The sequence below is a fragment of the Schistocerca piceifrons genome, chromosome 3 (genome assembly GCF_021461385.2).
Source record: "Schistocerca piceifrons isolate TAMUIC-IGC-003096 chromosome 3, iqSchPice1.1, whole genome shotgun sequence".
NCBI classification, from domain to species: Eukaryota; Metazoa; Arthropoda; class Insecta; order Orthoptera; family Acrididae; genus Schistocerca; species Schistocerca piceifrons.
The window spans coordinates 737882623-737943570 of NC_060140.1; the positions used below are offsets into that span (position 1 = coordinate 737882623).

The 60948-nt window shown below is 39.6% G+C and overlaps 1 protein-coding gene across 1 annotated transcript; it reads left to right on the top strand.

The window, feature by feature from the left end:
- Window positions 1-45736: 45736 nt before the first annotated feature.
- On the top strand, window positions 45737-47149 carry LOC124787766 (exosome complex component RRP42). The gene has a single exon (XM_047254651.1). The coding sequence runs from the start codon at window positions 45916-45918 to the stop codon at window positions 46798-46800; it is 885 nt and encodes a 294-aa protein (XP_047110607.1). The 5' UTR covers window positions 45737-45915; the 3' UTR covers window positions 46801-47149.
- Window positions 47150-60948: the final 13799 nt, after the last annotated feature.

Here is a 60948-nt window from a genome sequence, read left to right on the forward strand (position 1 = left end):
TTAAAAGTTTTTATTGGTTCCTTTCACTTTTTTACACCACTAAAGGCCTGTTGACTGAACCCCTCCTGATCATTCAATTTCTATATATAAAAAAAGGGCAGTACGTGCATCAATAGTTGTGACCATGCATTGCTCGCTGCATGGATCACAGTATTTCTTTTGAATTATTTTAGCATGTTGCTGGATCCAGAATACTGATGCACTTGCAGCAGGACGACAAGGTAAGTTGTCTGTTGCATGTAGGAGCATTACAGTATTAATTGTTAGGAGATGTTAGAGAATATTTTAAAAATTACAGTCAGGTACAAGAGAACTGATTTTTCATGATTTGTAGGAAGAGTAATTAATTCCTGTTTTTTGTTCTGATTCAGAATATTGGCATATTGGAATAAGGGTTTTCATAATGGCAATGTATCAGATTTCATTATAACAATAATGGAGTTTCACTAGATAGCCTAGCAGTTTTTAGAGACAAAGGACAGACAACAATAATATTGTCAGAGATAGAGCTCCACACATTTTCTGTGTGTCTGTTGCCATAATAACAATTTTTGTCATAAAACTTTCACCAGGCTAATAATAAAAATAATACTTGATAATAAAACTTACACCTGAATTGTTGCAAAATTTGTGGAGGTCTTTTAGCACTATGATCGGCCTTGCCATTTGCACAAAACAAGGGTATAAATACAAAACTGTTGAAGTAAGCTAATTTTGCCAATCAGCAGTTTCAAGTTTGTGCTTTTGAACTACAGCTAGATAATGTACTGTTGACATTATCAACAGTATATGGATCCCCATTAATAGATTGGAGCTATTCATAAAAAAGCTTTGACTCCCTATTATGCTGTCTGTCAGACAAAAAGAAGATGTTATTAACCTATGGTGATTTCAATGTAAACTTTCTAAGCAATTCTGGTAGGAAACGTGAACTAGAAGTGTTATTAATGACACATAATTTAGAATTAGTGATCAACTTCCCTACACATATAGCTCAAGTAGCTCAGTAACACTCTAATAGATAATGTACTTGTACAACAACAGACTGTAAAACTAACACATGCTTTCCATGTGATAAATGGATTATCAGACCATGATGCACAATTGATTAACTTACAAAACCCAGAAGAAATCATTAAGTAAAAGCATAAGGCTGGTCAAACTGGTATATAGAGTGCACTCCAGAGAAAGTTTAAGAAACGTTAATTGGGAAGATGTATATAATAAGCCAAATTCTAATGATAAATCCAAAATATTTCTTGATAAATTACTGTCTCTTTTTGAACATTGTTGCCCCAAAAAAATTACCACTTATTACACCAAACAGTTTATAAAGAAACCTTGGATTACTGCAGGTATTAAAGTGTCTTCAGAAAGAAAAAGAAAATTATTGGAGACAGCAAGAATTAGTAAAGACCCAAAGTAATTTGACACTATAAAAATTATTGTAACATACTGAGAAAATTTGTCAGAATATCAAAAAATATGTATATTACAGATGAAATCACTATGGAATGTTGTTAGAAAAGAGACAGGAAACTCAAACACTGTGGTAGGTAGTATTACTATTAAAAAGAATGGGACCATCCTAACCATTAGTACACAAGTAGCTAATGTATTCGAGAACTATCTCTCAAGTGTAGGTGAAAGAATTGGTGAGAATAGTTCAAAAGGAAAGGCCAAGCATAGAAAAATCAGTTTTGAATAATCCTTGTCTGATTAATTTTCAATTAACAACCCCTTGTGAAATAAGAAAAATAATTAAATCTTTGAAAAATAAATGTTCTGTTCGATTAGACGACATTTCTAAAAAAATATTAAATCAATGTGGAGCTGCTGTAGGCGATGTTCTGAGTCACATCTGTAATGCATCACTAACTCAAGGTATTTTCCCAGACAGGTTAAAATATGGCATTGTCAAGCATCAAAACAAAAAAGGGGACAACACAGATGTCAATTATTACCAGCCAATATCCTTTCTTAGAGCGTTTTCAAAAATCGTTGAGAAAGTAATGTACTCAAGAGAGGTTAGCCATCTCAACAGTAATGGGATACTTAGTAAATCACAGTTTGGATTTCAGAAATGCTGTTCTACTGAAACTGCAATATACAGTTTCACTGCCAATGTAATATAGTCTTTATATAGTAAAATGTCACCAATAGGATCCATGACATTGTTGTTGTTGTTGTTGTGGTCTTCAGTCCTGAGACTGGTTTGATGCAGCTCTCCATGCTACTCTATCCTGTGCAAGCTTTTTCATCTCCCAGTACCTACTGCAACCTACATCCTTCTGAATCTGCTTAGTGTATTCATCTCTTGGTCTCCCCCTACGATTTTTACCCTCCACGCTGCCCTCCAATACTAAATTGGTGATCCCTTGATGCCTCAGAACATGTCCTACCAACCAATCCCTTCTTCTGGTCAAGTTGTGCCACAAATTTCTCTTCTCCCCAATCCTATTCAATACTTCCTCATTAGTTATGTGATCTACCCATCTAATCTTCAGCATTCTTCTGTAGCACCACATTTCGAAAGCTTCTATTCTCTTCTTGTCCAAACTATTTATCGTCCATGTTTCACTTCCATACATGGCTACACTCCATACGAATACTTTCAGAAATGACTTCCTGACACTTAAATCTATACTCGATGTTAACAAATTTCTCTTCTTCAGAAACGCTTTCCTTGCCATTTTATATCCTCTCTACTTCGACCATCATCAGTTATTTTGCTCCCCAAATAGCAAAACTCCTTTACTACTTTAAGTGCCTCATTTCCTAATCTAATTCCCTCAGCATCACCCGACTTAATTAGACTACATTCCATTATCCTTGTTTTGCTTTTGTTGATGTTCATCTTATATCCTCCTTTCAAGACACTGTCCATTCCATTCAACTGCTCTTCCAAGTCCTTTGCTGTCTCTGACAGAATTACAATGTCATCGGCGAACCTCAAAGTTTTTATTTCTTCTCCATGAATTTTAATACCTACTCCGAATTTTTCTTTTGTTTCCTTTACTGCTTGCTCAATATACAGATTGAACAACATCGGGGAGAGGCTACAACCCTGTCTTACTCCCTTCCCAACCACTGCTTCCCTTTCATGTCCCTCGACTCTTATAACTGCCATCTGGTTTCTGTACAAATTGTAAATAGCCTTTCGCTCCCTGTATTTTACCCCTGCCACCTTTAGAATTTGAAAGAGAGTATTCCAGTCAACATTGTCAAAAGCTTTCTCTAAGTCTACAAATGCTAGAAACGTAGGTTTGCCTTTCCTTAATCTTTCTTCTAAGATAAATCGTAAGGTCAGTATTGCCTCACGTGTTCCAGTGTTTCTACGGAATCCAAACTGATCTTCCCCAAGGTTGGCTTCTACTAGTTTTTCCATTCGTCTGTAAAGAATTCGTGTTAGTATTTTGCAGCTGTGACTTATTAAGCTGATAGTTCGGTAATTTTCACATCTGTCAACACCTGCTTTTTTTGGGATTGGAATTATTATATTCTTCTTGAAGTCTGAGGGTATTTCGCCTGTTTCATGCATCTTGCTCACCAGATGGTAGAGTTTTGTCAGGACTGGCTCTCCCACGGCCGTCAGTAGTTCCAATGGAATATTGTCTACTCCGGGGGCCTTGTTTCGACTCAGGTCTTTCAGTGCTCTGTCATACTCTTCCGCAGTATCGTATCTCCCATTTCACCTTCATCTACATCCTCTTCCATTTCCATAATATTGTCCTCAAGTACATCGCCCTTGTATAGACCCTCTATATACTCCTTCCACCTTTCTGCTTTCCCTTCTTTGCTTAGAACTGGGTTTCCATCTGAGCTCTTGATATTCATAGAAGTCGTTCTCTTATCTCCAAAGGTCTCTTTAATTTTCCTGTAGGCGGTATCTATCTTACCCCTAGTGAGATAGGCCTCTACATCCTTACATTTGTCCTCTAGCCATCCCTGCTTAGCCATTTTGCACTTCCTGTCGATCTCATTTTTGAGACGTTTGTATTCCTTTTTGCCTGTTTCTCTTACTGCATTTTTATATTTCCTCCTTTCATCAATTAAATTCAATATTTCTTCTCTTCTGTTACCCAAGGATTTCTACTAGCCCTCGTCTTTTTACCTACTTGATCCTCTGCTGCCTTCACTACTTCATCCCTCAAAGCTACCCATTCTTCTTCTACTGTATTTATTTCCCCCATTCCTGTCAATTGCTCCCTTATGCTCTCCCTGAATCTCTGTACAACCTCTGGTTCTTTTAGTTTATCCAGGTCCCATCTCCTTAAATTCCCACCTTTTTGCAGTTTCTTCAGTTTTAATCTACAGGTCATAACCAATAGATTGTGGTCAGAGTCCACATCTGCCCCTGGAAATGTCTTACAATTTAAAACCTGGTTCCTAAATCTCTGTCTTACCATTATATAATCTATCTGATACCTTTTAGTATCTCCAGGGTTCTTCCATGTATACAACCTTCTTTCATGATTCTTAAACCAAGTGTTAGTTATGATTATGTTGTGCTCTGTGCAAAATTCTACCAGGCGGCTTCCTCCTTCATTTCTGTCCCCCAATCCATATTCACCTACTATGTTTCCTTCTCTCCCTTTTCCTACACTTGAATTCCAGTCACCCATGACTATTAAATTTTCGTCTCCCTTCACAATCTGAATAATTTCTTTTATTTCATCATACATTTCTTCAATTTCTTCGTCATCTGCAGAGCTAGTTGGCATATAAACTTGTACTACTGTAGTAGGTGTGGGCTTCGTATCTATCTTGGCCACAATAATGCGTTCACTATGCTGTTTGTAGTAGCTTACCCTCATTCCTATTTTCCTATTCATTATTAAACCTACTCCTGCATTACCCCTGTTTGATTTTGTGTTTATAACCCTGTAGTCACCTGACCAGAAGTCTTGTTCCTCCTGCCACCGAACTTCACTAATTCCCACTATATCTAACTTCAACCTATCCATTTCCCTTTTTAAATTTTCTAACCTACCTACCCGATTAAGGGATCTGACATTCCACGCTCCGATCCGTAGAACGCCAGTTTTCTTTCTCCTGATAACGACATCCTCTTGAGTAGTCCCCGCCCGGAGATCCGAATGGTGGACTATTTTACCTCCGGAATATTTTACCCAAGAGGACGCCATCATCATGTAATCATACAGTAAAGCTGCATGCCCTCGGGAAAAATTACGGCTGTAGTTTCCCCTTGCTTTCAGCCGTTCGCAGTACCACCACAGCAAGGCCGTTTTGGTTATTGTTACAAGGCCAGATCAGTCAATCATCCAGACTGTTGCCCTTGCAACTACTGAAAAGGCTGCTGCCCCTCTTCAGGAACCACACGTTTGTCTGGCCTCTCAACAGATACCCCTCCGTTGTGGTTGCACCTACGGTACGGCTATCTGTATCGCTGAGGCACGCAAGCCTCCCCACCAACGGCAAGGTCCATGGTTCATGGGGGGGTCCATGACATTACATTACAGAAACTACAATTCTACAGTATAAATGGAACAGCATATGATTGGTTTAAGTCATATCTACAGAACAGGAAGCAAAAAGTTTCTTTATACGGATTAAGTGGCATGGGGAAGTTTCCAACTTCATCTAACTGGGATGAAATTACATTAGGTGTTCCACAGGGTTCAATCATGGGTCCCCTTCTGTTCTTGATATATGTGAATGACTGCCCCTCTTATCTGAAACAAGAAGCTGAACTGAAATTGTTTGCTGATGATACAGGCATCATTATTAATTCAGTAAAAGAAACTCCGTTAGAAAATGATACAAATAATGGAAAAGTTATCGATTGGTTTTCTGTGAATGGGCTTTCTCTGAACTTGGAAAAAACCTAGTACATCCAATTTTCTACTGCAAGGAGTACAGTTCCCTCAATAAATATAACACATCAACAGAAGTTAGTAACCAGGGTAGAGTATACTAAGTTTCTGGATGTACATGTAGATGAGGATCTTAATTGGAAAATTCATATTTTGGATCTCCTAAAGCACCTAGGCTCAGGAACTTTTGCAATCAGAATAATCGTTAATTTTGAGTATATAGAAATTAGCAAGCTAACATACTTTGAATACTTTCACTCTCTGATGTCATACAGAATAATATTTTGGGGTAACTCAACATTGAGGCAAAAAGTATTCACTGCTCAAAAGAAAGTGGTTAGAATAATGTATGGGGCTCATAGTTGCACATCTAGTAGGCATCTGTTTAAAAGGTAAGGAATTATTACAACAGTCTTACAGTACATTTACTCAGTAATAAAATTTGTTCTCAGCAACATGGACCAGCTTAAAAACAACAGTGACAATCCTGGTTATAACACCAGAAGAAGGAAAGACTTACACTATCCTCTACTAAACACATTTTTGGCACAGAGAGAGAGACAAAATATGCTGCTGTAAGACTTTTTGATAAATTACCTGATGAAATAAAATGTCTGACAGACAGCAATAATATTTCAAAAGTAAACTGAAATCATATATCTTTGACATCTCCTTCTATACCATAGATGAATCCTTGAATAGGAATAAATAAATCTGTATGTATAATATATGCATTTTGTTCCATTTAAGGGAATGAGATAGGTAATAAAAAATTTAAGCTTTTAAAAAATAATTTTGATTCATGTGTGCATTTCTTATACACTTGACACATTCCACATCATAACATTTTTCGTGAGATTGATCAGTGGAACATGTAACTAACTAACTAACTTACATAAATCTGTCAACAGCACAATCTCTCTGTAGCGATCGTTGTTGCACAGCAGATATCATATAATTTCACAACACTCGAATATTTTAAGTATATATTTGGACCCCACAAAATTTATTCTAACACGGCCCCACGGTATATATACACTATGATGTATTTACAGTCTAGCATTTGAATATCAATCAGTGTGTGAGAAGGAAAACGTTCGTCTGTATCTATATTCTTTACATAGCCCATCATACTGCTCATATATTCCCAGCATATTTTATACCATGAGTATTGAACATTAGAATCAAAGCATTGCACGTTTTCAACTTCAATACCCACAGAAGACTTAGTTTCCAGATACAGACCCACATTTACTTATCTAGATCCACACACATTAAAGTTATAAGTGATTGCAAACAGTAGTACTCTTCATGTGGGACTTGCCTGCGCTTCTGTGAACTGTGGCAGCTCCAATGGTGGTGATGGCTGCTGTTGTTGCAGCCACAGTGATACAGTATAACTAAACAATGGGAGCTGCTGTGTGGTGGTAAAATACTGTTGAATGACACCAGGTCCTATAAATCACCATCCCATCTGTAGGCTGCTGCTGCGATAGTGTGGCCAGCAGAGTGTGGTGTCCTCATCCAACAGTTTTGCTACCATCAGTTCAGGAGCTTGTTTCACTGCTGGCACAATATCTAACCATGAATATAGTATAATCGAATATATATTTGTTAATAACAGTAGCAATAAGTATATTATCATTATTAGATATTTCCTTCCAAGTCTAACAGCCTTGTTCCTCTTGAGCCTAGGGGCACTGGCTGGTCCCTGCTGCTGGCACTTAACCAATACTCAGTATCAAGTTCAGGCCTTCAATGAGGGGGCCTCAGGCTACTGGATTCATAATATAATAAAGGAGGTGAGGGTGCAACAAAGCAGATGGTTGCTTTCCACCTGTTATGTTTTTCTTCCCCCCAAATTGTGAACAACAATAGCTAACACTAGTTTCAGTTATTGTAAACTTATAAAAAAGAGGCTTCTGGAAGGCATTTTAGTCAGCCTGGGGAAGGTTAAGAAACGAGTAAAATCTGTGTCCAAAAATGTACCACATGTGAGTTAGCATGAGTTACAAGTTGGAAAAAAGTATTGTGATTTATCTAAATTTCGTGTCTGGATGTTGGCTCCAGGATTCAGTGACTGTTTTCAATGATCGACTGTGAACTCATAATTAATTTCATGAATTGTATTAATCTCCAGTGATGTTTACACTGTGACAGTAGGATCAGATGTAAGCTGTGTTGTTTCCAAATTATACTTACTGCACATGTAGTTTTCATGTTACTTGATTATTAGACTTCAGAGACAGTGATTTAAGAACTATAATCGGTGACTATGTTAAGCATATGTTTGGGACACATAAACTTTTGTGTCGCTTCAGTGTTAGGTTACTGCTCTCAAACACTCAGGTATAGGACATCAGCTGAGTGTAGTATGGTATGTGGCTAACCATCTATCTGTGCATAAATTATGATGGATGAGACACAATACAGGTATAAACCATAGGTTATTCAACATCAAAGTGCAATTAAAATATTTGAACTGCAAACCTGGTGCAGACAACATCATTTGAAAAAGCCTAGTTTCGATAGTTACTTTTCAGCCAGATTCGATCGATGGAGGTGCACCAACTGGTGCAAGTGTATTTCAACAGACAAATACAGTCCTACTACAAGTGGAGATCTTGATTCCTGGTGTCTGTTGTGTTTTGCACAATTTTATTGCGCTCCCATTGGCTGATAGGGGGTTACTGCAGTTTTTATGTCACTTGATGAATATAGTCACTGTGGAACAAGGTGTCACTGATCAATTTCGAAATTCAAATGGCCTTATTTTCTACAATACAAATCTACCAAGAACAAAGAAAATGAGAATATTGGTTTTTGCTATACCATCAATACAATGAATTTTATTTGTTTAATGACTGATATATAGAAGAAAAATATAAATTCGAGTGAGTAATGTTAAACCGTAAGTGGCGTTACTTTGACACTCGCTAATTTCTTCACTGAAATCGAAAGTAACCACTTTAAGCAACACTTTTTCTAAAGAATGAAAAAATCAATCAAGTGCAAAGAAGTTAGTACATATTTAAGAGTTTTGGGGTGAAAATGATCAAGGCAATAAAAATTACGGTTTGAAAAAACTAACTTTATTATTTATTACTCTGTCTTACAAACTATTAAAAATTCTAGAAAGATTAAACAAAAATCAAACCATCAATCACAGTTTCTTTGATATCTGAGTTATTGTGATTCTTGAGTTTCTCCCAGCGTATTTGATAATCAAAATATCCAAGGGTGTGCTGCCGGTCTATAGTGTCCAACGGGCACAATATTTCGGCGATCATACATGTCGCCATCATCAGATGAACTGACGGACTGAGCTCCTGTGAACGTGCCGGCACGGAGATCCGTACGCTATGGCTGCTCAGAGGGAACTGGGTTCAGTCGCGGTGGCGGCCGATTTAAAAGTCCCACATGGACTCTTGAGCAGGATCTTTGCTAGGTGTTCTCTAGGCGAAAACTGAATATGGCTCCTATTAGTTACTACCATTGGTAGACATTATCTCGCCCCTCCACCACAACCAACATCCAACAGCACAACAATGCAAATCTTCTATTATACTTAAAATCATTAAACTAAAATGACCTTATGTCTTCATTTTCTGGGGACAATCTTCAGTTTTCATACTTTGCCCTCAACTCCTTTAAAACTGACCAAGGAAAACAACAACTTCTTGTACTTAAGTTTTGAAATATCCAAAAATGTTCAAAATAGGAAGAATGTACTGAACATTTTAAACTAGAGCTCAACTGTATATACCAGTGCAACCAAATTTGGTATCAATTACTTATTTAATTACAAGAAAATTGACTACTGAAGGTGTGGAACTATTTTCTGGTACAAATAAATTTTTTTCATGAATTTAAAAATTATGCTGTACTAATGAGAGACACACCAAAGCGTCAAACTAGGTCATCTGTACGATCATGATCTCATTTCTTGTCTGTTTTAATTGAAATATTTTTAGAATGAGGAATAAATCTAATCTTTTTTAGCAACCCCTTTTTGTCAAAGTAAGTGAAGACTTACTAAGTAACTGTTCTGTGTGCTTGTGAAAACAATTTGCTGTTAATGTTTCTTCTTTTTCATTTTTTCTTCTCATTTGGCCAATTTTTTGGCTATTTAATTTGAAATTAATTTTTCTCGCCATTTGCCGCCCCTAAAGTTTTGACGCCCTAGAAGGTCGCCTAGTCTTGCCTAATGGTAGGAATGGCGCTGCTCTTGAGGTTACATAAGTTCACAACAGTTCATGCACTTCTCTACTTGTCTCTAACCTTCCTTCGGTGTCCAGATGACCACAAAACTCTCTCTTCACTAAAGGGTCCTGAAGCTTCGCTGCCACAGACGAAACTATATATTATATCACTATAACTCCTTCCACAAGCAAAGGGCAACTACAAAATCAAGCACAATTCAAATACTTGTCTCCATACTGAATTTCATAAAATCAGAACATTCCCAATTACTCTAATAACTCGACTGAGGATCACCTCTTACCATATCATTACTTCTTTCATACTAACACTCATACATGAGTCTTCATCTTTCTTGTGAGATCCCTCATATTATTCACCTGATCATCGCACATCTGCCACAACAACTTCTTTCACAAACTATACAACTCTCGCTACTGCTCCTATTTATCTTGATTATCTTCACACACTTATCTATGGAGTACACATTACCAGATATCACACTGTAACTTATGTAACCTGAAACAACTAATTACTTGCACGAGAAAGCTTCCCGGTTCTTTGTTCAAAATTTGTCATTACACAACATATCAGTTCTGCCTCTTTGACTCTAATACAACATAGGAAGCTACAGATTCAAATAACAGTTGACAGTCTTAAACAATATTTCTCTAAGCAAACACGAAATATCGAAAAACAAATTCACCACATTTTAGACTCACACTATATCTATGTTGTGCCACCGACTCTACACTCGTTCTGTTCTGCTTCATTTATTATGATGTACCGTTTCTAGCATTTCCATTGCTTCTTGAACTGGGAGGTCGAATTATAACAATTTCGGCCTTCGGCCTATTCCTCTCTGGTTCATCCTAGTTCTGCCTGAATCAATTTCTGTTGTCGTTTTTATAATGGCTCCAGCCTCCTCAACTTGACATATATGGTCGAAATTGTCCTACTCCTTGGGGTCTTAATCTGTTATTCCTTTATTCATTAAAGTGATATTGCAGCCCAACAAACTGATTGTCCTGTTCACTTCTTCTTTTACGCATGTTGTTTTCTCCTAAAGCAAACTCTAATTTCTGTAACAGACATATAAATGCTTCAGTGTTATCACAGAAACATTCCACAAGTAATTGCTGGTGTAATGTGGTAGTTTCATAGCACCCAATACTGGGGTGTCAAAAGATGGGCCTTTTCTTGAAGGACTTTGGAATCTGCATGTTTCTAAATTTCTACTCGCTATGATCTCCTGTTTAATTCATTCTTGCATTGCCTCTGACCAATAACTAGTTAGTAATGCTTGTTTAAGCTCATGGTATGAAGTTCTTTTCGACACTATGGGCCACATTCTCCTCACAGTTTCATTGTTCAAATAACCACATATGTATACTTATGTTTCAATGGCCACCAAACCAGAAAAGACTGATCACATTGCCTAATACAAACCTTCAGGTATAAAGTGTTACTCTTATTTCTGCATGTTTGGAATTTTTGGATAGGGAAAATATGTTTGTAATCAAATACTTCTCCATCGCACATTCTCATTATGTCTTCTGCTGGTGTGTTTCTTCTTTCTTCTGTGCTTCATAAATTTTGAGAAAACTGTCGTTTATATTTACCTCATTGATTTCCACACTTTCTAAAGCCTATTCATCATTGAAAATTTGTGCATTCTGTAGCCCGTATTCCATTGAGCCAACAATTTTGGTGTCTGAATCCTTGCATTCGCCAATTTATTGCCATCTGTTGCTTCCCCATGCTGTAAAACATTTTCAAAAAATATGTACGAGCACTTCAGTTACCATGCTTGCTTGGTTTCTAAACTTCTCCCTCTGATGATCGTGATCTGCTAAGTCAATAACATACTTTAATTCTCTTACATTACGCCACTTAATTATGTAACTAACACGTTCATGATACAAGTGACAAAGTATCAACAAGACATAACCTCCTTTCAATAAATCAAGATACTTGTTTAGAAGTCCGAAGTAAATTTAGTAGGAACACAATGTGACATGACTTCCAATGTCCTGCACACCTATAGTGGGCTTCACCATTCTGTGCTTGTTTATCACTCTCAAAACAGATTTAAATATCTGTGAAACATTTGCGTCAATCAAAAATTTTCCAACAAATTTAACACACCTACATGTCACTGATTTACCCATGTGTCCATCTCCTTTCTCCTCTGCATTGCCAGCCATGCACGTTTTCTGTGGCAGGCAGTAAGATACCTATATTTCTTATACATGAAACAGACTGGCTGCAAAAAGCACAGTGTCTCATCACATTAAATTGTGACCCTGAATCTCATACAAGACTCCATCTATCTCTCCAGTATTCCTCCTCAATTCCTGAATTACTTTCAGTTTGCAAATATATTCTCATCTCTGTGCACTATTATTCCTACTAATACATTCTAACGACACAATTCTAAAAAGATATCACACATTTAAATAATCCTTCAAAATTTTCGACGCTGGTCTCAACACTGGTAGCGCAACCCCATGAATAGTAGAATCCACAATGCCTTCATGAAAGCTGGAAGAGTAAAAACACGTATGAAATATTTGCATGAGCAATCTAACTTAAAGTACTGACTCCGTTTAATCTTTTATGTTAAATTTCGATTTAAAAAAAGCAATCAAAATCTAAATGAAAGACAAAAGTTTATCGGCAGTATCAAAGAAAATCCTATTAATAAATTCAATGTTGTCAGAATAAACACCAATTTAAGTGAAATACCAGTGTGAGCCCTCTATTTCATCTGCATCAGTCAGTATGCTAATGGGCACATCACTCCCTGAAACTCAAATGCTTAATAAAAATTACATAATGGATCTAACTTATGCAATTAATGAAAATGGTGGCCCTAGAATTGAATTCCAGATATTACTAGTCCCATGTTGTGCTGTTAACTAACTTCATGAAAGGTATTTACTAATCACAAATCAAAATTGTGATCCTAGTAAATCTAAACACTTACTACAATTTATTAGTGTACACAAAGTGATAAAGGACCTTACAAGATTTCTAAAGAAGCACATAACAAAAACATCAGAGTGAGACATGGAACTAAGTTATAACTGGCAATGGTATGGTTGGCAAACGTAATTTCTTACTTTTCAATTTACTTCAGAAAGTTGGTTGTACACTGTCTACAACTACATCTGCCTGAGGCTCTTCAGTTTCTAATTGAAGCAACAGCACAAACATATGTTTCATATTCACCACAAAGCTGTCAGATGAAGTCCTAAGCAGGTGTGTTCTGTTATCTCTTGCCACTTTTCTCCTCCCTTTGCCCTTCTCCCTCCTTAACCTGTGCATATTTTTCCTAGCCTTGTCTAATTCAGTCTGAAGGGCAGTAATTTTTCTTTCCTGTTTCGCTATCTTCATATCTCCACTACAAATCCTACAACGCCACTGAAGAGACTAATTTATCTCCCAAATTCCCATGCCACTACATCACTACAATGGAAAAAAACTACAACACATAGATCCCAGAACTAACAATTCTATGACAATTCAGGCACTTTTCGTGCATGCTAAAAATAATACTTTAGCAATAATAAGTCAATTTAATTACTAGTAAGAAAAGAAGTTTTTAAAAATTAGGTCTACACAAAACTTATGTAAACAAATTACTAGAGCAAAATTTCTGGATAAGAGAACTTCAAATGTACTCTACCTTCCAGAACTATGAACTAAATAACGAAGGGTATGCTCTGCATAAATTTCTCCAAAGGAAAAATAACAATTTAACGAGGAACTCTAAGTCAGTTCCCACCAAAAAAGTGAGCCATATTCAAGATGACGAAGTTTCTGCCTGTGATTGTGAATTTACAAATAGTCTGCAATATGAATTATTTTGTAGTTAATCATAAAGCAGATGCAGGAAATAGGGTTTGACTTTCAAAACTTGTTTTTTTCTGGACACCATAAGTTGCTATGTATTATATGTTACAGCAGATATTCATACTGGTATTAACTTTTTTTTTGTACATCTGTTAAACGATACCTAATTTCAGCTTTGTTCTCAGTAAATTTTAAATACTGCATTGATAACTATTGTTTGGAAAGAATAAAGAATTTACTTTCCACTGGAGAAAATGTCACGTCAATAACCTCGCTGTTAAGCGCCTGTACACCCCCCCCCCCCCCCCAAAGAAAAACTGTGGCAGCAAATAAAGCAAATTTTTGTATTTAGCCATTGCCTACAACTAAAGCCACGTTCCCACAGGCAACGAAAACTTGTGCATCTGTCCTGCTACTAACACCTTGAAAAGCCAGAAGGGGTTTCCATGTCTACAACAGAATATCTGCTGGTACAGTTTTCAAGTTGCATCAAACAAAATAAATTGTGTGAGCATAAATCCATTTGTGCAGATTTCAGCTCAAGAGCTTACAGAAACATTGACGAAAATAAACAGTCCCACAAATAATGTGCGCAAAAATGAATTTTTCGAAGAAACCATTTAGAAGTGTCAAATCAATAATAAAAATGTTGTTGATAGAGGACGAAGTGCTGAATTAGTGGAAGCATAATGAGAGCAGATCAACCATAGATCAATTGCTGAAGCATTTGAACGAATGTGGAAGAAAGTGTATGAGGCCAGTAAGTCAATACGTTTTCTGACTGTTATGACAGTGATTCAGTAGAGTGTTTGGTCAGCAGTTGTGGTTACGAGGTGAGGAGGTGCATGTGCTAGCATTCATTGCCTATGTAAACATTGCTTAATGCTTCATATCTGACTATATGTTAAATGAAATTAAGAATTTCTCTTCTAATCTGCATAGACTTATTCTATAGTGTTTTTTGTAACAGAAGGAATAAATAGTCATCTGCAATTGCTGATTCTAGTGTTACGTAAGCACCGCCACTGGGAAAATTTTTGTATTGTGAGTAAGATTTCTATACTATTTTGTATATTTTTCCTGCTTTTTTTCCTTATTAAGATGTCTGTACACAATAGTGGATAACATTCGTCTTAAGGTATTTGCATTGCCTATTTACGAGGGTCATTCAATGATTAAAGAGACAAATTAGTCTGGAGAAAAAAGCGTTTATTTTTACAAAGCAATACTTTTTCTACTTTTCAACATAATCCCCTTGAACATTGATGTACTTGTTCCAATGGCCTGCAAGCTTTTTTATTCCGGCTGCAAAGATCTCTTTATCTTGATGTTTGAACCAATTTCCCACAAACTTTTCACTTCCTCATTGTCATGGAACCTCTTCCCATGTAAAGCCTCCTTTAGTGCACCAAACAAATGGAAATCACTAGGTGCTAAATCAGGACTGCAAAGCGGATGTGGCAGTACTTCCCAGCCCATTTTGTCGATGGTTTCACGGGTTACTTGAGCAATATGAGGATGAGGATGTGCATTGTCTTGCTGGTGAATCACACCTCTCCTCTGAGATCCATGACATGTCTCTCTCATGGCTGGTTTCACCTTGTTTAAAAGCAAATCTGAGTAGTATCAGCAGTTCATTGTATACTCCTCTTCGAGATAATCACAAAAATCTGGACCTTTAGCATCCCAAAACACTGTCAACATCACTTTTCCTACTGATGCTTGGGTTTTGAATTTTACCTTCCACTCCATGCTTTGTCTTTTCGATTCTGGCGCGTAATAGTGAATTCAAGTTTTATCACAAGTTCAGCTTGTAACATCATATAGTGTCATGAACTGCACCATTAATAACTTGAAACTTATCAACTATCATTTACACAGTCACACTGTGGTCGGTACGAATAACATCCTCAATTCGACTTTCAAGTGAGGGACTTGAAACTGCAACTGGCGGCCAGAACGGTGTTCGTCAGTCACTGAGTCGCGACTATTTTTGAACTGCTCTACCCACTTGTAAAAATTCGCACGTTTCATACAACCTTCACCATACTCTTTAGACGTTCTACTGTATATATTCACTGGTTTCTCGCCTTCAGCAAGTAAAAAACGAATAACAGAGCGTTGTTCCAACTAATGTGGACGTTTCAAGTGGACTCGCCATCTTGAAATATATTTCGAGGTTATAAACAAAACAATGTTGATACATCAGCTGATCAAGGCTCATCCCAGTGATGCTAACTTAAAGCCATAAAAGTACCAAACTTGCCCAACTAATAGTTTTTTCCCAAACCAATTTGTCCCTTTAATTGAATGACCCTCGTACATTAAGCCTTGTATCGAGGACGATTTGCTGATGTGTGGCACTGCACTATTGATACTCAAACTTTTAAGCAGATGAGGAGAAAGGCACCATCGCATTTCATGGACGAAAACATACTACAGAAGAAGTGGCAGCAACAATATGCCACACAACTGAATATAGAAGGAAGCACTGAGTTCCATAACTTCACTAGAATATCCTCCAATTTTGTAATTCTGGTAAATATAGTAGTACTATCCGTTAAAACAAAAGAACAAACGTCTGGAAAGGAATTCAAGTCACCCAAAGATTTGCTGTTACTCTTCATTTTTGGCAGTGAGAGATTCGTTTCAGAGCTTCTCATCTTAATTACAAATTTTCACAAATATATGCCGACAACATCACATCTTGAAATGTAAGTTTAAGATATATGGTAGATGGCAAGGAACATTGCTTCCTTTGATAAGTACCAACTCTGCCATGGAAAGCTGTTCCTGACTCAAAACATTTTGCCAACAGCAGCCACACAGCAGTAACCAAAAACGTTGTTTCAAATGTTGTTGGTAACATGTTGCAAAACTCAATGCGAACGCAGCTTTAAGCGTTCGCTGTAATAAGCCTAGGGAAAACTGACATATCTGCCCTGGGCAGCAATTTCAGGGGCGCCAAATTCACGTTCTTGAAGAAAAGAACCTTGTTTCACAAAGCGCCAAGCATCCAGCACACGTTGGCCTATCGATTGTTCATTTGATTTTGAAAAGTATCCCTGTTGGTTTATGAACATTTTTGAACACATTCTAAGTTGATATCTGAACGAATCATAAATCTTTTTTGAATGTGTGCATAGTGTACATGATGTCTCTGCCTGGGGAATCCTCGTCGTATCTAGAAATAAACTTTCCCCCAGACAAAAGGGGATGGGGCTACACAAGCTAAGCTGAATAAACCCGAACAGGTGAATGTCAATCGCTGTTTGTTTATGTAGTTGACTGGGTGTGCGAATGATAAGCACTGTTATAATTATTAGCGAGATCTATAGATTCAGACAGCCAGAGTGGAAATAAACGACTAACAAGAATAACCAGTAGGAAAGAGTACATATTATCTTCTGGGTGTATCCTAGAAAATGAAATTTTGACAAAATTTTTGCCAGATCTCTACAGTACTAAGGGTCTGTTGTACAGTCCCCAGTTAGCAGCCACTTAATTCTATTCTCAGAATAGCGCGGAAAACGAGTTGTATGAACACGTAATAACACCTAACCAGAGAATAACTGTGGGATAAGTAAACACGTGATTCTGGCAAGGTTAGTCAAGTTAACTGGACGATAAGTTTTGACAGTGGCAGGAATAGCTACAGAATTAGTGATGATAAGATTGTTTGAGGGAGGAGAAGAAACAGCAACATCACACAAATTATGGAAGAATATGACGATTCCTAATTTATATACAAGTTTCGACCTACTACTACTTTTCAATCTCATGCTTGATAAACTGGAACATATGAATGAAATGTGAAACTATTTCCTAATATAAACATTTTTGCTTGTAGTAGGCCTAATGGGCATTTGCAGTGGTACTTTGTGTATTCTATTGTGTCATATAATTTATGTAAATGAGGTAGATAAAAATGAACATTTGTGCCAAAAGAGTCTCGCTTATTTGGCGTGTGCTACAATTTCTGCAATAATAGAAAGGCCTATTTCGTTTTATTTAGCAGACAGTGACAAAACAGACATAATCAAATCGAGAAACCACACCAGTCTTAGGTACTATTCGTATTAACAGCTTTTTCAGTATTAGAAAACGACATTTTGATTTTTCATATAGCAAAACGTTTGATGAATTCTGATGAGGCAATAGATTCTTTCACAGAAATCATGCCATTTAAAGCTGTAGCAAGACTACAATTGAATAAATGTGCACTGCCTTGCTTGTCTCTGGTGCTTTTATATTTAAAGTTATTAGGTGATAGGCAATAAAGAGTGCAGAATTTTTTAACAGTTCTTATGCTCTCACTCACAAATAATCCCACCCAGTATTAATTGTGAGTTTTTTTAAAGGGGGCGGTAGGTCATCAAACCAGTCGATTGGGAGCAGGAGAGGTACCACTGGACATTTTAATTTCCACTGTCCTGAATATAGGATTGATGGCTGCCATTACAAAATATAATAAGTTTGGACTCCACAGAGCAAAATAGAGCGAGGTGCAATGGAAGAATGCTGCGTGAATAAGTGCGGTACTCAATTTTGTAACCAAATTTCGTATTACTGTGCAGAATAGTCATTACTCAACGATAGTGCCAATACGAACACTGTTATATTTATGTATAATTTTAATGAGGGTCAAGAGTAGTTTTCAATATTTAAAGCAATAAACAAATTTCCATTCCACCGTAATTTTAACATACAATAACTAAAGCAAAAAATTGTCATCATTATACTGAAATAAAAAATACGTTTGCAGTACCGACTGTTCTGCAGTAATATGAAACTCCGCAAGTCCACACTCTTGGTTACAATACTTTTTAATCCATTTCGTAGCTTCAAACAATGTTATGTTACTGTATTGCAAATAAGTGATTATGAAGAGTTGCTAGAATAACGTTGCCACCACACCGTTTAAGAACATTTTGCCAATTTAGAAACTATTTATATAGTTAATTGGAGACTACGCACGTTATTCTCACATGACGCAAATTTTTTATGTACCTAAATAAACAGATTATTCTAGACCTATGCTGCCAAACGAACCATAGCAGAATGAGAGCAGATCCACCTGTCAGCAGTCGCTGAAGCTCGTAGATGATGGTGGAGGAAGCGACATCGTGCAAGAAAGTTGAGTGCCTTTTAATATTCATTACTTATGCTTATGTTGGCATGACAGTGTGCAAGTGGAATGTTCCCACACGTAAGTTAACTTTCGCGAGTGTGGTGGGGCAAAGCAAGTGTAAGTAATTCATGGCTTTGGAAACCTGGCTTCAAACTGGAAAGAGCAGACAAAAACAGAAAACTGCTTTTCGTAAAATCGACTTAAATGGTCTTCAGGAATATATGAGGCTTGTTTTTTAAGTAAGTACTGTTTTGAAATATTTTTACATGATAGCCTGTACTTTATTCTATCTTTTTACATAATTCCTACTAATATTTGGCGTATTTATGTGTGTTTGTGAATATTTGAAATCCTCCTCTGATTGAGAATCCCACCGACTGTGAAATACGCGCTGTGATTCGCTTTCTTAGAGCTAAAGGCGTTAAAGCGGCTGGAAGTCTTCGTCACATCAGTGAAATGCATGAAGAAAATATTTTGAACGATGAGATGGCATAGAAATGGTTCAGAGCTCTTAAAGATGACCGTATAAATGCGCATGATGAGGAACGAAGTTGGCGACCTTCAGCATTACTGATAATTTCCTACAAAAAGTTGATTAAAAGTGAGTGAGGGCAAACGCTTTAAGATTTCAATGTTATGTGGTGAGTTTCCTCAAATGTCAAGAGGAGTGCTTTATGCAATTGTTGCCTGATCAGGCAGAAATTTTTTACGAGGATGGTATTCACAAGCTGGTTGTACGATACGATAAGTGCCTTAACATTGGTGGTAATTATGTAGAAAAGTAGATTATAGTACAGGCTTACATGTAAAAATAAAATTGGTAAGAAAAGTCTACTTGTTTTATTTTTATATAAAAACTGTTTGTACTTAAAAAACACACCTCATTTATATTTCAAGATAAAGTAATGTTAAAAAGGAAATGACGTACCAGTCATAATGAAGATATTGTGTCAACATGTACAGGAAGGTTAAGCTGTCCGTTGACGGTCCAAGATGTTGACAAAATTTCCCAGATGCTCATTAATATTGACCATCTAGGAGTGAGATTGAGAGGTTATGCAGTAATGTTGAGAACATCAGAAACTTTGGAAATATACTGCACTGCCAGAAAATATTGTGCCATCTGTGGACAGTTTAGGCAGTGCCCTTGACAGCCCCTCAAATGCTACACAGACTGAGGAGACTGGGTTTATTGTTGTTGTGTGGAAATGAGTTCAAAACAAGACAAAAGAGCATCATTATTAGTAGAGTGCATCGAAATGTACAAATCATTGCTGGTATTGTGGGACTTTAGGGGAGATGAGCGCAAACACGGAAGTGTTAAGAACTTTAGATCCTATGATTTTTTGTTGTTAAAACAAAGAGAATGGCCGTGAAGGAAGATGTTTTCAGAAAAATTCATTAATGCAAATTTATGAATAAAAGTATATCTCTGGGTATACGTTGTCTAACGGAATACAGTTCTTTAGTGCACATATTATTGCATGAAATGTTTCCATAACAACATCTCAGATGCTCTAAGGTTTAGCGGCGCTTGTAAATTTCGAATCTTCGAAAGAATTGCCAGGAGCAATTTGTCGTAGTGTAGAAGATAAGTGCTGATTTGGTGGAACTGAGTCTCTCATCGTATTACCAGTATTTTGCTTTTTGATGATGGGGGTATGGGCCTCCACAGAAATTTATCCATAGGGAAGGGGAAGGGGGTGGTGGGTAAGTGACCATGTATGGGAATGTCAGTGTATAGGGAGAACCATTTCCAATAACCCATCAAACATTCGACCATTAACAAACAAAAAATTATGTAATCTCTTCTTCGTTCGCCTTCAGTTCACTCAACAAGCTTTTGTGAGTGATCTTTGACACTCCTTGGACGAATTTGTGATCCACCTTTTTTTCTGCCTTCTACAGAGTAGACCAGTTATGACAACAGCAGCTTTTTCATCGTCCAACAATTAGAACCACAGTATTACTGCACAATATTATTGACAGTATTATTGAGCAGTTTAGCGAGAACGTGCAGTACCAGTGAGCATCTAGGGGCCGCTTGAAGGCTAGTTCAACTGTCTCTCGTGGCACTGTCATATTACTGCACCATCACATCAAGATGTATTCACAATGCTCGCCACATCATGTCAATTCAAGTCACTTTATCTCAACTCCCATTGCTGTCCTCAACCGTTCTTTTCGCAGGAATTGCGATCTTCGCAAGATAGTTTACAACTGTTTTTATGTGGGCATACACGATGTGGTAGCTTACACACGCGTGTTTGGAGTTCGCATTTGTACGAAAATGACGTTTATTCGACTCAAATGATTTGCTGTTTGGTTGGCTGATTCGGGAGATGGCACCAAACGGCGAGGTCATCGGTCCCATAGGATTATGGAAGGATGGGGAAGGCAGGCGACCGTGTCTTTTCAAAGGAACCATTCCAGCATTTGCCTGAAGCGATTTAGGGAAATCACGGAAAACTTAAATGAGGATGGCTGGATGCGGGTTTGAACCATCGTCCTCCCGAATGTGAGTCCAGTGTGCTAACCACTGCGCCACATTGCTCGGTGTTTGCAGCTTGTAGGAATGGCTTGTGTATCAGAGAAGGAAGATGGAAATGCGAAACAACACCAAAAAAGTGTTTATCTCCGAAAAATTTCATTATGTAGTACAGAATTGGAATTTCACCAACGTTACAAAGAGCCCATAGAAGAGGAATCTGCATTTTAGATTTTAGAAAGTCAAAGCATCAATTTTTTCATCTGTTATGCCAAACTGCAACCAGAATTACTACAAGAAATGCAGCGTTACGAGCTGCCATCACATCCTGAGAAAAATTGGTCTGCTTAAGATTAAGTTTAGTTGCTAGTCCAGAGCAATACCTCTCTCTTCAAGATATATAGGTTTTCTTTACATGTTATATTTGGCTTTTAATAGTTAAAGTGCCTTGTTTTACCATAGCCGAGTGAAACCACATAAATATTAACTACTGAAGTTTGCAAATCTGTTTCATACACAATCCAGAGAGCTACTTATCAATAAATAAGCCTGCCACCAATACATACATAGCAAACAATGTGTAGTTTGAGAGGTTTCAGTTCATTTCTTTATGAAACACTACAAGTGCATGACCAAATACAAATAAATTCCATCTACTAGTCAAACTGATTCTACCCACAGTACTTTTTTTCACTTCAAGTGGCAGCCATATGTCAATTCATTTCATTATAAAATATTAATACAGTACCATTATCTATAAAAAAAAGCACTTTATAAATGTAGAAAGAGGGCATGTGCTTTGAAAGGAGTCCACTGGGGCACCGGAATATAATACGAATATTAATGTAAACTAAATGGAAACTATGATATTACAAACGTTGTATGTCTCTGATAGGCTTTGTAATGCGGATCGCTGACTGTTTACGACCGCAGGGTCAAAGATACCGCTTCTGGTCTGAGATTGTAATGTTGGAGTAAGAGAGCACTGGACACACGGTTGTGGGTAGCTGTCTGTGAGTGAAAGAAGGTGGAGTAGGCAGTTTCTGTTGTGTGCTCTGTGAAGCCACCAAGTGTTAGATTAATGTAGGTATGTCAGTATTGTTGAACATGGAAGCAGAAGTCTTCATGCAAACAATGTAAAGATGTTACATTATTATGATTTTTGTTTTGCCAGCACGTTAGTACAGATGAGTTGGCTGATAATTTGTAATTCTTGAGTAACCCCAGAATATACATAAACTGATTTGATATGAAGGATATTTAGATATTCCACTTTTGTAATGCTTCTAAAATTTGTTAACAGAGCTTTATGTAATTTGATGATTTGAATTTATGTTGGCTTAGTGAGGGTAGACAATACTTGCTCTTTAAAACTTATTGTTTGTGAATCAATTGGAAATAATGTAACTTCAACTGTCAGATGTTTTTAGGAGACAAACTTAACTTGCAATACAATTTTTGGCTAAAAAAAACTCAGTGATAGCAATTCAACACAATCAGTACTGCCTCCCTGTCCAGGTCACTTGTTTCTCTAAGAAGTTGGATTTTTCTCAAATGTTTTCATTTTTCAGCCAAAAGAATTTCATGTACATTTCAAAGTATTATGGTCCACACTGCAGGAACTGTACCTAGCATATTTTTTCATGAGAGACCAGAATATATCGTGTTCCACTGTTGCTGCTTTAGAGGTAAGACAATTTCATTTATTTGGTATGTGCACAGGAACCAAAGTTATCATTTTTGAACAGGGCCAGAAGATTCAGTGCTTAAGGGGCTGAATTGTGTTTTGCAGTGACTGTATTTCTTTATTGGTATTTGGAGTAACATTGTATAATCAGTTCGCATAAAGTTTTGCTAACAATGACATAGAGTAATCACACCACTTGCACTTACAATAAGCTACACAATAATTCGTGTTCAGTACGCTTTCCACTCATTCAACGTAATCTAAAGAAATACTTTTTTAAAGAACGTTAAACCTTCATTCAAAATAATATTATAGCTTAATTTTTTTAAAAAAAGAACGATACGTCTTTAGTTCACTCAATTCATACAATTCAGACCGCATAATCACTGCTTCAATTAATCTTTCATGATTAATTATAAATTTTAACAAAAGAAATAACGAAATGAAACAATTCACAGCAGATAACACACAGCACAAAACTGATATCAACCACGAAAACCACGACAAAAAGAAATATGAAGATCTGTGCATGGCACTGTATTGGGAGGAAATGAGCTTGTGGGTCACGTGATCAACAACAAAGAGATGACGTATACATCTACAACTATATCTACATAGATATTCCACCAGCCGCCCTGTACCACCACTGATCACTGCTTTTCCTGTTCCACTCACGAATAGAGCGAGGGAAATACGACGATCTATATGCCTCCAAAAGAGCCCTAATTTCTCGTATCTTCTCAGTAGAATCATTCAGCAGTCAGATTCAAATGGCAGTCCTCTAAATTTTCTGAGCAGTGTTCCTCAAAAAGAACACCGTTTTACCTCCAGGGATTCGCATTTGAGTTCCTGAAGCACCACTGTAACACATGTTGCCGAAATTTATTGGTAACAAATCTAGCAGCCCACCTCTATACTCCTTCATAGTAGTCTTCAATCTGACCTGGTACAGATCCAAAACGCTCTAACAGTATACAAGAATAGGTCGCACTAGCGTCCTCTATATGGTCTCCTTTACAGATGAACCGCACTTTCACAACATTCTCCCAATAAACTGAAGTTGACCATTTGCCTTCCCTACCACAGTCCTCACACGCTCATTCCATTTCATTTCGCTTTCCAACGTTACTCCCAGACGTTTAAAAAACATGACTGTATTAAGCAGCCCACTATTAACGCTGTTTCTGAACATTACAGGTTTGGTTTTCCTACACATCCACATTAACTTACATTTTTATACATTTAGAATTAGCTGCCATTTATCACAACAACAAGAAATTTTGCCTGAGTCGTCTTGTATCTTTCTACATCCACTCAACTTCAGCACATTAATGTACACCATAGTAACATCAGCAAAAAACTGCAAATTGTTGCCCACCCGATTCAGCCCATCATTTATTTGTATAGAGAACAACAGCCGTCCTACCACATTTCCCTGGGGCAGTCTTGACGATACCCTTGTCTCTGATGAATACTCGCTGTCGAGGACAGCACACTGAGTTCTATTACTTAAGAAGTTTTTGAGCCACTCACATATCTGTGAACTTATTCCATATGCTCATACCTTCATTAACAGCCTGTAGTGGGGCACCATGTCAAATACTTTCTGTACATATAGAAACATGGAATCTGCCTGTTGCCCTTCATCCATAGTTCACAGCATATCACGTGAGAAAAGGGTAAGCTTAGTTTCGCATGAGCGATGATTTCTAAAACCATACTGATTCATGGATATAAGCTTCTCAGTCTCAAGAAAATTTTCTATATTCGAACTAAGAATGTGTTCAAGGATCCTGCAGAAAGCCGATGTCAGGGATATTGGTCCATAGTTTTGCAGGTCCAGCCTCTTATCCTTTTTATACACAGGAGTCACCTCCGCTTATTTTCAGTTGCCTGAGACTTTTTGCTGGGCGACAGATTCACAATAAATTCAAGCTAGTGAAGGAATGAATGCCATAGAATAATCTTTGTAAAACTGAATTGGGATCCCATTAGGACCTGGTGACTTACTTGCTTTCAAATCTTTCAGCTGTTTCTCTGCGCCAGGGATGCTTATTACTGTCATCCACATGGGAGTCTATCCAATGGTCAAACAACAGTATGTTTGTACAATTCTCATGCGTGAATGATTTTGTGAACGCGAAATTTAAAACTTCAGCTTTCGTTTTGCTATCTTCAACTGCTACGCCAGACTGGTCAACAAGGGACTGAATGGGAGCCTTAGACCTGCTTAGCGATTTTACGTAAGACCAGAACTTTCTTGGGCCTCTGCCAGATCTTTTGCTAAGGTATGATGATGTTAGTTGTTGTACGCTTCACACATAGATCGTTTCACAGATGCACGAATCTCTGCTAGGCTTTGCTTGTAGTCATTTGTGAGGTCCCTTTTGAATCGAGAGAACAACAACCTCTGCTTCCTCAGCATTTCATTATAAAACCATGGTGGATTTTCCCCCTTTATCTACTTACTAGACACATAACTCTTCAGACCACAGTTTACAATCTGCTTGAACTTTACTCGTAATCGCTCTACGTCCATCTCACTGGAACTAAGTGACATCATTTCCTCTATAAGTGAGATGCTAACATCTGCTTATCTGCTCTATGTAGCAGAAACACTCTCCAAGCCTTCTTGACTGATTTATCAACTTTCTTAACCATAGTTGCTATAATGACATCACGATCGCTATTCCTCGTTCCTATACTGTCATTGTCGATAAGGTCTGGCCTATTTGTAGCTACAAAGATTAAGATATTTCCATTGTATGGGAGCTGCAGAGTTAGCTGCTCAAGACAGTTTTCGGAAAATGTGTTCAAAAGTATTTTGGATGACTGTCTCTCTGTACGCCACACAATGAATCCATAGACATCCCAGTCTGTATTTGATAGGTTAAAGTCGCCTCCAACTAGCATTATTCATGATATGGGTACTTACACACTACTGGCCATAGGCTTTCTTTGAATGGCTCAAGAACTGCCTCAGCTGAATCGGGTTACCAGCAAAAACATCCAACAATTAACTTCGTTGCACCTACAACTCTTATTTATGTGAGCAGATAAATTCGCTGTTGCTGTCCACTATGACTTCAATAGAGACAATATTTTTGCCAACTGAAATGTATACTCCCTCTCCTACGGCCTTTAATCCGTCTTTTCGATATATGTTCTACATCTCGCTAAATATATCAGAGATTTCCACTTCGGGTTTCAACCAGCTCTCGGTCCCAAGAATAATTTGAACGTGAGAGCTTTCCTGGATGGCAATAATTTCGGGACCTTCATTATAAACACTTCGACAGTTTCCTGACAAAATTTTGAGAGTCGAAATGTCTTTACTCTGACCCACAGTCTGACTTCCTTTGCTGCGTATCGACTGGCGAGTACCTCAAACTCATGTCTGGTCTAAAAGACCCTCGTGTGCACTCTACAAGTATCCTGCTACCCGAGTAGCGGCGGCCGTCAAAACTTTCCTCCAGAGAAACTTCGACAGAGCCACGACGTGATGTGATGTGATGTGACGGGACAGCCAGTGTGGATGTCGCCGTTTGAAATGCAGTGAGAGTGTTTTGATAAAGACAAAACGTGATGTGTTACGATGATCAGTGTGAAATGGCCTTTAGACTGCGCAGTCTGCATGTCTTGATTCGACTTAAGAAAGGAAAACCAGCTATTAGTTTTTACAGCATTACAAAAATAAGGAAGCAATAAACATGAAAGACAGACATGTGGTAATGTTCTGGCATAGCTACAAGTGTCAGAACGAATGTGAAGTACGGAATACCAGAGAAGGCGGTGAGGAATAACTCGCTGCCAAGGACCGAGCCGCGCCAGGAGCGCCCCCCGCAAAAAGTTAATATAAGCGCCGCTCCTGCCAGCCTTGGCCGCTCAGATCGGCTGTATACAGACATTAGTGGAACGTATTTTCGGAGTGTGCTACAAGAACCACTAGTTGTGATCCTTGTCAGTTACTTGTCTGGACCTTGTCTACAGCAGCAAATGTTACAGCCTGCATGTCACTTGCGACACCAATGTAACTCCAAAGTTAAGTGTTGTCAATTGTTTTATAGAAATACAACTACTAATGTTATTTACTTGTATTGTTGTATACCATTCCGAGAACGCTGTATCCTTAAGGCAACCTATAAGCGACGAGTGGGCAAGATCCAACAACTGGCGTTGAGGTGTTACAAACAATCCCCATGCCTGACCGCCACAGGCATTTCATGTATAGTGTGCTGTCGCCTTAATTCTCTCTTGTCTTTACTTTACAGGGGTGCATATTGCTCTGTTTCTTGTCGTTGTTGCTAATCAGTGTTTCCAGGTGGGCATTGTAGATCATTTCTTTGCTTTTGTCAAAACTTTTGTATATTTTTTTGCATTTGTGTCTTCCAACATGCCCACCAATCCAATCCCATCCCCTGTTCAGGGGCCGCAGTCGCAAGCATTAGATGCCACACAGCTAATGCAGATATTTCAGTTCCAGATTCGACAAATATCCACACTGCTCAACACAGTGCAGCAGCTACTGGCCAACGCTGCGCGCCCTATGGAACAAGCACCGCCTACTACAGTTGCTATACCATCTTTTCGAAAGTTTAGTGAACAAGAAGAAGAATGGCTCGAGTGGTTGTCCCAGTTCGAATCACATCTCATCGCCCACAAAGTCCCAGCTACTGTGAAACTTCCATATCTATTATCCACGGTCGGAGTGCAGTGTTCAGATTAATTCAAAAACTCTTTCCTAATGCCACTTCGAGTGAACTTTGTTATGAACAGGTGGTACAGGCCCTAACAAACGATTATGAATGTGGTAGCAGCTGGGTATCAATTCTTTAACTGCAAAAAACGGTCAGAACGACCTTATCGCGAGTGGGTAACAGATTTGCAAGGCATGACAAGGAAATACAAATTCAAATGTCCTTCCGGTGCTTTATATTCAGATATTATGTTGCGTGATGCGATCGTGTACAATGTGCCTGATGTCAAAATCAGAGAACAAATTTTGAAACAGTCTGATCCATCACTTCAGAATGTAGTGCAAATACTAGATCAGTATGATTCCGGTGCCTTGGCCGGCCGGGGTGACCGAGCGGTTCTAGGTGCTTCAGTCTGGAACCGCGCGACCGCTACTGTCGCAGGTTCGAAACCTGCCTCGGGCACAGATGTGTGTGATGTCCTTAGGTTAGTTAGGTTTAAGTAGTTCTAAGTTCTAGGGGACTGATGAGCTCAGATGTTAAGTCCCATAGTGCTCAGAGCCATTTGAACCGGTGCCTTGTCAGATCATACATTTGAACAGCCAGCTATTTGTCAGGTTGAGTCCCTTGCTGGCGATAGCCCCATTCTGCATAGGCGGCATGTGCTAGTCACGCCGAGTAAACACCACCTCTCCACGTCGCTTCAGCAGTTCACCAAACGGGCGGCTACACAGGCTAACAGGACTAGTCTTGCCCACAGTGTTATTCACGGCACAAACGCCCCTTCCAACAAGCTCAGTGTTAAGCTTGAGGTAGGAAAAGACATGTGCAATCCGCATATTTGAACGGAACAAACATAAGAATTCGGCCCACTCACAAAAAATCTAGTTACAAGGCCCATGCCATTAATGCAGTACATTCTCAGTCTGCAATGGGCATTAGCAAAACAAGAAAGCGTGCAGTTTCTACAGTGATATCTCAGTCAAACAAACTTTTCGTTCATTTACTTATTTGCAGGAAACGTGTGAAATTTCAGTTGGACACGGGTGCCTCTGTCACATTGCTAAATCGTCACACACATGAACTGAAAACTAGCACGCAACTGATGGCTTATAATGGACAAGACATTCCCGTTTGCAGAAAATGTACTTTGCCTGCCTTGTATTGCTCGCATACACAAACAGTGACTTTTACAGTCCTACAGTCATGCGAGTGTGAGAACATATTTGGTCTTGATTCTTTTGATTTGTTCGGCTTTAACATTCAGGACAATGTGTTGTTAGTGTCCTCATTTAATGCAAAAGACAGTGTAGGTAGTTTACTAAAACAATTCCCAGAACTCTTTTCTGTAGGTTTAGGCAAAGCTAGCAATTTTGTTAGGCATACTACTCTGAAAGACAATACTCGGCCGAAATTTTGCCAGGCCACAACTGTTCCCATTGCAGTATGGGACAAAGTCGCTGCTGAACTTAAAGGATTGCAAGATAATGGAATTATTGCGCCCATATCAGCTAACCAGTGGACAAGTCCACTAGTTTTCTTCCCAAACCTTTAGCTCGCATTCGCCTCTGTGTTGACTTTAAATCTACAATCAACAGACAAACTGTGATTGATACTTATCCACTGCCACGCCCAGAGGATATTATTGACGAATTAGGTGCTGGATGCTACTTTACAAAAATTGATTTACGTGACACGTATCTTCAGATACCACTTGATGAAGAATCTCAAAAAGAGTGTTTAGTGAATATTAACTTGGGCTTGTTTAAATATTTGCGTTTGACTTTTGGCAGTGCTTCCGCACCCGCTATTTTTGCAGCAGTATTTGGGACAGCTGACTGCCCAAGTGCCAAGCAGCTCAAACCATTTGGACGACACTGTCGTAGCAGGCCGTACACCTGAAGAATATATTGCAAATTTATGTGCTTTGTTTCATGTGTTGTCTGATGCAGGACTGAGGTGTAGACTGGACAAATGTGATTTTTTAAAACCAGAGTTGCTATATCTTTGTCATGTCATAAACAGTCAAGGTGTACATCCTCTGCAGTCGCATTTGTTAGCCATACGAGATTTGCTAGTTCCTCGCAGTAGCACAGAATTGTAGTCAGTTTTAGGTCAAATGAACTATTACATTCGGTTCATGCCGAATACTGCCCAAATTGCATCTCCATTGCATCGCTTGCGTTGCAAGACTGTCCCCTTTGTTTGGACAGATGAGTGCCAAGTAGCTTTTCAAAAGCTTAAAGATGCATTGCTCAGTGATCACTGCTTAGTTCACTTTGATCCTGACAAACCAGTTGTGCTGCAAGTTGACGCTTCCTCTTACGGAATGGGTGCAGTGCTTTCGCACAGATTTGGTGATAACGACAGGCCTATTGCTTTCGCATCAAAATTGTTGTCCAAAGCGCAGTGTAACTGTTCACAAATTGAAAAAGAGGCTTTAGGTATTGTGTGTGGTGCCACCAAATTTCACCACTATTTGTATGGTAGAAAAGTCTACTTAGTAACGGATCATAAGCCTTTGCAGTCCTGGTTTCATCCGACGAAACCGATTCCTGTACGTATTGCCCGAAAATTTCAAGGATGGGCTTTGTTGTTGTCTCAATACCGGTACAAGATTGTGTATCGCCTGACATCTCAACATAGTAATGCGGACGCGCTTTCACATCATCCGATTGGCCTTGATACAGACTTTGACGCTCCTGCTGCATCTTGTTGTCACATCGATGCTCAGGATTCTGAATTGCTTCAGTCTTTTCCGCTGAACAATGTGACAATTGCACAGGCCATGGAAACTGATTCAGATCTGAACATTTTGCTCAACTACACTCCTGGAAATTGAAATAAGAACACCGTGAATTCATTGTCCCAGGAAGGGGAAACTTTATTGACACATTCCTGGGGTCAGATACATCACATGATCACACTGACAGAACCACAGGCACATAGACACAGGCAACAGAGCATGCACAATGTCGGCACTAGTACAGTGTATATCCACCTTTCGCAGCAATGCAGGCTCTATTCTCCCATGGAGACGATCGTAGAGATGCTGGATGTAGTCCTGTGGAACGGCTTGCCATGCCATTTCCACCTGGCGCCTCAGTTGGACCAGCGTTCGTGCTGGACGTGCAGACCACGTGAGACGACGCTTCATCCAGTCCCAAACATGCTCAATGGGGGACAGATCCGGAGATCTTGCTGGCCAGGGTAGTTGACTTACACCTTCTAGAGCACGTTGGGTGGCACGGGATACATGCGGACGTGCATTGTCCTGTTGGAACAGCAAGTTCCCTTGCCGGTCTAGGAATGGTAGAACGATGGGTTCGATGACGGTTTGGATGTACCGTGCCCTATTCAGTGTCCCCTCGACGATCACCAGTGGTGTACGGCCAGTGTAGGAGATCGCTCCCCACCCCATGATGCCGGGTGTTGGCCCTGTGTGCCTCGGTCGTATGCAGTCCTGATTGTGGCGCTCACCTGCACGGCGCCAAACACGCATACGACCATCATTGGCACCTAGGCAGAAGCGACTCTCATCGCTGAAGACGACACGTCTCCATTCGTCCCTCCATTCACGCCTGTCGCGACACCACTGGAGGCGGGCTGCACGATGTTGGGGCGTGAGCGGAAGACGGTCTAACGGTGTGCGGGACCGTAGCCCAGCTTCATGGAGACGGTTGCGAATGGTCCTCGCCGATACCCCAGGAGCAACAGTGTCCCCAATTTGCTGGGAAGTGGCGCTGCGGTCCCCTACGGCACTGCGTAGGATCCTACGGTCTTGGCGTGCATCCGTGCGTCGCTGCGGTCCGGTCCCAGGTCGACGGGCACGTGCACCTTCCGCCGACCACTGGCGACAACATCGATGTACTGTGGAGACCTCACGCCCCACGTGTTGAGCAATTCGGCGGTACGTCCACCCGGCCTCCCGCATGCCCACTATACGCCCTCGCTCAAAGTCCGTCAACTGCACATACGGTTCACGTCCACGCTGTCGCGGCATGCTACCAGTGTTAAAGACTTCGATGGAGCTCCGTATGCCACGGCAAACTGGCTGACACTGACGGCGGCGGTGCACAAATGCTGCGCAGCTAGCGCCATTCGACGGCCAACACCGCGGTTCCTGGTGTGTCCGCTGTGCCGTGCGTGTGATCATTGCTTGTACAGCCCTCTCGCAGTGTCCGGAGCAAGTATGGTGGGTCTGACACACCGGTGTCAATGTGTTCTTTTTTCCATTTCCAGGAGTGTACATTCGTACATCTTAGCCTCGTTCCTTGCATAGCATACAGAACTCTGTAGTGCGCCAATACTTTGCAGGTCAGCATAGCCTCGGTGTATAGAAAGGTGTGATTCTTGTTCAGAATGACAGTGGACAGTCACGTGTGTTGATTCCTAAAGTTTTGCAGAAAGAAGTGTTGCAGTTACTTCACCAAGGACACTGGGGGATTGTTCGTATAAAACAGTTGGCGTGTCGACACTGTACTTGGCAGCGCATGGATGGCCAGATAGAACAGATGACGTCACAGTGTCATGCATGAGCGGAAAGTCAGTCCGCTCCACCACAAAAATTCTCTGCTTGACCTGAGTCACAATCGCCATGGAAACATGTGCACATAGACTTTGCGGGACCTTTTTGGAACACCTGTGCTAATGAACTCGACAACGTCCCGTAGCACAATTCAGGTGTTCTCATTGATTATTTACCTAGAAGAGTTACCTGAAGTAATAGTGTCAGACAACAGATCTCAGTTAATATTTATTTGAAATATCCTGTGAACGCAATGGCATACAGCATCTAACTAGTGCAGCATTCCATTCGCTGTCAAACAGCGAAGCGGAACGTTTTGTAAGAACATTGAAGCAGCAGATGGTCAAACTTCGCTCCACACACACCAGAGATCAAGCACTGCAACTGTTTCTTGCCTCGTACCGTTCGTACCCACGAGATGGACCATCGCTGGCGGAACTGCTTTACGGCCGCCGCCATCGCACACTGCTCCACCTGCTCCACCCTCCTTAGCATCCAGCACCGCAAGAAGGCTGTAAGTATCGTTTCACCCCAGATCACGTAAGAAACAGATTGCCCCATCGCTTGGTCTAGGAGGCAACCCTTTTCAGGGAACAGCCACCAGGCGGCAACAGCGTCACACCCATACTTGTGGAATCAACCACTAGATGGCACTCCGTTCTGTGAAAAATATGGCAACATCGGCCGAACGCGTGCAGCTTTCCACTATTTGGCGTCTGTGAAGTACAGCTGTTTCTGACATACCAGTGGCAGTGGATCGAGTCGTCATGCCGAGGGCCTGCGATTATATCAACTGTGGAAGGAGTAGACGAAACGAAAGGTTACGCGAGTGGATTTTAAATTCAGGTAAATCAATAAATTAGTTACCAGTAAGAACTAATAAAGAGCCCTAAGCATTCGATCCTATCTAAATTTTGTCGATCTTATATTCTGATATAACGTGGCAGCCCTTCCTGTACAAGAATCATATCATATAATTTTTAAATGAAATCTTTGCTGCGATTTGGACTTTTTTAAACTGTTTATTCACTTCACTATCGTAATTTTGGGTGTAGAGGCATTTTTGTGTGCAATATGAAAACTGAAACCAATATAAGATATGGATAACAAAATGCAAAGCATTGTGTGGTAACATTTGGTAAACAATTTAAGAAGCATTACCTTACAAGACCTTTCCCTTGGTACTTGAAAATGGCTCTAGAGCTGAAATCGCAACAGTGAAATAAATGAATAATAGCCGTCATCTAACTGCTAGGTCATCAGTCCCTCTAAATCCTGGTATATACTAGAGCGAACGAAATGAAGGAGTGTAAAACCTCGTTACACTGCTGCCAATGAGTATTCATAGATAATTCGCCAATGTTCACTGCCATTCGTTTATATGTGGGAACAAGCGTTTATACTGGAATGAAAGGAGGAGGATAGAAGAGAACGAGCAAACCTTTTTTTTTTATCTGTGCGCTAATAATCCTCACACAGCTTTCACTTGAAAACAACACTACTTGTAGTTACAGGTCAGCGCGAGTGCGGATATCCCTAGTAATTACTGTGTTGCAGATAAAAGTGTACGTCTGTTGCGAATATTTGCGGGTTATCTTTAAACTGTACAAAGTAAATTTTTAACTTAATTATGGTTTGCCGTCTGTGGCTCTTCAAAGTTGACACCGCCAAAATATGCTCGAAAAACACACTTTCACTTATATATTAGCGCGTTTGCAGCCCCCTTTCAACAACAATCCAAAATTAATCGTTTTGTGCCACTCTTATATCATTTACGATAAGTTACAGGCAAAGTAAACGATTTTAAATTTGAAATGACTGTCACTGAAATACGTCCAGCCTTAATTCGCATCGTAACTGATTGCGGGCATCAGCAGACATAACTTCAGGCCAGGCACAAGTCTCTTTTCAGAGCAGTGGTGGGTTAAACAGCTTTACAAAACGTTAATATCTGAGAATGCGGATAAGCAACTTGGCAGATGTGGATAATGATCTTGTGGATGCGGTGCACATACGGACGGCGGCATTTTTCCTGTCCGCGCAAACTTCTAGTTACAGCTACGATGTAAATCTTTGATATTGAGGTAAGATTATTTTGCCCGAAGGTTTTGACAAAGCAAACAAAGTGGCGTAGGAAAATAAATATGTTGGTAGCTTAATCTGTTACGTAGGTGTGAAACGCTTGGAAGTAGTGCCAGTGCACTTAACACTGAAGTGCAGCTCCAGCCTTCTTTAGATTTATTCCACAATTTTGCACATATGTCAGTTGACGCCTTTCGCTGGCTCCTCATTACACCTCACGAGGAAATTTACTAGCGGCGACATAAAGCAGTTCGCAAGAAGACGAGTACTCTCCGTGCTGGTAACGCCAAAGGGGACACGAGGCAAACTTCTTTTGATGCTTTGCTCAAAAACTGACAGCCAGCTGAACACTAACGAACACTACCGAATGCGTACCGAAAAAGACTGAATGTTATTGTCTCGCAGTGGTGAATGGAATTGAACACTACAGAATCAGCATTTCATCACGCAAACACTTGCAAACATTGATGTTATGCTTTCGCTACTTAATTGTTTCTCACTGTGAAAAGCTAAGCACTAAATGGGGAAACAACATTATAGGCAATGTTTTTTTTAATTACGAAGCAAGTAATGTCACGCAGAAGAGTTTAGGAACCAAGTGTTTCTTAACTTTTGCAGGAACTTCAGAGGCACTGTGGGCACCGAGTAAAGTTTACGAACCAAACATGACTGAATGACGTTTGCTCAAATTCGTCTACACATATGAGAATGCTGTTTTTCCTGTTTTAGTTCGCTCAGTGTTGACCAGGCTTAAAACGCCATAGGACCACATTCCCAGAATTAATCATAATATTTAAAGACCAAAAAAGGTTGCACACAAAGATCCCTCTTAGCAAATATTTAATGAAAGATTCCTTTCTATCATGCTAATGTAGACTGAGCTACTAAATGTGTTAATGGTATATACATATATCGCATTTTTCTGATGGATAGTTACTGTTACAGGCAATGTCAAACTGCTGGATATGGACCCAGGAAAACTGCACAATAGACTCCTGTGTGATGTCCATTTTGATGAAAAGTCATTCATGAACAGTACGAGACAACGGCTTATGCACACAGCAGTTCCTGCAAAATTTACATCTGACACTGGTTCTTCAGCAGTATGTGAGGGAACTAGTGATAAGAATAGTTTGTCATCATCTGAACTGAAAGTGAACATTCCAAGGAGAACATACAGTGCAGCTAGTCACCTTCTGGTAGAAACAAACGCAACACCACAGAAGTGTGAACCATTTCCAGACCTGAAAGAAATAGAAATGCCTGCGAGACAAGTTAAAAGAAAACTCTGTATGCTACGTCGTGATGATGAGGATACCCCTAGAAAGCAAAAACTGAAACAGAAAATACATAACGTGAACAGATCACTGAAAAACAAAACTTCCTACTTGTCGAAAGTTAAGAGTAGATTATTGCATTATAGGAGCTCAAATAATATTGCCCATGTGTTAAGCAGTTTCTGCTTCCCATCTGATTACTCCAGGGCACTGGCTGCAATGCAGTGCAAGAGCAAAAAACGCCCGTGGTCTTCTATCGAGAAAAATCTCTCTCTGATGTTGTTTTACAAATCTCCTGCAGCATATAAATTTTTGCGAAAATTGGGTATCATATTACCTGGACTGTCCACAATTAGACGATGGATTGGCGTCACAAAATTTCTACCAGGGTTTAATAAAAACCTTTTTAGTCAACTTAGCAAGAACTTTGAGGCACAAACTTATTTAGAAAAGGCATGTGTAGTATCTTTTGATGAGATGTCGATAATGCGTCATCTGGAATATGCAAAAGATCTTGATTTAGTAGAAGGTCTAGAAGATTTGGGTGATAGGGGAAGGAAACCACTTCCTGCAAATTATGCACTTGTTTTTATGATCAGAGGCATCTACAGTAACTGGAAATTGCCTGTTTCATATTTTTTGTCTAATTCAGGAGTAAAACATGTGGATTTATTGGGACTCTTACAGGAACTAATTATTTTATTGCAAAATGCAAACCTAGAGCCAAAATTAGTCGTTTGTGATCAGGGAGCTAGTAATCGAAGTGTTGTGAAGCATTTACATGTTACGCCTGAAAAACCTTATTTTATTGTAAATGGACAGAAATTGTTTTACATTTATGATGTCCCACATTTATTCAAAAGCATACGAAACAATCTGCTTAGTGGCGACTTCATTTTCAACAATGCTGTTGTTTCATTCGAAGATGTCAGGAAAACATATGACATTGATAAGAAGAACAATAAAAGCAGAATGTTGTAAAACTCACTGATAGTCATTTGCAACCTGATTCATTCCACAAAATGAATGTAAAAATGGCAGTCCAGGTCCTCAGCCACTCTGTTGCTGCAGCTATCAGAACTTGTGTAGTGACTAAAGAATTGCCGAGTGATACAGCAGAGAGCACAGTTACTTTTATAGAATTTATGAACAACTTGTTTGACGTTTTGAACAGCAGGACAGCATTTTCCTCTAATCCAAATAGGTGTGCATTATCAGAACAATGTCCAGTAGTAATGGAAACGCTACAGAATGCAAAGGATGTCTTAAGTACCATAAATAAAATTGAAGAAAAGACAGGTAAAATAACGACACCACCATGCATTACGGGTTTAATCCAGACTGTGAATGCTATTGCTCAGTTTTTCCTTGAGGAACAAACTGTCGGCATTAAATTTTTACTGACCAGCAGATTGAATCAAGATGCTCTTGAGAATTTATTTTCTGTGTACCGTCAGAAAGGAGGCTACAACCGTAATCCAACAGTTAGAACACTAAGGTGCTTGTTCCGAACAAGCACTATTAACTCACTAATGAAGCCTTCTGACGCTTCAAATTGTGAGAATGACACTGACAAGATGCTGTTACTGAACAACTGTGTGTTGCAAAAAGAAAGTAATGAATCTCAGCTGTTGGAGAGCTCTGGAAAGGTCGGAATTCCGAACACCCCTGGTTCCTCTACGGATGAAGAAGGGAGTACCATCGAGACCGACGAGTATTTGTCTTCCTCACAGCAAGACCTATCCTCTGAACAGTGTTCAGTAGCATATTTTGCTGGATACTTAGCACACATATGCATCGAAAGGTATGGTTGTTTGAAATGTAAGGAGACACTTACTTGTAGCAGTGAGCTTCAAGAGAAGAGGGAATTATTTATTCTCCATAAAAAATACGCAACTGGGAATTTGTGTCATTCTTCAGTGGGACTCAGCGCTCCAACTGTTGAGTTTAGCAACATTATTGAAATGTCTCTACAGGCATATGAGTCCTGTTTTTTACAGTTGATTTATAAGAGAAATACAAAGTTTAGGATTGTTAATTACATCAAATCAAAACTTGAAAACTTTCACTGGTTGGACGATGAGGAATGTGGAGAACACAGACTTTTCATTTTGAATCATCTTGTGAAATGTAAATTGTATTTCAGTTGCAGAACAATGTTCAAAGACAAGTGTAGTAGAACTGTCTCAAAACTGAAAATTATAAAAAATAAGTAGTTTATTCATATTGAATTTAAGTACCAAATAAAGATTCTCCGTTAGGCTGCACAAATAAGTTTCGTTGCCTTTCCTTGATCGTTCTACCACGTTTAACTAGAAAGAAGTAATGTGTTAAATCTGAGCAAAACAGTACTGCTTGTGACAATAGTAGATGTGCTGACCGCAAAGTTAAGATGTTTACCATCACAGATTTTTGTTTTTTTTTGTTTTTACTCACGATATTTAAAGTTTCACAATATTTATTTTTTTCGAAGATATCGTTGTTAAGTGCGCACATGAAATTATATTCGTTTACAACAAACTGTAATCAAATGCAAAATGTGGTTATACTTAAGAACGCTTACAGAAATACTTAAAAAGGAAGCAAAATCTGTTTCTTAAACTTATTTACAGTCTCAATGTGAAAAATATATTGTCGTTATAACTCACCTAATCCCTATACATACTCTATGCAAAATAAATAGTTATGTCGGTAATGTCAGGACGCGAAACCCACTGCTCAGTGCAATATTTGTCAGTAAATTATCGGATTATATTTCAAAGACGTTGAGAAGGTTTTGAAAACTTTCTAGTGTTAACCTGCACGTGGAGATCTTTTTTACCCCCATCATCCTTATCAGAAGAGCTTATAACAAAGAGGAAATAGACGGCGAGTGTAAAACCTATGCGACTGCAATACAGTCTGCATTTGAACAGTAACTCACGAGAAATATTTGTGTGCTACTTTTCATTTATTTCGTTTCGCATATGATTGTGAGAAGTATCCCTACAGTAGAAATAAACTTGGTTTGTAGAATTACAGGAGCTAATTTACATTCTTCGATTGAAAACTCGGGAAAAACCATAGCCGATCATGGTCTACAGTCAGCTGTGTGACGAATGCATTTCGAGCGCAGCGCTCTAGCCGAACACAAATCAGCGTCATTCACGTCACCGAAGATACAGCGTTGCCAATTCCGCGACATGGACAGGTCAGTTAGCATTGTAGCGTCGCCTACGACATCTGTTGACCGACGGGAAAACTATTTTTACGGTTGCCTGTTCCGCCGTAAGGACGGTCAATCTGTTTCTTACGTGATCTGGGGTTTCACGCAGCATGATATTGTCTCTTACAGGGTTTTTAGCGACAGCAGATGGTGGGCGCGCCGGTCGGTGTGGCCAAGTGGTTCTAGGCGCTTCAGTCTGGAACTGCGCGACTGCTACGGTCGCAGGTTCGAATCCTGCCTCGGGCATGGATATGTGTAATGTCCTTAGATTAGTTAGGTTTAAGTAGTTCTAAGTTCTAGGGGACTGATAACATCAGATGTTAAGTACTATAGTGCTCAGAGCCATTTGAGCCATTCGAACGGTGGGCACGAGGCGAGATCGTCCATTGACTTGGCGCTTGCATGTATCTTCTTTCAGGTTCAGATGGTTTGCAGCGCCGCCATCAAAATCAACTTCGCCTCTCTCATGTACATGATGATTTTCAGTCTCTCTTCCCCAAGATTCATTGGTCCAGAGGACAGAGCGGCCACAGCAGCCGCCATAGGGTGTCATCAGAACACTGCAGGACGACCCTATGGAGACGAAACCTTCACCTCCTTCCGCCTCCTCTCATCCTACCGATGGAGCTCGACCCGCCCACACCGCAGCAGTCACCGCCTTCTTCATCTGGTTCATGGCAGCAGGAGGTGGACACGTACCCTTCTGGTCGTTTTCCAGGGGATGTTTCCAGCAGAGCACAGGCCGGATGGCGGGGTACAGCCAGAAGCTTGATGTCACCTGGAGCCTCAGCTACTGGCCTGACGTTGCACCCGAACTCCTGCATCCTCCGCCGTGGTCGCACTACATACATGACGACGGTCCGTCGCTTTGGAAAAAAAATGTGTGTGAAATCTAATGGTTCATGGCAGCAGGAGGTGGACACGTACCCTTCTGGTCGTTTTCCAGGGGATGTGTCCAGCAGAGCGCAGGCCAGATGGCGGGGTACAGCCGGAAGCTTGATTTCGCCTGGAGCCTCAGCTACTGGCCTGACATTGCACCCAAACTCCTGCATCCTCCGCCGTGGTTGCACTACATACATGACGACGGTCCATCGCTTTGGAAAAAAATGTATGTGAAATCTAATGGTTCATGGCAGCAGGAGGTGGACACGTACCCTTCTGGTCGTTTTCCAGGGGATGTTTCCAGCAGAGCGCAGGCCGGATGGCGGGGTACAGCCGGAAGCTTGATGTTGCCTGGAGCCTCAGCTACTGGCCTGACGTTGCACCCAAACTCCTGCATCCTCCGCCATGGTCACATTACATACATTACGATGGTCCGTCGCTTTGGAAAAAAATGTGTGTGAAATCTAATGGGACTTAACTGCTAAGGTCATCAGTCCCTAAGCTTACACACTACTTAACCTAAATTATCCTAGGGACAAACACACACACGCTTGCCCGAGGGCGGACTCGAACCTCCTCTGGGACCAGCCGCACAGTCCATGACTGTAGCGCCCCAGACCGCTCGGCTAATCCCGCACGGCCGTCGCTTTGGAGGGGAGGAATGTTCTAGCATAGCCACAAGCGTCGGAACAAAGGCGAAGAATGGAGAACCAGAGAAGGTGGTAAGGAAATGTCAGCCAATAGTTCGCTGACAAGTGCCAAGCCACGCCAGGAGCGCCCCCCCCCCCCCCCCACAAAAAGTGAACATAAGCGCCGCTCCTGCCAGCCTTGGCCGCTCAGATTAGCTGTATACAGACATTAGTGGAACGTACTTGTGGAGCGTACTGCAAGAACCACTAGTTGTGATCTGTATCAGTTAGCTGTCTGCACTTTGTCTATAGCGACAAATGTTACTGTTTGCATGTCAATTGTGACACAGAAGTAACTCCAAAGTTAATTATTGTCAATTTCTTTATAGAAATAAAACTACTAATGTTATTTGCTTGCATTGTTGTATAGTATTCCGATAATGCTGTATCCTTAGGCACCCTATAAGCAACGAGTGTGCAAGATCCAACAAGTAATGGGACAAAGCGAGTTCTGGGGCAGTTTTGATGTTAAATTGTTATCAAATTTACTATGTAAATTAATTAATTGATCAACTAATCCGCCACATACTCTGATGTCATCACGGGTTTTCCTCAGCTGGCATGTGGGTCTCACTCAGGGAACTTCCAGCCCCCTCCCACCACCCCATGGAAATGGCAGGAAATGGAAATTTTGGCAGGAAATTCAAAAAATGGCGGAAAATTCAAATTTATTGGTGGGAATATCAAATTTGGTCTGTGTTCACTTTCAGGTTTGGAGTCCATTTGGTCTAGTTCACAACACCACAACCACCAGAAGGCGCTGTTGACCCTCCTCTGCTCCCCTCTCCCCCTTCCCCCTCCCTCCCTGTGAAGTAATCCAATATGATGGTCCAGGAAAAAAGGGCGAGAGTCGATAAGAATGCTGAACTGAATCACATGATAGGCTTCAGCCAATAGTATTACAGTATCAGGTGACAGCATCAGACGAGATACAAGGCGGGCTAAGCAGCTCTGCCTCAGACTCACTCACTCTCGGCCAGCAGCAGCAGAAGAAGACCCATAAAGTGTCAGCGGCAGCAGTACTTGAGATCCAGCACAGCCATGCAGAACAGGAAGAAAACGAAAAGCACATATCACATATTACATCTTTGTCTGTAGTTAACATCATTATTGGTTGTTTCATGTCTTGGTCTGTATGTGACACTTCCTCCTCCTTGTTCAGCAGTAGCCTTCAACCTGTCAAAGCCTACAGGCATGACCGCCAACATGTTGACCTGTGATGTATCTGGACCTGCAGATAAACTAGAAATACCATCAATGAATAAAACCACAATAAAAGAAGATTCACCTCATGACAGTTGCTGAATCTCTGGAAAGGTGTAATGTCAGTAAGTTAACCTTTCTGACTGTCATGCCACCTGTTTTTTCCACAGGGTAGTTGACTGACCAGTTTGGTGGTGGGGGCATCCATGTGCAAGTTTTTGTTGTCTGTGGAAACATGGCTTCATTTGTGCTTTTCCACAGCTACCTTCAAGTAAACCATTTTCAAATTGTCTGCACTGTGCATGTGCAGCTTTGTAATAGTTTCGGCCATCAGAACCCTTTGCAGTTATTCAAATGCATATTTTAGTGTTTCATTGTCTAGCCACATGTAGCTCTAGCTGACACCTCTACTCTCTTCATGTTTCTCAAATGTTCTGATTTAAATAATGAAACACTGCACTGGATATGTTTGTTTTTTTTTTTTTTTTTTTTTTTGCTTAGCATTACGTTTTTCGAGAATTTATTCTCACTGTCAGGTGAAAATATTTATATATTTATTGTTCAGCTACTACTGAACAAGGAGGAGGAAGTGTCACATACAGACCAAGACATGAAACAACCAATAATAAATATTTATATAAGTGAGCTGTTTTTATGTGTGTTGTGCCTCTTTTCCACTGTATTGTGTCAATCAATCAATCAATCAAGAGTTTTATTCACCATAGATCATTTTACAATGATATTGGATTCGCCATACAGGGTGTAGTAGTACATACATAATAATAAAATAAACTAGTGACAATACGTTATAGCATACATTTTAAGCATGGTATTGTAGCAGATTACACCAGGATAGTTTCTAAACGTTAATGCAATAAGCTATAATATTATATAGTATCATATAGAATAGTATGCCTTGTGCATAGTGTATTGTGTATTGTATACATTATGTAATTACACATGACTAATCGCAGCACACAATAATATGTTTAACTACAGAAAACTTTTAAATGCTAATATCCTCCTCAGGCATCTCAAAGAATTCTTTAATGGCATAAAACGGATGATCTGACAGCAACTGTACCTCTTAATTTTAAAAAAATACAACCATAGACTGAACATGAATTGGCAGTTTATTGAACATTTTGAGTGGGTTTACTTTGTGGGAATTTCCTGTCCTTGCTAATCTGTGGCGTGGTATGTCTAAATTACCCTTAGCTCTGGTGTTGTGTTCATATATTTCCCTTCTGGCAATAATTTCTGAAATATTGTTTTTAATATAGGGTACAAAAAAGAAGGCGACAGTGCTCCCTATGACCCCTTTTACGTATTATGTGTAAGATGTTTTTTTGTAATTTCAAGATGTTCTTGATGTGAGGAGAGTGCCCTCATATAATCAGACCATACTAAACATGTGGCTGGAGTTAAGGTACTGCACTTTGCCTACTACATTATGCAGAAAAGCACACCTGCATACACACTGTGAAATTCCACAAACAATATAAGTAATGGTTTGCGTGTGTCTTGTTTTCTGCACAGTGGAAAAGGCATTGTATCCTATAACGACAAAATGGCGGCTACAATGCAAGACAGGCAGCGCAACACACATACACTGCTGTAAGTATTTCACCATTACGATGAGAAATTCTCGAAATGTGACATGTGAAGCATGAAAAAATACGTAAGTGGTGCAGAGTGTCATTACCTTATTTAAAAAATAAAAACCATTGATTATGATGAATGAAATTGAGTCAAATGTTTCTGATTCCCACTTGTCATCGTTACTTCTGGGAGAACTAGTGATACAAGATGTTAACTGAAGACATTCTTAATTATTCCTGATTTCACTTTCCTCTTCAACACCCTGTTTTTCTTTTTACATATTTTGATTATATACATATAACGAAAACATTTGATAAGCTTGTCTCATTGGTTTTGGTAACAAAAATTTTGTTGCTGATCGACAGTACACTACCGGTAATTAAATTAGGTAATAAACAACAAAATAGTAATGGTAAGTGCCCAAACATTAAAAATACTGGAAATTATCTAATTTTAAGAAAAATTATCGTTTGTTTAGTTGATATGCAGCTGCCGCAATATGTCCACGGGTTAAGAATCTGGTATTCAGCTTAATTTCACTAATATATGTCTAACAGCATAGCAAGCTTATTTTTACTAAAGTGAGCCATCTTAATTTGTGTGTGTCATTTAAAGCAATTAATATGGTACATGACCCCCAATGATCAGCTCTTGTGATAGGCTCCTTGTCTGCAAGAGAAAATATGTTCATTTCAAAATTGACGTTAAAGGATAGTGAGATCCTTTTGCTTTTGATGAGCCAGGTTTTATATATGCAACACATTTCTACAGAATAATCCCTCGAGGGAAAAAAATTACACTAGGGTGTACTAAATTTTCAAGTTTGAGATATATAGTTCCTTTAAAAGGCTAGCAGAAACCTGCTACTTTTTATCTTCAACGACAATCCTACGAGACTGAACAAAGAAAAAGCTTAGCATATGCCCGCGGTGAAAACTTTGAAGCAGTTTTGTTAAGTTAAAGGCTTTGGAACCAATCAGAAAACTTCCTTTGATCAATCGAAATTGTATGAGTAGTCCATTGACAGCATATCGAACAGAAACCACGAGAACGCATTCGCTTGATTGCACCTGTTGCAACTGTATCTCAAACGAGCGTATTAATACAATCGGCTGTGAATATCCCTTCGACCATAAATATAATAGACTGGCCCTGACGTCATTTTCGTGGCTCCAACATCTCTGGGCTAAAGTCACGTGGATGTTGGCAAAACATGGTTGTTTCGTGCTGTGCTTATGGCTGTACTCAGTGTTTTGTCGGGGGAAGTGGCATTATATTTCACGTGTGTTTCTATGATAGTGCAGATGCGTTTATTGAAATCTGCTGAAGTGAATTTTATATTTTTTTTTACACTTGAAATAGAGTATCACGTAAATTAAAGTGCTGAAACTGATGCCTGTAAAGTCAGACTCATATTACATTTTGGAAAGTATCTGCGATAATTCGGTTACAGAAGTGAGTATAACTGTTTCTCGTTCCTACTCATAGGTTCCCTAAGGATGAAAACCGAAGGCAGCTTTGGATGCAAGCCCTGAATCGGAAAAACTTTAAGCCATCTGCACATACGCGCCTTTGCTCGAAGCACTTCGTGGAGAAGTGTTTTGATAGGTTAGTTATTATTTACAATGTATATTTATGATTTATATTTACAGTGTCTGTCATTTTTAAACCTAGGTTCCAAAATTATTTTCTGGAACTTCAAAGTCTCACCTTTCATCTAAAATATCTTTTTTTTTAAACTGATAGTTTAAACTTTTGTAAAAATAGTGAGAACTGAAGCTTTGAAGTGCACCTAAAATTGATACTCTAAAATGGACCTGCTCCTAAAGTCGACAATTTTGGCACCTATAGTTGACATAATTCCCATATCCCATTTTCTTTTATAAGTGACTAGTACTCAAAACGGAGCGAATCCAATATTTAAAGTTTTCACACGAGCCCACTCTTACTGTTTAAAAGAATTTTAACGACATTTTACTTTAATTGATAGTTTATAATAATTTCGTCCAGCTGCCCACCAGAGGGGCGTTTGATGTATTTGTTAGATTTTATAAATGGTACTGTGGACAAATCCAGGTCAAATGTAGTTCTGACATAATTTTTCGCAAGTAAAAAAGTAGTTTTTGTTGGAAGCGTTCGACAGTCAATTGAGAAATGTGGATAAAATACGATACAAACATAGGATGGCAGACCGCTGATTTGAAATCCCGCCACGTTTTGCCAACAGTCACGTGGTTTATGTTGGAGCCACACCAGCCCTATAGCTTCTGCCATGGAGGTAGAATAACCTCCATGGCTTCTGCACAGCAAGGCCAGTCTACTAGTATCTATGGTCGAAGGAATATCCACACAAAACATTCATCTCTGCACTCAACGCTCCCAGCAGCGGTAACATCTTTGTTTGTACGTGTATATGTTTTGTTTATGTGTAATGTTCGCGGGGAAGTATTTAAACTTGTGGTGCATGTTCGTGTAGTTATTGGTGTATTATCGTGTTATTTAGGTTTTGTAAAAAGATTTCACCATCTGCTGCTGTTCAAAGCCTCATCCATATGGCGGAAGTACTCCTGAGTACAGCGGAAAAGACTTACATTTTGCATGGTGTTGACGAGGATTTTAGAACGGACGGGAGGAACAGACGAACTTACAGACCCATCGAATTAGAAACAGAAGTTGTAATTCATGCAAATGGTTCGGCTCGCTTGCGCTTAGCAAACACCGATATTTTAGTGGGCGTAAAAACAGAAATTGACACTCCTTTCCCCGAGAGACCAAACGAGGGAAAGATAGAGTTTTTCGTTGACTGCTCTGCAAATGCGACGCCAGCATTCGAAGGCAGAGGAGGTGAAGACCTAGCCACAGAAATTAGTGCAAGTTTGGCAAGAGCGTACATGTCCTCACAAGTTTTCAACCTATCGCCTTTGATAATTACACCTGGTGTTCATTGCTGGAAGCTATATGTTGACATTCTTATCTTAGAATGTGGAGGTAACCTTTTTGATGCAGTCTCATTGGCAGTTAAAGCAGCCTTGCACAATACCAGAGTGCCAAAAGTCGAAAATGAAGGAAAGGATGGTGACGAGGAAATGCTTGTGTTATCGCAGAATTATAACGACTGTACTCATTTGGATGTTTCGAATACTCCTGTTCTAATTACACTTTGTAAAATTGGCGATAACTGCGTAGTTGATCCGACAGCCGAAGAAGAAGCGTGTAGCGTTGCAAGTGTGGTCATAGCAGTAACTGAATCCGGGTTAGTTACCTCAGTTTTCAAGACTGGAGAAGGAAGCCTGAGCCCCCAAACTTTTCGGGATGCTTTAATTGAAGGCAAAGACATAGGCTACAATCTTAACAACACACTGAAGAATGCATTACTTAGAGAAGCAGAAAAGGGAAATGAAGGAGGAGTGTATGAACCATACGGATTTTTAAAATAGCGGACATATGGAGCCATAGAGTTGTTTTGTGTCATTTAATTCTGTTGTACATAAAAATAAAATATTTAATGACACATTGTTTTTTCTGGTGTGTGCCATTTGTTACCAAGTCGCTTGGGGTAGTAAAATTTTTCTTTGAGTCGTAAATATCACATGATTCGAGGCAAAAAAATAACTTAAGACATAACCAGTTAGCCTGATACTAAGTATGATTTTCAAGTAAAATGTGTAATTTGCTAAGGTATCATTTTTGTCAGGCTTGAAACTGTAGGCTAATTTCAAATTGATTTGATTTATTATTTTGTATCCTAGTTTTTGTACAATAAAATAGCTGCATATTTTCCAAAGACATCCTAATACTGCCTCTTTAATTGCCTGTAAGACATAAAATTATTATGTTGAAAGTAAAGTAATGCACTTCACAGGTGCAATTATGATGAAGTGACATTTTTATCAATCACACCATTAGTACCCCAGTGAATTATGATCTTCCCTGCCATGGGCAGAATTTTGATCCAGTATGGATTGGAGTGAGAATTTCTGGATGAAATGTTGTTCATACAAAAATGTTCATATGTTCAAGAATACCGGTAATAAAAATTTTAAACACATTAGAAATTCTTCAATGTATCCATATTTCTGAATCAAACTGTGTAATGGATGCTGCATAGAACATTAGCATTTCTCACTCTTCATTTAACATTCTCCTGACACTGCAACAAGAAATATTGTGCCAAATATGTCACTGGTTAAGCAAAATTCTGCAATTCCCAAGGTGAATCAGTGACATTGTAAAGTCATTTATTCTGTAAAGTCTGATTTGAACAATTGATATGCATTGCAACTGTATTAATGGACGTATGGGATGGTACTCTGCTGGCTTAGTTTTCCCTCTCCCCTGTAAGAGTCATTTGTGATATACCTGAGTACAAAGGTATTGAATTGTGAGCATGGAGTGTAGGGCCTGTTGTCAGTTAACAATTACAGGCAAGCATAATGTGCCTCCCATACCAGCAGCTCTGCAGTTCCATACGGAATATGTTTCCCATTAATGTGTAGGATCATAAATTGTCACCAGTTTCCTAAGTAGTTTCACTGCTAGCTTCATGTTTCATAAAAGAAACATAGAGCACTGAGAAAGATAAGCATATAAGAACAAATCACAATTATGTTACATACTGCAATTTTCAATTACGGACCGGTAGCTGGCAGCTGAGTTATCAGAGTAGTAACATGACAACTGCAGGCAAGAGAAGATGTGACCAAACTCATGATCAGATTAGTTGTTGCTATGGTAAGCATCCTGTTAGCAGTCACCTTGTTATTCTGATCCATATATAACTTATTTTGCTATTTAGTGCAAGATTGTTGATTTTGGCATGGAATGGCCACATACATTTGAAAGTCAGTACTACATGTGATAAACTGAGTCAGATGCTGTGGTGGTTAAGACATTGCCTCTCGTCAGGGATGAGCAAGGTTCAAATATTATCCAGATCTAGACTCTTAATGGTTTCTCGGAACCATGAATACAAGTAGTTGAATTTAATTCTAGGATTTTTGTTGTAGTCACGCATTTTTTTATATTTTATTTTAATTCTAATCCATTTTCTTTTCAAATGTTCTGTATTTCTAGTTACAGTGATTTGTACTGATTGCTACTAACTCTTAATTGTGCCTGTAGTCAGGGGTTTATTGTTATTAGTTTGTTTCTGACCCAATTCTGCTCAGACTTTACCTTAAGGCGGCCGCATCCGTAACTTCATGCTTGTTGGAGAAGCTTGCGCAGGCATGCTTGAGCAAGATTGCACAAATTCCTGGTGGCTACACACAGTTCAAGCATGGTTGTACAAGCATTAGCTTGTTTGCCAGGAAGTGTTGAGCTCAGATGATGATGCACTTGCTTTGGCAACATTTTTGCTTGTGCTACAGAAAAAGAAACAATAGATAAAACTGGATATGAGGAGTAAAGAATGGTTAAATAAATGAAAACATTATTCCCATATTAACTATTAGTGATACACTCGCTGTGGAAACTATCTCACTGTACTATTGATCCTTCTTGTCTCATTCTCCATGTAATATTGTATTCTCTGACTTGACCTACGGTACAGTACCTTTGTACAGAATGTAATTTATCAGAATCAAATAAAAATTAAATCAAACCAGATTCACTGACAAATGCTTGCACAAGCCTCCCTGCACTTGATACACACAATCAAGCATATACACGCTTGCACAAGCATGCATAATCGAAATTTGATCAAGCATCGAGCAGCTTGTACATTCCTGATGCTAGCACAGATTTATCCTACACACTCTTGGGCATGCTTTGTCAAACATGGTTGCGCAAGCCTGCAGTTACATGTGAGGCCACCTTTCATCAATAAAGGATCCTCTTGTCTTCTTCTCCACAATGCATCTTCACTTAACTGACACCAGATGTCAACTTTGTTCTGTGGTGGGATCATGATGTGGCATCACACATGAGTAAAAAGAGAGTAAACATAACATGGACATTATTTATTTTCATGTAGCAGGATGTGAGATGTAGGTTAATTTAGGAGGGGATAGTTTAATTGAGAGTTGGAGAAGCCAGTAAATGTGATGTTACAAGAGTGTTAAAAGTGCACTTAGGGTGACAGTAGCTTATCCATTCCATGCCACAGTTTGTAACTGTTTGTGGAGTGAATAACGGAAAGTGGACATGATGAACGATGAGTCAGATGATTAGAAAATATGGCAAAATCATGAGAAAATAGTGTTCTATAATCACCATCATGATGTGGAGTGTCCAAAATTGTGGTGGCATAATGGAATAGATTGTGAAGAATGTTGTCATAAAACAGAATATCTTGTAAACTTTGAAAGGTCCTCTAAGGGTCCAGGGTAACCACAACCTCTGGAATTGGTACATTTTGAAAGTACCCTACTGTAGCATAGCGACTGTATTTGGTACAATAATATGCCAGAGCAGAAGTGAGTTACAATAGGGCCAGACGCAGGTGGGTGAGAGTATTATGCATTGCAAAGCAAAACTCAGCCGACTGACATTGCGAAGCAGAGCCAGCTGGGTGCAGTATAGCAACAGCTGATGCAGTACACTAGCAGAAGGACAGAAGCATCTCCTCCTTTGCCTCCACAGACGTGTTTAGAGTACATGCCTTAAGCCCTAAACGAACACAGTCTGGAGTGTGTAAATCCTCAACTATAACTGTAATAAGCTACTCTCAAATCAGTATCATAGCCTGCAGCATAAGCTAGTGACATCCCTGAATGCAGTATGGAGTCCACTGCTCGAGCACAAGACAGGGCAGCATGTCCTGAGACACGAGTGAGCTGTCTGCTAACTGGAGGAAGTTCACAGCCATCATCAGCTGCGTAACCATGCTGTCATCATGGTCATAGCTGGAGACGTTGCTGGCAGCAGCATTTGAGTAATGCCGTGCTCAGCCCCACTCCTTGCGATTTCAGCAATGTCAACATCTATTGTTTTACACGAGAGTCAACTGGATGCCAGCACCAAGCTGTTCTTGATGTACTACAGCCAAGGGCTGGAATACAGAAATTAACTGAACAAATCTACTGTTGTCCTGACATCTCATTTCATTCCCAGTGGGTGATAATGCAAGGGACATTCAGTGCTACAAAGGTTTCTGAATGATAATTGGGCTATGCTACACATCAGTTTATCACCACAGCCAAGTTTCCTCCAGTCGCATTCGTTGACTTCGCAAACTCACAGTCAAACAGTAACAGCTACGCTACAGATCAGTTACTTAGCACAGTCTATTTTCTACTGGTCTAATTCTGAAATGCTACTTCCCTTAAGCCGGTAGTGAAGTTAGAAAATTTAAAAAGGAAATGGATAGTATGAAGTTAGATACAGTGAGAACTAATGGAGTGTGATGATAGGAAGATCAATACTTTTGGTCGGGTCAGTACAGGGTTATTAATACAAAATCAGATACAGATAATGCAAGAGAAGATCTAATAATGAATACGAAAACAGAAATGCGGGTAAGCTACTATGAACAGCATAGTGAACACACAACTGTAGCCAACACAGACACAAAGCCAACACCCACCACAATAGTACAAGTGTGTATACCACCCAGCTCAGCAAATGGTGAAGAGATTGAAAGAATATACGATGAGGTAAATGAAATTACTCAGGTGGGGTAAGGCGGAGAAAATTTAATTGTGATGGATGACCAGAATTTGGTAGCAGTAGAAGGAAGAATTGTAGGAGAACATGAACTATAAAAAGGAATGAAAGAGGTAGAATTTTGCACAAAGCATAATTTAATCATCCCTAACACTTGGTTTGACAATCGCAAAAGAAAGTTGTACATGTGGAAGAGACCTGGAGACACTGGAAGGTTTCAAATTGACTATATAATGGTAAGACAGAGATTTCAAACAATATTTTAAGCTGTTATACATTTCCAGGGGCAGATGTGGACTCTGACCATAACCCATAATTTATTGGCTATGAACTGCAGACAAAAACTGAAGAAACTACAAAAAGATAGGAAGTTAAGGAGATAGGACCTGTGTAAATTAAAAGAACCAGATGTTGTTGAGAGTTTCAGAGGGAGCATTAGGCTATATTGTACAGAAGCAGGGGGAAGAAATGCAGTAGAAAACAAATGGTAGGCTTTGAGAGGTGAAATAGGGAAAGGGGCAGAAGATAAAATAAGTAAAAGGATGAGGCCTTGTACAAATCCTTGGCTGACTCAAGACACCAACTTTAACTGATGAAAAGAGAAATTCATAAATGAAGCAAGCAAAAAGTAATATTTACATGTAAAAATGTGATTGACAGAAAGTGTGAAATTGTTAAACAGGAATAGATACAGCACAAATGTAAGGCTGTAGAAGCATGAAAAACCAGGGGAAACATAGATGCTACTTGTAAAAAAATGTAATATATACCTTTCAAGAAAAGAGAAGCAACTCTATGGATATCAAGTGCTGAATTGGCAAACCAGTGCAAAGAAAAGAAGGGAAAAGTGTAAGGAATATATAGTGGGCCCATATGATGGGAACACGCTCGAAGACAACATTATAGAAAGAAGAGAGAATTAAGTGAAGATGAGTTGGGAGATATGATATGGCAAGAAGAATTTGACAGGCACAGAAAGACTCAGGATTCTCTCAGAATTATTGAGATCCTTGGGAGAGCCAGCCAGCTATGACAAAATTATTCAACCTGGTGAGTAAGATACATGATAAAGGTGAAATACCTGCAGACAATCATGATGAATGTAATAATTCCAATTACAAAGAAGGCAGGTGCTGTCAGGTGTGAATACCATCAGTTTAATAAGTAATGGTTGCAAGATACTGACACAAATTATTTACTCAAGACTGGAAAAATTGGTAGAGGCTGATGTTCCAGAGAAATGTAGGAAGATGCAAGGCAGTACTGACCCTGTGATTTATCTTAAAAGATAGGTTGATGAAAAGCAAATCTACATTTATAGCATTTGTAGATGCAGATTTGGAGATAGCTTTTGGTGATGTTAAATGGCCTACGTTCTTTGAAATTTTGAAAATAACAGGCATAAAATATAGAAAGTAAAAATCTACAGCTTTTACACAAAACAGACTGTAGTTGTAAGATTTGAGGGAGGGAAGCCACAGTTGAGAAGGGATTGAAACAGGGGTGTAGCCTATTCCCAATGTTATTCAATCTGTAAATTGAGCAAGCTGTGGAGGAAACCAAGGAGAAATTTGAAAAAGAAATTAAAGTTCACTGAAATTTTGTCACAGAAATATAAGGATTTGGAAGAGCAGTTGAACAAAATGGATGGTGTCTTGAAAAGAGATTGTAAGATCAAAACCAATAAAACTAAAACATGGCTAATGGAATGTAGCTTGAAGTAAATCAGGCGATCCTGACTGATAGGTATCATGGCTACAGTACTGAAAGTGAAATGGTAAAGGTAGCTTGGGCAGACAAACATATGCATGTTTGTTCCTGCTTTGAGGTGTTATAACCATCCCCAGGTGAACAGGTCTGTGAGCACGGTCAACATGAAGTTAGATTGACTGGTTCTGTTAGTTATAAGGATGAACACGGAATTGACTTCTGATATTGCTATTGTCAGGTTGGTTAGTTCATTAAGTAAGTAAAACAGGGAACTTTTCTAGCAAAGGCAAATGACGATATCCATAGACCCAGATATTTATCTTGTTTGTTTGCAGTGGCAGTGACACTAATGTAAGTTGATTGGTTCAGCCATAATACAGAAACACCAGTGTCCAAAATTAATCTCAGAGATGTTTACGAGTGAATGCACCCAAATATCTTTTTTGGACTGCATTTTGCCAAGTTGGCACTTCAGTAGATTGCTCACACACTTGGTTCATTTCCATAGTTTGGGATGCATCTGCCTTGAAACTGCTACAACATATATCTTGGAAGTGTCCTTTTTTCCCACACTTGTGGCATGTCGCTCGCCGGTTGGGGTATGCACTACATGCTTGTCAAAGAAAACACTGTTTACAGCTGGTTAACAGCATTGCTGCTGATGCACTTCATCATCACTGGTGTGGTTGTTTACGAGATCATCAGGGCTACAGAGTGCACAGGCCCACCAGTAGTCACATGTGTACTGTGTAACCGGTGTCAGAGGGTTGACTGCGGTGACAGCTTCTTCCACCATAAACAAATTCTGTGCTGCTTGAGCACTTTCATGAGCTTGTACTATTAGCATAACTTCCATTAAAGAGACTGATATGATTTTCTCAGTATGTGGTTTCTTGTTTCCGAGTTGGGTGTCACTATAGTGTCCCTGGCTAGAGTGTCTGCCTAATTCTGCCCATATGAACATTTAAAATTGCAGTTTTTACTTAATCCTTATAGATTAACAGTCCACATATGAGTGACAGGTGCCCTTTTCACACTGCAAAAATTCTGGCTTGATTGCAATAAGATGTTTCTCCACTGAAAACTGTTCTTGCAGTAGATAAAACATTCTAGGTGGTTCAAGTTCCACCAGCTTTGTTAATGACTCTTAATTTTTATATTAGCTGGTACAGTTTGGGGTTCCTGACAAGAACATGGCCTTTTGTCTTTCTGGGTTGGAAATTTGACAAGCTGAAAAATATAATAATTGCACTTGTTGGCAGTACGCATCCCCCTCCTCACTTTGTTAATTAAATGGTTGAAAGGCCATAGACACAGGTGCCATGAGAAATGTTGCTTCTACATTCATTAATGCTTGCACTACCAGTAATATAGCTGTTGTTAGCTCCTGATAAACCTGTGCAGTTTGCACTAGGTGTTGTAAATATTCCATGGTTGAAACCTGCACTCTTGCTTAATAACAAAATTGTTCAAAATTTGATTTGTAAATGTCACAGGTCCTCAGTCACTGCCACTTTCATAATACACGTGCAGACAACAGAGTTTATTCACAACAAGAGGTGTATATAGAAGATGCTACTAAGAATGTGCAAGCTACCTTAAGTCTGTACTCCAAAGCAAAATCCAGTTGAAGCCATATCAGAGTTCTATCTATTACAAATAGAGTCCACCAGAATAACACCATAGCCAGTATGATAACACTCGCAGTGTGCACACAACTATTCACATCAACACAGGCTTAGGCCGGCCTTGAGGAAGCATATATGTCAGAATGGGGCATAATCCCATCAGAGGGTGCATGTAAGTATCACTCGCATGTGAGTAGTGATGTCACAATGATTGATGTCTGCAGCTCATGGTCTAAAGGCTAGGATTGCTGCCTCTGGATCACAAGGTCCCGGGTTCGATTCCTGACCTTGTTGGGTATTTTCTTTGCCGTGGGACTGGGTGTTTGTGTTGTCCTCATCATGTCATCATCATCATCATCATCTTTCATGACAGTAGCTAGATAGCTACATTGGACTATGCAAACAATTGGAGTGTGAAAACAATTGGGACTATGTATGGGCACTGATGACCGTGCAGTTGAACACTCCACAATCCAATCAGCATCACAGTGATTGATAGTAATGCTACACCAACTACCCAATTTGCATGGTAACATCGAGTGATGCCACTATACTAATGTAAAATTTATGTTTTTATGGGATATTTGGTTCAGGATGTGCATGGTTTGGATCCTATTTAAGAAACATTATGCAGAATGCTACATTAGGATTTCTGAGTAATACAAACAGGGACACCATACTATCGTGGGGAGAAATCACAAGGGGTGTTCTGCAAGGTTTGATCTAGGGCTCATTACAGTTCTTTCTCTACGTTAATGGTCTACCTTTTTATTTAAATCAGGAGACAAAATTAGTCATTTTGCAGACATTGTAGGCATTATTGCCAACCTGACCAAAGAAACATTCACAGCGAAAATAGTAAATGATGCTTTATTAACCATGTATTGTGAATCTTGTTTACCAACAAAAAACGGGTTAAAAAGTTCTAATTTCTTGGTGTGCATGTTGGTGGAAAAAAAACCATATAATAGCTCTGCTAAAGTGTTTAGTTCAGCTACTTTTGTCATAAGCATAACTGCCAAATTTGAGGACATACAGATTGGTAAGTTGAAGTATTTTCATGAACTGATGTCCTACAAATAATATTCTGCAGTAATTCCTCAAATAGTATTCACTGCACGAAAGAAAGTAATTGGAATGAAATGTTCAGTTCACACCTGTACATTTTTCAGGTATCTATTTAAACAACTGGGAATATTAATCACCATCTCACACTACATTTATTCACTCATGAAATTTTTTGTCAATAAACTAATGCAGCTTGAGAGTAGTAAAGATATTCACACACAGAATTCTAGAAGGAAAAATGATCTTCACTTCTCTCTAGTGAATCTAAATTTTGTACAGAAATGAACACAATACTCAGCTAAAAATTCTTTGACAATGTGCTTATTGGAATAAGACATCAGACAAGCAGTGTAAGTATTTCCAAACGTAGATTAAAGGTGTTTCTCCTCAACAGTTCCTTCCATACCAAAGATGAATCGTTGAAAACAAATAATTAGTCAATTACATACCTGGAAATGGCCATTATATAATTATTCAACTGACATGCTACACATAACATTTATCATGAATATGATCTACAGTATTCGTAATGGACTAACTAACTTGACAATTGCAAGATCAGAAGTCAATTCCATGTTCACTCGCCCGGCAAGCTGACCTATGGACTATGTTTTTTGGTAGACTCTTTCCATGCTTTCGGATTTGCGGTTCATGAAACATTGCTCGCCATGCAATCCAAAGGGCCTTGCAACACTTTAAGGACTCTCTGTAATAAGTATGCCCAAATTTTCTCACCTGGAATAGGGAAGACGACTGATTTTGAAATTCACTTCACACTTAAGATGACAGCAGCCCTGAATTTTTTTGAAGCCTGCCTGGTGCCCTTGGCTCTTAAATATGCCCTCAAAACAGATACGGAGAAGCTCGCTCATGAAGACACATTAAAACTTAATTCCCATACTCAATGGGCCACTCCCTTGGTAGCAGCATGCACACCCAAAGGCACCTTAAGATTTTGTGATGATTTCAAAGTAATCATCAATGCACAAGCTGAAGTACAAACTTATCCTCTACTGAACCCAGATAAATGCTTTCAAAATTAGGCTATGGCACCTTATTCGGCAAAACAGATTTCATAGAAACGTGTTTTCAAATCCCCTTGGACACAGCATCACAAACTTATCTGGTGTTATACATGCCATTAGGTTTTTACAATCACAATCGGTTACCTTTCAGAATTCCTTCAGGCCCTGCCATATTTCAGTATTTTATGGATCAACTACTTCAGAGTAGTCCCAACTGTGCTGTACCTTGATGATATTTTGATCAAATGTGTAACTACAGAGGATCACCTTCACAATCTCAAGTTTTTCTTACAGAGACTGGTGGCAAGACAACTTCAATGCACCATGTGCAAGTATTCTTGTACATAACTTTCCTTGACATATTTAAGGTTTAAACTCTAGGCAAACGGATTGGATAAAATGAAATCCCACAAGAATAAAGACTCTACTCATTGATCCAGCTGAAGCACCAAAGCACACTTTTTGCATGGTCACCTGCCTGTCAGAAAGCTTTTTGGACTTTTAAAAGATTGCTTGAAGTGGGCACCATGTTTAGCAATCTACACCCCTAGTCTGCCTTTATTAATAGCAATGGAGGCGTGCCCACACCTATCCCCCTCTGGTATTGCCACATTCCTATCCCAAGTACCCCCAGCATCAAACTCCCTGTTGCATATGCTTCTAAGGCCTTACCTGCTTCTCAGCAGCACTATTTTCAAATAGAGTGAGAGGCCCTCACTGTTATTTACACAGTTCAGAAATTTAAAGTATTCCTTTATGGACAGAAATTTCATCTTGTCATTGATTATCACCCATTGCCTTCTACCTTTGGCCCCAAGCATTACTTATCAGACAAGACTGCCCATCATCTTCAGTGTAGGGTGCTGTATTGCCAAATTTTCGTTACTCTATTCACTATCAAGCAGCAAAATTACACACAAACGTGGACATGTTATCCCAGTTTCACACAGGACTCAACCCCACCTTCAGTCAACATGAATTGGGCTGTTTCCAGCTTTCTTTAGATCTGGATCCACTGTTTCCACTTTACCCTTAACATTGCACGATTTCGCAGCTGCCGCCTGCAAGAACCCGACATTATTCCACCCTTGTTCCATTTGTACAACAGGAGTGGCCGGACACATCTCCCGATCCCGAAGTTTATGCCTACTGGTCACGGTGGCATGGACTACACCACAATCAAGGGGTTCTGTTGTGGGCCTTGGACAAGGACCACTGCTGAATCCACCTGATTCCTCTTTCTCTTTGGCCAAAATTGCATTGCCTCCAGCACATTGGCCATTGGAATACGTCCCAGTGAAATGTTTGGTGCAAAAACATGTATTCTGGTCAAATAATGCCTCTGACATCACGGATGTGATACGCTAACTTTTCACCTGTCAGGCCCATCAAGCTGCACCTTCCCAAAAACATGTATTTTGGTCAAATAATGCCTCTGACATCACGGATGTGATACGCTAACTTTTCACCTGTCAGGCCCATCAAGCTGCACCTTCCCAGTGGTTCTCTCCCTAGCCTGGAACCTTGGGAGGGTATCCAATTATATTTTGCTGGCCTGTTTTTGGGCTCATGTGGCTAGTCATGATTGATTCCTTTTCTCTCTTCTCTGTTGTGTCCCACATGTCTCAAGTCACTACTATGGCCTTGGAAAAAGTCTTTGTCCTGGAAAGCACCTCATGCACCTTGGTTCCTGATAATGGAAAGGCATTTACTTTTAGTATCTTTGAATGATTTTATGCCCATAACAAGGTCCAGCACCTTTGCACCATGACTTTTTTGCCTGACCTCCAACAGTTGTGAAGAACACTACCTGCACTTTTAAAACCCAGTTCCTCGATGAAATGATGTCAAAGACTGCAATCTAATGCTCTATGTAGCTTTCTAGCAACTTATAGGGCTACCCTAATCGAGGGTTGCAGCGTAGCAAAGCTGCTTCGTGGTCAGCCTCACCATACACTTTTGGATATGCTGTGCCCACTGCCAGCACACATCATCCCTGAGACTTCTCCCTTCTGGTTGACACCCCAGTCTAGATCTGGTAGTTCAGCACCACCCAATGTGGAGCTGCGGGATGACTTCTGCCCACCACAGATCCTTCTTACATACTGTGGCCTACACTCATGGACTTCTGTAGTGCCATTGGAACCAACTTCGTCTCTGCCATCTTGGGCAGCAGTCACCTGCTTCCCCACTCCTGATGGACCCCCTCATTCCTGGAAACTTGAGCATTTACCACCAAGCCTTATCCTGCTCCGGCCTTCAACAGTGATGCCTATGGACATCAACTCTCTCATTTCCCCAGTGGCTGCTCATCAGGACCACACACCTCCTGTGTCTTACTCCCCAGGAGTTGCTGCTTGGGGCAGAGGAAGGGGGGGAGGGGGTTGTGGCACAGTACAACGTTACCATGAAAATGCAATAGCTGGCACAATCTTACTATAAATCACTGTGGCTCCATCACTCAGATGACGCTGATTCTCATGCGCACCAACTGATGCGATCACACCGCACTCTGGCATATACATTTTGGCCCGTTGCTGGCCTAAGCCATTGGAACAAGCAGTGGAGTGTGCACTGTGAGCGTTATCGTACTGGCCATGGTGTTATCCTGGTGGAGTGTATTTGTAGTAGCTGGAAGTCTGATACAGCTTGGGAATACAGACATACACAGACAATCGCAAATACTGATCTTGTGTCATTTAAAAATTTTATTACATGCTCAAAGAAAATATAAACAGCTTCCCCAGTAGAGAAACCTTTTTAAAATCAAACTGCACTTGACCAAGGGTATTCCATTACTACTTGGCTGGGTTAAAACCGTCCAGTACATTACTTCTCAGAAATTTTAGAAAAGATGTAAGACTGGAGACTGGCCAATTGCTGCAGACATCTAAGGAGTCACCTTTCTTATAGTGAGGTCTAAAACTGGCAAATTTTAACCCATCACGAAAACGTATTACGATGTGTGACTGAGAACATATGTTTCATTAGAGTTCTTTCTTAGTGTCTAATGGGAGTTCTCATAAACTCCACACGAATTTTTACTTCTGAGGGTCATGATAACCTTCCTTATTTCAGATGGAGATTTGTGTAATATTTTCATTTCAGTAATTTCCTCTATACTGATCCATCAGAATGCTGTTTCGCTTTCATTTCTGATCAGATTTTCCCAGCAACATTTAAAAAGAAATTATTAAAAATATCAGCTATACATGAACCACATTTTATAGTGCTCCAGTGCTCTTTAATAGAAATAGTGTTATCCTGTAGGGGGTTCTTTCCATGTCTCTCTTTTAAAAATGCTCCATACTGATTTGATTTTATTGTTTGATCTGCCAATTTCTTACAAGATGTGAATACTCCAGGATTTTTACAACTTTTCTTAAAATGTTACAATTCTGTTTGTAATGAAAGTACTAGAGGATCCTTGCTTGTTCTGGCTACTATGTAGATTTTGCTTTATCATTCTAAAGATACTACAGTACCTGTAGTGACGCAAGGTGTCGACACCAGTATTGATCCAAGATTTCTTTGAAGATTTCCCAATGCTGTGTTTAATTATTTTATTAGTAAAACTGCTTTCAAAAATGGTTACAAACTTACTAACAAATATGCTGAAATTATAGCTGCTATTACATTCATTGCAAACTTCACCCACCATTTTTAAACTTTCCATAAAACCTTTCACTGTTTTGCTTTTATTAGGTCTACAGCTTTGCTTTCACCATTTTGCAATAGATGGCAGTAGCGACAAATGGTGGCGCAAGTGGGAGGTTGTAAGTGTCATAAAATAAGCTTAGGCATTTATAAACATAATGCCATCAAAAATCAGTCGATTTGTGATTGCATCCTAAGAGTTATTCTTGATTCAATATGTCAAATTACAAGCCCAAATCTCATCATTTGCAGGAAGTTGTAATTTTCTGCTTTAACATGAATAAATCTGTGGCTCAGGCTCGTAATGCTGGGTAAAACCTATAATGAGGCACCTATTAGTGCTGAATGCACAGAGAATGATTTCAGTGCTTCGAGAATGATGATTTTTGACATCGAAAACTGGCAATACAGCCAAACAGATAAGGTTCTCGAAGCTACTGGAACCAATGAAAACAGTCATGGGAGATTGTTATTGAGAAAGCATTTGAACTGAGCATTGAGTTCTCGAAGCTACTGGAATCAATGAAAACAGTCATGGGAGATTGTTATCGAGAAAGCATTTGAACTGAGCATTGAAAGACAAACACCCATGACACAATGATAAGACATGAAAAGGTGATTTTGCAGCATAACAATGCTCGGCCCCACGTCTCAAAACCCTCCCTCTGACTACCGTCTTTTTCAGTCAACGACACACAGCCTTGATGACCAGCACTTCTAGTCAGATGAACAAGGGCAAAATTGGATTGACCCATTGATCTCATTGAAAGATGCCCGGTTCTTCTGCTGTGGAATTTTTATGCTGCCCAAAGGTGGGGGAAAAGTAGTGGCCAGTGATTGCCAATAATTTGAATAATAATTTTTTCATAATATAGCCTTGATGTTTGAGAAA

Coding starts and splice junctions, on each gene's coding strand:
- LOC124787766 (XM_047254651.1), top strand. CDS start 45,916: ATGGCGGAAGTACTCCTGAGTACAGCGGAAAAGACTTACATTTTGCAT.